The sequence below is a fragment of the Balaenoptera acutorostrata genome, chromosome 1 (genome assembly GCF_949987535.1).
Source record: "Balaenoptera acutorostrata chromosome 1, mBalAcu1.1, whole genome shotgun sequence".
Lineage (NCBI taxonomy): Eukaryota > Metazoa > Chordata > Mammalia > Artiodactyla > Balaenopteridae > Balaenoptera > Balaenoptera acutorostrata.
In genome coordinates this window covers 117,389,641-117,461,729 of record NC_080064.1, presented here as the reverse complement: position 1 = coordinate 117,461,729, position 72,089 = coordinate 117,389,641, and the positions used below count along the sequence as shown (strand labels likewise).

Here is a 72,089-nt window from a genome sequence, read left to right as displayed (position 1 = left end):
CCTGAGGGAGCTGAGGTTGCTCAAAGCTGGTCCAGGGAACTCTTAGCATGGAGGAGGGTTAAGGGAGAGAGTGAGGTATGTGGTCTCCTAATTTTATGGAGAAGTGAGAGAAGAGATCTTTGTGTTCCAGGTTGTCTAACTTCTTTCCTCTATCTCCTTTTCTCTCCAACAGACAGGGGAAGGGTAGCCTTTGTGTTCCCCACCGAGTCACATGATTCCTTTGCTGCACTGGAGGTGGAGCCCATCAAGGCCTGGCACACAGTGTATGACAGATTCTATTCTAACCTCACCCATGATATAGTCTCTAGGCATATAACAACCTAGAGCAAGAAAATGAGGTCCTCCTCTTTAAAGAAAAGATTGAAGTGTGTAGTGGGTTTGTGGGTGGTTCTGACACATTTTTCAAGATCCCGTAGAGCTCTCCTGGTCCAAAGCACCTCTATGTGGGCTGGGAGTCTGCCCCAGGGATTGCAGAGCTCTGGGAGGATGGGAATCCCACAGTGAGGAGGAGTCTGGAGAAGGAAGGGATTCTCTATGGGGACAAAGGCAAGCATTTCCAGGGGCAGGAGCAGGATTCCTTTGGCGGTAACTTTGATAAGAGTCAGTCTCTGGTGGGAGACGTTGGAGATGTGAACTTGTGGGACTGTGCTGTCACCAGTTGAGATTAACAGTGTCTATCATGGTGAGACTTTCGGTCCTAATGTCCTGACCTTGGAGGGCACCAATGGCTGAGGTGCATGGCGAAGTGTTCACCAAGCCCCGGGTGTGGCCCCAAGGTTCTTTCTGATCCTCTCAGTGTTCAGGTCCTGAAGGGCAAACCTCGGAGATTAAACCTCTCTCTCCCCATGTGTCAGGCTCTTCAGTATTTGTTTGCTGCACGTTTTGGAACCTTGCCTAAGCTCTGTTGGGACTGCTTTCCCTCCCCCCACGCCCCCACGGCTTGTGGGATCTTAATTCCCCAACCAGGGGTTGAACCCATGCCCTTAGCAGTGAAAGCGCAGAGTCCTAACTGCGGGACCGCGGGGGAATTCCCCCCTCCCTCTTCAATGCACCATCACCTGACGGGAGTGTTTGTTAGTAAGCAGCCTATTGAAGCAGTAATCACTGGGGATCAGAACTGAGGAAGTTTTTAAGCTTAGAGGTACCTTAGAGACCACATGGAATCATGGTTTTCATACATTTTTTTTGAAAACTTGAGACCAAATAAGACTTTATGGCAACACGCCCAGCTCAAAACAACAACAACAACAACAACAACAACAACAACAAACAAAACCTGGTAGAAGCAATGTATATCTTTCTAAGCTGTTTAAATCTTCATCATTTTTTGGAAGGTGTTAACTGTGGGTGAAATCCCTAATTCTTTCCCAGAGACCTTCTTTCCAAGTAACACAATTTGAAAAGTGATGCTTTAGACCAAAGCCCTTATAGCACAGAGTTTGAGGACCTAGAGAGGAAAGGCATGGCTGCAAAAGTAATAGTCTAGCTCAGAGTAGAAATGAAGTGCAGGTCTTCTGATTCCCTACATAGTGGATGTATTCTGGCTTTGGTCCCAGCCCCTTTCTTCCCATAACGAAGCCTCCACTCCACATCCAAGGGTGGGTTTTGGCAACTGTGTTTCCATTATGTGCTGTTAAATTACTGACTACACTTGATTTGGACCAATGGTGATCTCCTGACCCAAACTGGACTACATGGATTATTCCTCTATTCAGACTTTTGAATTAAGAGTGAGAGGTTCTCCTTCAGTTTGAGCAGAGTTGAAAGGAGAATTTCCTGGAGTCCTGGTTCTTGTTCCTGATAAAAGTGCTTTCAATAAATCCTTTCAGATTCATGCTACCTGCTACTGGAAGAGTCTTTACTGAAGACCCCTACACAGTTTCTTCATAATTTTCTATCATCAAGAGACTTAAATTAGCAGGTTTCAGGTGAACAGCTGTTTGTTGTTGATTTCCAGGAGCCCAATCTTTTTTTTCCCTGTATAGAGTTTCTACATTGTCAGAATTTGGTTTAAGTATTTGGCCCAATCTTAAAAATAGAAAATCCCATATAAATGATCTCATATGATATTCAATCTTTCTGTGAATATTTCTCAATGTTGACATTTATGCTGTAATACAATATATCATGGAGAAAATTTGTTCTTTAGAATTATATCCTAAAAAGTAATAGGGATTATGGGGGGAAATACGGTTTAGGGCACAACATCAAAAACTTATGCAATGATGTAATTGGCTCAATGTCAAAAACAGTGACTATTCCAATGAAACTATTATCATTCATATATCAAGTTACAATAACCAAATAGTGGACTTTACCTTAAAAAAACCCAGATAAATCTAACTTGATGGAAAGGTGTATAAGTAAAGGTTGAGTAGTGGAGATAAAGGCAAAATGCACCGAGAGACAGCACAGAAGGTACTTCTAAGACAGAGCACATGCCCAGGTGGACCAAGGAAGAATATTTGGTTCTGCATTCCTCCAGTTTGCTGTATTCCCTTGTTTTGGTGTACTTTGTGATAACTGCTGTTACTTGGTGGTGGAAAATAGTAACTGGCTGAGAAAAAACAATGATGCAACATCTATATTACACTGATATCATTCCCTCACTTATCAGTCACACCTGAATTAGTCCTTGTCCCAAAGCAAGATCTGTAGCTGAACAGAGTTTACTGAAGACCAGTGGTGGTGGTGCTGGAATTTCTGTATTCAAGGGGCTTAGGTGTGGCAGTCTGGTTGAAAAGGGGTAATAGGGGGTAATTTATTGAAGCTACATTTGAATAGTAAGCATATTTTATTATTTATTTTTTACTTAAGTCACATCATCCCCTCCAAAGTTGGCCCTGGCTTTGTTAATTACATAAGAAAATGATGTGGCAGAAAGAATGCTGTTCAGAATAGACCTGGAGCATCGAAAGCTGATGAAGTGATTTTTTTTTTCTTTAATTTATTTAGTTTTGGCTGTGTTGAGTCTTTGCTGCTGCGCGCGGGCTTTCTCTAGTTGCGGCGAGTGGGGGATACTCTTCGTTGTGGTGCACGGGCTTCTCATTTTGGTGGCTTCTCTTGCTGCAGAACACAGGCTCTAGGCACGTGGGCTTCAGTAGCTGTGGCATGCGGGTCCAGTAGTTGTGGCTCGCTGGCTCAGTAGTCGTGGCTCACTGGCTGTAGAGCACAGGCTCAGTAATTGTGGCACATGGGCTTAGTTGCTCCGTGGCATGTGGGATCTTCCTGGACCAAGGATCGAACCCGTGTCCCCTGCATTGGCAGGCAGATTCTTAACCACTGCGCCACCAGGGAAGTCCCGAAGTGATTTCTTAAGTAGTGTATTTGACCCCACGGGCTGAGATTCAGAAGTATCAACAACCATTTCAGTTCAGAGATCTGCTTAGAGTGATGACCAAGATGAAACAAAAGGGAGGACAGGAGAGAGACCTTTCCCAAGTGTACTTTACCAGCTTGAACAGTTCTTCAGGAAGAGGCCATGGCAGCAGCTTCTAGGGCCCAGAACCAAACATTCCTGTCCTGAATGTACTTCTGAGGCTGTGCCATTAGGTGGGAGCCCCCAGGGGGTGTCAGAAACAGGAGATGTCAAAAACATAAGGCTCAAAGGGATGGATGGGAATCAAGAGTATTAGATTACACAGAAAGAAAAAGGAAGATGTATCAAATGAGACATGGTGATGGGCATTGCTAACATCCTAGATTACTAAACTGTTCAAAAGGTTTCCAATGTCCCCAGTGCTGCTCTCAGAGTGAGCAGAAGTAGAATTCTCTCCCAGCAGGGGTAAATCCATGGACTTCAGATTAATCTCTCAAGGGATTGCTCCCAAATGAGTTTATATATTGACTCAGGACAATCGACATCAGTTCACTGGTGTCTTGTGAAACCAAACTAAAATTTTCTTCAACTATTTTCATTCTCTCAACCATTACAGAGTTTCTATTATTGCCTTTGGCAACATTGAGTCCTGGGTTTGGAGAAAACAATTTTGTCTGGGATATCTGATTTAGTAGCTGTGGTAGTAGCTTGTTTTCTACATTTTGTAGGTGGGAGTCAATGCTGTGGTAATCTTGTGTGCTCTATTGAACTCTTTGAACTCTTTAAAGAAAGAGCTCATTGAACTTTGCAGGGCTTGTAGGAGCCATGCTCCTCTTGGTGGAAGAAACCCAGGCTGCAGATGCTGAGGCAATGTGACTCTGCAGTGTGACGCTGGCTGAGACAAAGCAGAATTAGAAGTTGGGGAGAATGAATTTAAAGTCTAATTTCTTTGGATTTTTAACTCACAGGGTGAGAAAATTTGACTTTGGACTTTACTTACGAGGGAATGTAATTTTTGGACTTTAATCTCTCCCTGGAAATTTAATGATGAAGAGTTTTGTATTTAGATTTGGGGCATTATATGTTGTGGGCAATTATTACTGAAACGCATTAATACTCTCATTGAATTTCATTGCAGAACTTTTGACGGAACCATATTTGGATGATATGACTAGAAATAATTTGAACCGGGAACAGTAGGGAGTTAATTTTAGACTTGGTTGTAACATGGCCTCAGAGTTAATTTAATTATTCTATTATTCTGACTATTATTCTGCCAGCAGTCATAGGAGAATTTATAAAGGAGCACTGGGGATAGTTACATCTCTGGTTGGTCACAGGTATATTAGTTGAGCCATTATAGATTAAAAGAACAAAAGATAGAGGTATTTTTGAATGAAATATTTGCTCCCCATTCCTGATGTTTCCTTCCACAGGATGGAAGCAGCATTAGAGGAATGTCCCTGACCTCACTTCCCTTATCCTCATTCATCTCCAGGGGAGAAGTCAGTCATGTCCTGCAGCTGGCTAACACAGGCTTGGTACACTTCTTCCCAACTCTGCATTCAGTGACATCACATTGGTAGTTTGAAATCAGCCCTAGTGGGAGTATTTAAAGCATAGAACCAGCAAACACTACAAATCAGCTCTTTTTGTTCCAGATAACCAGTTTACCAGCAGTATATCTGTCATTTACTCTGAAAGGAATGACTTGTCCTATTAATGACTTCGGGATAAGGAACTGAGCATATCTATGTCAGTCCTTTTCTCTCCCCTCCGTGTGTGTGTGTGTGTGTGTGTGTGTGTGTGTGTGTGTGTGTGTTGGGACCTACCTGTCTGCAAATAGTACTTGTTTGGGTCTACTCTCAGCTATTTGGTGACTTTGACAGTAAATACTCTTCACCCATGAGGAGTAATCTGTCTGGTCTAGCACCACCTGGGACTGGGTGAGTAAAGCTCTTTATATCTGGGGATGGGTATTAAGTCATCTTCACCAACCAAGTCCCCCAGCCCCTTCAGTTTTAAAGTCAATGTTTTGAACTCTGTCTGCCTTCTTAATTTCTCTCAATTGGTTCAAAACTCAGTTGGAAAGGAGAGTAGAATTTATAAGCATCCTTATACCTCAACACTTGCATTTTCTCTCTTGAGTTTTTTGGAAGTTGTATGTATATATATTCTTCTACTGGTTATTTTTAACTTAAAAATATTCCAGTTTTTTTTTCTAAATTATATTTTTTATTTTGAGAAATGATCCTACCAAGAACTGGAAATTTGCATCAGAATTTTTAAAACTAAAACTCAAATAATTTAAAGAAAACTTTACCCTCTGTCCCAGATGCAAGCACAGTAATGAAATTATGGTGTCTTTCTTACATATTTTTTCAGTAAGTCGAAATTTTTAAAATAAACTTTTAATTTTGAAATAATTTTATATTTATAGATAAGTTGCAAAAATAAGGCAGAGAGTTCCTTTATGCCCTTTACCCAATTTCCTCTAATTTTAACATCTTGCATTACAGTGGTACATTTGTCAAAACTAAAAAAATCAGCATTGGTCCATTACTATAAATTGAACTCCAGTTTTCATTCAGATTTCCCAGGTTTTTATACTAACGTCCTTTTTCTGTTCAAGGATTCCATCCAGGACACGACGTTACCTTTAGTCATCATGTGTCCTGAGCCTCACTGGTCTGTGACAATTTCTGGGTCTTTCCTTGTGTTTCACAACCTTGACAGTTCTGAAGAGTACTGGTCAGTATTTCGTAGGAAGCCCCTCAATTTGAGGTTATCTGATGTTTCCCTCCTTATTAGACTGGAGTTGTGGCTTTTTAGCATAAATGATTTATTAAAAAATACTTTATAAACACAATAGATATGTAGATATTTATATACATTATATAATATTATCTTGAATTCTAAAAGCTGAGCAAGAGATAACATTTAAGTAGCTTTTATAACTTGCCATTTTATTCAACTTTGTCTTAAGAGTCAGCCCTTTTGAAATACAGGTGTTTTTTTTTTTGCTATAATGTGATATGTGCATTTCTGAAAATCCTCATGTTCAGCATAATTGTGCACTAAAAATAGCAGGGCTTGTGGGATAACTAGATCATAGATAATTAGGGACAGACCACTCAAAACCTATACATGGGAGACCTTCAAGATGGCGGAGGAGTAAGACATGGAGATCACCTTCCTCCCCACAAATACATCAGAAATACATCTACATGTGGAACAACTCCTACAGAGCACCTACCGGATGCTGGCAGAAGCCCTCAGACTTCCCAAAAGGCAAGAACCTCCCCAAGTACCTGGGTAGGGCAAAAGAAAAAAGAAAAAACAGAGACAAAAGAATAGGAATGGGACCTGCACCTCTGGGAGGGAGCTGTGAAAGAGGAAAAGTTTCCATACACTAGGAAGCCCCTTCTTTGGCAGAGACGGGGGGTAGGTGCGGAGGGGAAGCTTCGGAGCCACAGAGGAGAGCGCAGCAACAGGGGTGCAGGGGGAAAAGCGGAGAGATTTCTGCACAGAGGATCGGTGCCAACCAACACTCATCAGCCTGAGAGGCTTGTCTCCTCACCTGCCGGGACAGGGTTGGGCTGGGAGCTGAGGCTTGGACTTCGGAGGTCAGACCCCAGGGAGAGGACTGGGGTTGGCTGCGTGAACAAAGCCTGAGGGGGCTAGTGCACCACAGCTAACTGGGAGGGAGTCTGGGAAAAAGTCTAGAACTACCTAAGAGGCAAGAGACAATTGTTTGGGGGTGCACGAGGAGAGGGGATTCAGAGAACCACCTAAATGAGCTCTAGAGATGGGCACAAGCTGCGGCTATCAGTGCAGACACCAGAGACTGGCATGAAACGCTAAGGCTGCTGCTGCAGCCACCAAGAAGCCTGTGTGGTGATCCAGGGACAACTTCCCTGGGAGAACACATGGTGTGCCTCAGGCCATTGCAACATCACACCGGCTTCTGCCACCATAGGCTCGCCCCGCATTCCACACCCCTCCCTCCTCCCGACCTGAGTAGCCAGAGCCCCCAAGTCAGCTGCTACTTTAACTCTATCCTGTCTGAGCGAAGAACAGATGCCCTCAGGCAACCTACAGGCAGAGGCAGGGCCAAATCCAAAGCTGAACCCCAGGAGCTGTGTGAACAAAGAAGAGAAAGGGAAATTTATCCCAGCAGCCTCAGGAACAGCGGATTAAATCTCCACAGTCAACTTGATGTACCCTGTATCTGTGGAATACCTGAACAGACAATGAATCATACCAAAATTGAGGCAGTGGACATTGGGAGCAACTGTAAACTTGGGTTTTTTTTTCTGCATCTAATTTGTTTCTGATCTTATGCTTATCTTAGTTTAGTATTTAGAGTTTATTATCATTGGTAGATTTGTTTATTGATTTGGTTGCTCTCTTCCTTTTTTTAAAATATATATATATATATATATATTTCATTTTTCTCTTTCTGTGAGTGTGTATGTGTATGCTTCTTTGTGTGATTTTGTCTGTATAGCTTTGCTTTTACCATTTGTCCATATAGCTTTGCTTTTACCATTTGTCCTAGGGTTCTGTCTGCCCATTTTTTTTTTTTTTAGTATATTTTTTAGTGCTTGTTATCATTGGTGGATTTGTTTTTTAGCTTGGTTACTCTCTTATTTATTTCTTTTCTTTTATCATTTTTTTCTCTTTCTTATTACTTTAATATTTCTTATTTTTAATAATTTTTTTTATTTTAATAACTTTAGTTTATCTTCTTATTATTTTTTCCTTCCTTCTTTCTTTTTTCTCCCTTTTCTTCTGAGCCGTGTGGCTGACATGGTCTTTGTGCTCTGACCGGGTGTCAGGCCTGTGCCTCTGAGATGAGAGAGCCGAGTTCAGGACAATGGTCCATGAGAGACCTCCTGGCTCCATGCAATATATAAAAGCGAAAGCTCTCCCAGAGATCTCCATCTCAATGCTAAGACACAGCTCCACTCAATGACAAACAAGCTACAGTGCTGGACACACTATGCCAAACAACTAACAAGACAGGAACACAACACCACTCATCAGCAGAGAGGCTCCTTAAAATCATAATAAGGTCACAGACACCTCAAAACACACCACCGGATGTGGTCCTGCCCACCAGAAAGACAAGATCCAGCCCCACCCACCAGAACACAGGCACCAGCCCACTCCACCAGGAAGCCTACACAACCCACTGAATCAACCTTAGCTACTGGGGGAAGACACCAAAAACAATGGGAATGACGAACCTGCAGCCTGTGAAAGGAAACCCTAAACACAGTAAGTTAAGCAAAATGAGAAGACAGAGGGACACATAGCTGATGAAGGAGCAAGGTAAAAACCACCAGACCAATAAATGAAGAGGAAATAGGCAGTCTACCTGAAAAAGGATTCAGAGTAATGATAGTAAAGATGATCCAAAATTTTGGAAATAAAATGGAAAATATACAAGAAATGTTTAACAAGGACCTAGAAGAACTAAAGAACAACAAACAATGATGAACAACACAATAAATGAAATTAAAAACCCTCTAGAAGGAATCAATAGCAGAAAAACTGAGGCAGAATAGTGGATAAGTGACCTGGAAGATAAAATAGTGGAAATAACTACTGCAGAGCAGAATAAAGAAAAAAGAATGAAAATATTTGAAGACAGTCTCAGAGATCTCTGGGCCAACATTAAATGCACCAACATTCGAATTATAGGGGTCCCAGAAGAAGAAGAGAAAAAGAAAGGGACTGAGAAAATATTTGAAGAGATTATAGTTGAAAACTTCCCTAATATGGGAAAGGAAATAGCCAATCAAGTCCAGGAAGTGCAGAGAGTCCCATACCGGATAAATCCAAGGAGAAACATGCCAGGACACATATTAATCAAACTGTCGAAAATTAAATACAAAGAAAAAATATTAGAAGCAGCAAGGGAAAAACAACAAATAACATACAAGGGAATCCCCATAAGGTTAACAGCTGATCTTTCAGCAGCAACTCTGCAAGCCAGAGGGGAGTGGCAGGACATATTTAAAGTGATGAAAGGGAAAAACCTACAACCAAGATTACTCTACCCAACAAGGATCTCATTCAGATTTGATGGAGAAATTATAACCTTTACAGACAAGCAACAGCTAAGAGAATTCAGGACCACAAAGCCAGCTTTACAACAAATGCTAAAGAAACTTGTCTAGGCAGGAAACACAAGAGAAGGAAAAGACTTACAATAACAAACCCAAAATAATTAAGAAAATGGTAATAAGAACATACATATCGATAACTACCTGAATGTAAATGGCTTAAATGCTCCAACCGAAAGACATAGCCTGACTGAAGGGATACAAAAAAAAGACCCATATATATGCTGTCTACAAGAGACCCACTTCAGACCTAGGGACACAAACAGACTGAAAGTGAGGGGATGGAAAAAGATATTCCATGCATATGGAAATCAAAAGAAAGCTGGACTAGCAATTCTCATATCAGACAAAATAGACTTTAAAATAAAGACTATTACAAGAGACAAAGAAGGACACTACATAATGATCAAGGGATCAATCCAAGAAGAAGATATAAAAATTGTAAATATTTATGCACCCAACAGAGGAGCACCTCAATACATGAGGCAAATGTTAACAGCCATAAAAGGGGAAATTGACAGTAACACCATCATAGTAGGGGACAGTAACACCCCACTTTCACCAATGAACACATCATCCAAAATGAAAATGAATAAGGAAACACAAGCTTTAAATGATACATTAAACAAGATGGACTTAATTGATATTTATAGGACATTCCACCCAAAAACAACAGAATACACTATCTTCTCAAGTGCTCATGGAATATTCCTCAGGATAGATCATATCGTGGGTCACAAATCAAGCCTTGGTAAATTTAAGAAAATTGAAATAGTATCAAGTATCTTTTCTGACCACAACCCTAAGAGACTAGGTATCAATTACAGGAAAAAAATCTGTAAAAAGTACAAAAACATGGAGGTTAAACTACACACTACTAAATAACCAAGAGATCATGGGAGAAATCAAAGAGAAGTCAAAAAATATCTATAAACAAATGACAATGAAAACACGATGACCCAAAACCTATGGGATACAGCAAAAGCAGTTCTAAGAGGGAAGTTTATATCAGTAAAATCCTACCTCAGGAAACAAGAAACGTCTCAAATAAACAACCTAACCTTATACCTAAAGCAATTAGAGAACGAAGAACAACAACAACAAAAAACCCCCAAATTTAGCAGAAGGAAAGAAATCATAAAGTCAGATCGGAAATAAATGAAAAAGAAATGAAGGAAACAATAGCAAAGGTCAATAAAACTAAAATCTGGGTCTTTGAGAAGATAAACAAAATTCATAAACCATTAGCCAGACTCATCAAGAAAAAAAGGGGGAAGACTCAAATCAACAAAATTAGAAATGAAAAAGGAGAAGTAACAACTCACACCACAGAAATACAAAGGATCATGAGAGATTACTACAAGCAACTACATGCCAACAAAATGGACAACCTGGAAGAAATGGACCAATTCTTAGAAAAGCACAATGTTCTGAGACTGAACCAGGAAGAAATAGAATATAAACAGACCAATCACAAACACTGAAATTGAGACTGTGATTAAAAATCTTCCAACAAACAAAAGCCCAGGACCAGATGTCTTCACAGGCGAATTCTATCAAACATTTAGAGAAGAGCTAACACCTATCCTTCTGAAACTCTTCCAAAAATAGCAGGGGGAGGAACACTCCCAAACTCATTCTACGAGGCCACCATCACCCTGATACCAAAACCAGACAAAGATATCACAAAGAAAGAAAACTACAGGTCAATATCACTGATGAACATAGATACAAAAATCCTCAACAAAATACTAGCAAGCAGAATCCAACAGCACATTAAAAGGATCATACACCATGATCAAGTGGGGTTTATCCCAGGAATGCAAGGATTCTTCAATATATGAAAATCAATCAATGTGATAAACCATATTAACAAATTGAAGGAGAAAAACCATATGATCATCTCAATAGATGCAGAAAAAGCTTTTGACAAAATTCAACACCCATTTATGATAAAAACTCTCCAGAAGTAGGCATAGAGGGAACTTACCTCAACATAATAAAGGCCATATATGACAAACCCACAGCAAACATCATCCTCAATGGTGAAAAACTGAAACCATTTCCTCTAAGATCAGGAAAAAGGAAAGATTGCCCACTCTCACCACTATTATTCAACATAGTGTTGGAAGTTTTAGCCACAGCAATCAGAGAAGAAAAAGAAATAAAAGGAATCCAAATTAGAAAAGAAGAAGTAAAGCTGTCACTGTTTGCAGATGATATGATACTATACATAGAGAATACTAAATATGCTACCAGAAAACTACTAGAGTGAATCAATGAATTTGGTAACATAGCAGGATACAAAAATAATGCACAGAAATCTCTTGAATGCCTATACACTAATGACGAAAAGTCTGAAAGAGAAATTAAGGAAACACTCCCATTTACCATTGCAACAAAAAGAATAAAATACCTAGGAATAAACCTACCTAAGGAGACAAAAGACCTGTATGCAGAAAACTATAAGACACTGATGAAAGAAATCAAAGATGATACAAACAGATGGAGAGATATACCATGTTCTTGGATTGGAAGAATCAACATTGTGAAAATGACTATGCTACCCAAAGCAATCTACAAAGATTCAGTGCAATCCCTATCAAACTACCAATGGCATTTTCCACAGAACTAGAAGAAAAAAATTCACAATTTGTATGGAAACACAAAAGACCCTGAATAGCCAAAGCAATCTTGAGAAAGAATAAATGGATCTGGAGGAATCAGGCTCCCTGACTTCAGATTATACTACAAAGCTACAGTAATCAAGACAGTATGGTACTGGCACAAAAACAGAAATATAGATCAATGAAAGAGGATAGAAAGCCCAGAGATAAATTCACGCGCCTATGGTCACCTAAGCTATGACAAAGGAAGCAAGAATATGCAATGGAGAAAAGACAGCCTTTTCAATAAGTGGTGCTGGGAAAACTGGACAGCTACATGTAAAAGAATGAAATTAGAACACTGCCTAACACCATACACAAAAATAAACTCAAAATGGATTAAAGACCTAAATGTAAGGCCAGACCCTATAAAACTCTTAGAGGAAAACATAGGCAGAACACTCTATGACATAAATCACAGCAAGATCCTTTTTGACCCACCTCCTAGAGAAATGGAAATAAAAACAAAAATAAACAAATGGGACCTAAGGAAACTTAAAAGCTTTTGCACAGCAAAGGAAACCATAAACAAGAAAAAAAGAGAACCCTCAGAATGGAGAAAATATTTGCAAATGAAGCAACTGACAAAGGATTAATCTTCAAAATTTACAAGCCATTTATGCAGCTCAATATCAATAAAACAAACAACCCAATCCAAAAATGGGCAGAAGACCTAAATAGACATTTCTTCAGAGATGACATAGAGATTGCCAACAAACACATGAAAGGATGCTCAACATCACTTATCGTTAGAGAAATGCAAATCAAAACTACAATGGGGTATCACCTCACACTGGTCAGAATGGGCATCATCAAAAAATCTACAAACAATAAATGCTGTAGAGGGTGTGGACAAAAGCGAACCCTCTTGCACTGTTGGTGGGAATGTAAGTTGATACAGCCACTATAGAGAACAGTACGGAGGTTCCTTAAAAAACTAAAAATAGAACTACCATACAACCCAGCAATCCCACTACTGGGCATATACCCTGAGAAAACCATAATTCAAAAAGATCCATGTACCACAGTGTTCATTGCAGCTCTATTTACAATAGCCAGGACATGGAAGCAACCTAAGTGTCCATTGACAGATGAATGGTTAAAGAAGATGTGGCACATATATACAATGGAATATTACTCAGCCATATAAAGAAACAAAATCGAGTTATTTGTAGTGAGGTGGATGGACCTAGAATATGTCATACAGAATGTGGTAAGTCAGAAAGAGAAAAACAAATACCATATGCTAACACATATATATGGAATCTAAAAAAAAAAACATGGTCATGAAGAACCTAGGGGCAAGATAGGAATAAAGACAGAGACCTACTAGAGAATGGACTTGAGGACACGGGGAGAGGGAAGGGTAAGCTGGGACAAAGTGAGAGAGTGGCATGGACATATATACTCTACCAAATGTAAAAGAGATAGCTAATGGGAAGCAGCCGCATGGCACGGGGATATCAGCTCGGTGCTTTGTGACCACCTAGAGGGGTGGGATAGGGAGGGTGTGAGGGCGGGAGACGCAAGAGGGAAGAGTTATGGGGATATATGTATATGTGTAACTGATTCACTTTGTTATACAGCAGCAACTAACACAACGTTGTAAAGCAATTATACTCCAATAAAGATGTTAAAAAAAAAAAAAAGAAAGAAAAACCTATGCACTAACACACCAGAGCACTAACATGAGCAATAACAATCCCAATCAAATTATTAGCATGGTGAAGGCTTTTCATACACTTTCACCAGTCTCACAATTAGTCACGCTTTTGCAGCCTTCAGCCCAGGACTCACACGACCTCCTTTTAGATGTATGTTTTTGGGGACAATCACCTCCAATAGATGTTGGCTTCATCAAAATTTAAAATCTGATCCCTAGTGTAGTTTTAATCATCAAAAAATGTGTTTTTTTTAAAGGCTGAAGAGAAATATCTTGGCAGCTTCTTCATCAGCATAAGCAGCACCACAATATAGCTTAATGCTATGAAATGCACAGCAATTTTTGAAGCCACTAAACCGTCTACTGCACGCACTAATGGCACTTAGAAAGAACTTGCAGCATTTTCATTAAGATCTCCATATCTTACTAAGTATTTTCTTTAATTGTGAGAAAGTGTGGTCTTTATTGCTTCACAACATTAACCTCTTAAGGAAGATGGCATACGAATGGATGTAACTTCTATATTATTCTGACACTGTTCTTTCAGTTACCAATAAAATATGGCCTAATTTGCAGCCAGACACTTCTATTTTTTGCAGAGCAGAATGTATACTTATCTATTTCATTCTTTTTAACTGAGATATACCGCTTCTTCATATGAATATGCATTTCCCAACTGGTGGACATTTGGATTCCTTCTATTTTTTTCCCCAATTACAAGCAATGCTGCAAAAAATTTCCTTGCACATGTCTCTGAGGAAGTTTTTATAGGTTATGTTCCTAGAAGTATTATTGGGTCATAGTACATGAACATATTTAATGGAACATATACAGTAATTTGGGGAGCATTAGCACCATCATGATATTGGGTCAATTGATGGGTATAATTTAACTATTGATTTATTCATTTTTATGTCCTTTAATAATATTTTATCATTTTTTAAATAAAAGAGTTGCACATTTCCATTGCACTTACTTCCAGGTATTGTATGGGTTTTATTGCTGTTGTGACTGGGTTCTTTTATAAGTCATATTTTCTAATTGATTTCTGCTGTGGGAACCATTTTTAATGAGTTTAATGGTTATCCTATATCAACACAAATGTTGAACTCCTATTGGTTCTAATAGTTTATGTGCAAGTTTTCCGGGATTTTAAACATAAACAATCATATGTGTAAATCACTGTACATCTTTCTTTTCTGATCATCAGATAACTTTTTTTTCTTGTCTTGCTGCTTTGGATTGGACAGTGCAGTAATTTGATAGTAGGCAACTTGCCATGTCACTGACCCTAAAGGGAAGCTTCTAAAATTTCATTTTTAAGAGTGATATTTGCTCTAGGTTTTTAGTATCTACTCTTTTTACTCTTACTTATGGTGGATAAATGATAATTTTTCTGGTATCTATTGAAATAATCTTATGATGTCATCATTTAAGTCTGTCAAGGTGGTATAAATTATATTGATTGGTTGTGCTAATTTCAAACTATCCCTGAATTTCTGAAGAAAACCTCTGAGAGGTAAGTGTTAATTATTTTACTGTGTTCAAGATGACCCTCTGCAGTTGGCTACCCAGAAAAGGTGCTGGTCAATGTAAATCCCCATGGAATCAACTCAGGCACCAATCGTTGTCAGCTGCAAGGCTTGAACACCTACCTTTCAGTCATACCAGCCTGGTCTCACCGTGAATGTATATGTGGCTCATCCTTTCTAAGCTTGAGTTAGTGTTATTTAGCTGCACCTACAAGGCTTGGACCTCAGCCCCCAGCCACACCAGGGGAAAAGCGAGGCCCACCCCAGCCATGAATGCTCAGTTGTCATGCCATATTGCCATTGTGTCACTGACTCTTATTGCACAGGGGAGAAGCCAGTACTTCTCTAATCATGCAGCCTCACAACCCAAGGGTAGGGGGTCCCTCTTTAGAGTCTGATGTTTTGCCCTATTAGGTCTCTGAGCGTTGCTCTAGAATGTGATTGTTTATGAGTGCACAGCTGTGATGGTGAGTGTCCCCAGTAAATGGTGCTTCAGCAGGCGAGAATATTTGCCATTTGCTCTTGTTTGTTTACCAACTCTACTTAGTCATGATGTTTAAAACTTTCTTTTAAATTTAAAAAAATTATTTATTTATTTATTTATTTTTGGCTGCGTTGGGTCTTCGTTGCTGCGTGGGCTTTTTTAGTTGTGGCGAGTGGGTCTACCCTTTATTGCGGTGCGTGGCCTTCTCATTGCGATGGCTTCTCTTGTTGCAGAGCACAGGCCCTAGGTGCACAGGTTTCAGTAGTTGTGGCATGCAGGTTTCAGTAGTTGTGGCTCGCAGGCTCTAGAGCACAGGCTCAGTAGCTGTGGCCCATGGGCTTAGTTGCTCCGCGGCATGTGGTATCTTCCTGGACCAGGGCTCGAACCCATGTCCCCTGCATTGGCAGGTGGATTCTTAACCACTGTGCCACCAGGGAAACCCTAAAACATTTTTTATGTAGTTTAATTTGACTTGCATAAATTTTATGTAAGAATTTTGCATCTATGTTCATAGATGAGATTAACTTCTCATTTTCTTTTCTTGAACTATTTTTATTTGTGTTGTCATGTTAACTTGTTAAAATAAGTCAGTTAGCTCTCTCTTTTTCAAAATTCTCTATCTGTTTCTTCACAGTTTTCTCCCTTCCTCCCTCTCTCCCTTCCTCCCTCCTGTCCATTTTCTTTCTTTCTTTCTTTTTCTTTCTTTCTTTCTTTCTTTCTTTCTTTCTTTCTTTCTTTCTTTCTTTCTTTCTTTCTTTCTTTCTTTCTTTCTCTCTCTTTCTCTCTCCCTTTCTCTCTTTCTTTCTCTCTTTCTCTCTCTCTTTCTCTCTTTCTTTCTTTCTTTCTTTCTTTTTCTTTCTCTCTTTCTCTCTCTCTCTTTCTCTCTCCCTTTCTCTCTTTCTTTCTCTCTTTCTCTCTTTCTTTCTTTCTTTCTTCCTTCCTTCCTGCCTTCCTTCCTTCCTTCCTTTCTTTCTTTCTTTCTTTCTGTCTGTCTGTCTGTCTTTCTTTCTTTCTTCCTTTCCTTCCTTCTTCCTTTCTTTCTTTCTTTCTTTCTTTCTTTCTTTCTTTCTTTCTTTCTTTCTTTCTTTCCATCTATGCTTTATATGTTCTGAGTATCTTTTTTTTTTTAATTGTACTTTTTAAAAAAATTTATCTTATTTATTTATTTTTGGCTGTGTTGGGTCTTCATTGCTGTGTGTGGGCTTTCTCTAGTTGTGGCGACTGGGTGACACTCTTTGTTGCGGTATGCAGGCTTCTCATTGTGGTGGCTTCTCTCGTTGTGGAGCATGGGCTCTAGGTGTGTGGACTTCAGTAGTTGTGGCTCACGGGCTCTAGAGTGCAGGCTCAGTAGTTGTAGCATATGGGCTTAGTTGCTCCATGGCATGTGGGATCTTCCCGGACCAGGGCTCAAATCTGTGTCCCTTGCATTGGCAGGTGGATTCTTAACCACTGCGCCACCAGGGAAGCCCTGCTCTGAGTGTCTTAATTATATTTCTCAACAAATAACTTCTCAACTGCTCTTAAATTCTGTTTCCTAAGGTGAGTGTTCCTATGATTGTGGAATGGGGTGCCCCCTTTTCATGGCCTTAATTCTTCCAGGTTGTCTGTAGATGCTATTACTGTTTTCTGTAGCTTGTCTCCAGGACAAGCTATATTTGGAGGAATGAGCAAGAAGTGCTGGCAAGGTGTACCAGTAATTTCTCTTCTGGACATGGGAGTTTAGAGTTTCCTTGTAGGTGTCTCCAGCCTCGTGGATGCCTTACTTCCCAGGCAAAAGTATTCTCACTGCTCAGGTTGAGGTCAATGACCTCTGATACTTAATGCTTGATTAAGAAGGCAAGAGATGGTGACAGTGACTCAATCAATCTCTCCACTACTTTGTTCTACCACTTGTTTCCATTGTCCTTTACTTTGGAGTACTCTCAGAAACACCTCAAAATTTCAGAACAGCCCTCCCCAGTGTATATTTTGGGTTATACTTTTCTTCTATCTATGTGATTTACCTGTTTTTTGTCTTTCAGACATCTCCCACATTTCTTTCTGCCCGTGGAACTCTTTCTTTTGTTCTTTTAAAAATGTTCTCTATCATTTGTAGGAATTGAGATGGGAAGAAGATATTTGTGACTGAGTTCAGTCCACCATTGATTATATTTAGCATCTAGGCTTTTTTCCCTGCAGTTCCTTCCTACATTCCCTCATTATTTTTTCATCTATTACCCCACAACACTACTGAGCTCCAACTCTGTGTCAGGCTCTGCAATAGGCTGCCTTTCAAGAAGGTGATGCCATTGCCCATAAATAATAGAGTATGAACTTTCTCTCATTTTCCTAACAGAGATGGTGCTGCTGTACCAATCTATGTGCACAATTTTTCTTGACCTTGGGATCATCTTTCTTACATGCCTAACCAAGGTTAAAATTGTAGTGTTTGACCACTGAGTAAGTGAAACCAACTGGTCCATGTACTAACAATCAAGCCACCTTGACCTCATTCACAGAGTGTTTGCCATAAGAGAATTAGCTAAATATCTTTGAACACTGCTCTCTATAGCTTCATATTTGATCAATTTTTCATTCCTATCAATTTTCTTGCTGACCTGCTTCTCAAATCTCTCCCCTTCTCTGCAGTCTTAATGCTTCTGCTCTAGTTTTGACCCCTATTATCTTTAGCATAACTGTGATACTATGATTTGTAGTAAGAAGTATGTATTTGGTCTTTGTCCCTATTTCTGCCATAAAGCTCCTAAAACCCTTGGAGAGTGACAAAAGTCTTCTGTTATGTGAATGAAGTGACTTTTGGACTACACCTAAGGATGGAGGCTGGTTACCAGGAGAAACAACCATATGATTAGAGGGTTGGAACTGTCAGTCCCACCCTCCACCTCCAGGAAGGAGAGAGGGGCTGGAGATTGAGTTCAATCACTAATGGCCAATGATTTAATCAGTCATGTCTATGTAATGAAGCCTCCATAAATACCCAAAAGGACAGTGTTCAGAGCTTCCAGGTTGGTGAACATGTGGAGATGTGGAGAGAGTGGTGTTCTCAGAGAGAGCATAGAAGCTCTGCACCTTTTCCCCATACGTTGGCCTATGTATCTCCTCCATCTGGCTGTTCCTGAGTTATATCCTTTCATAACTAAGGGGTAATCTAGTAAGTAAAATGTTTCCCTGAGTTCTGTGAGCCACTCTAGCAAATTAATCGAACCCAAGGAGGAGGAGGTCGTTGGAACCTCCAATCTATAGCCAATAGGTCAGTAGCACAGGTGACAACCTGGGTTTGCAATTGGCATCTGAAGGGGAGGTTGGGGAGGCAGTCTTGTAAGATTGAACCCTTAACCTGTGGAATCTAACACTGTCTCCAGTGAGATGGTGTCAGAATTGAATTGTAAGACACCCAGCTGATGCTGGAGCATTGTTTGGTGGTGTGAACACACACACACACACACACACACACACACACACACACACACCCTGCCCTGTCACATTGGAATTGGGTCCAGAATCATTTTAACAACTTTCTAGTTAACTGGCTTAGTGCCTGATCCCTGGTAAATGCTCCTAGCATGTGTCTTGGTGAACTAATGAACTAAGGCCCACTAAGTGGTCTCCCTATTTATAGTCTTTCTAACTCCAATACATCCTTCATCTTGCTGCCAAGGAAAATTTCAAAACACAGGTCTGACTATTATTTCCTTGTTCAAGAAGGCTCCAAAGCCTCTCACTTACTTTGAAAGAGCTTAGGCCAAAATTTTCTATAGATTTTTTAATTAAGAAGTTTTTATAAATAGTGGCAACAAGAGGGACAATAATACTTTACAAATACAACTGGAATTATTTTGCTGGTAAAGCAGAACAGCAATACTAACAGTGATTAGGAAGTAGGAAACACCAGGTAGAGAAGCTACACTTATGAAGCACTTTAAAGAGTAAACAAAAGAGTGAATTGGTACAATCTGTGGAATAAGGATATAAGAATTTTGTCTTGCAAACCAATAAAATTTGGGGGCTGAAAAGACATTGACTCACTAAAATGGACTATCATGAATAGAGAGGTTCAAGCAAGCTTTTTGGAGTTTGTGAATGAAACAGTAGAAAATGAAGTTTGTGGTGACCATTGCTTGCATTATTCTCTTAGTCTAAAACTCTCACTTCCCTTTTTGTGGCTTACCTTAAATGCTGCCCCTTCCATACAAAACTTGTGCTTCCCTGGGGTGGGGGTGGGGGGCGGGATTCCTGTGGCAAGTATGCCAGTGGATGTTTCATTTCAGGTCAAGTAATAACCAGTTTGGACACACAATACCTTGGATTCAGGGTATTGTCAGGGAGGTATTTCTATTTGTCAAAATTCATTCAAATGCAAGTATCATAAAACAAACTAAAATAAGTAAAAAGAGTGTTTATTGGCTAATAGACTTCAGAAAACCTGAGGTGGTACTAGTGTCAGGTGAGACTTGATTCAATAACTCAAATAATGTCCTTGGAGGCTCTGCCATCTCTCAGCTCCACTTGGGAATCAAGGATGGAGAGAGGTGGATGGGAGAACCACTTCTTTTAGGTATAGGGCTTTAAAACTATTTCACTTTTTAAAAAACGATGTGCAAGTATTCAAGAGGAAGTTACAAACTGTATTGAATGCTGTTGCCCAGAAGTTGAACCAAAAATCAATTATTAAATTTGACCAGAGAGAGGTTTTTGTTTATGTTCATTTCACTGGAGTGGTGGAGGTCAAAGTCTTGTTTGCACAGACTGAGGAGAGAAAAGGAGATGGGAAAATAGGGATTGTCAATACACATAACCCTTTCCAGGAGTTTTGCAGTAAGTGAGAGCAGAAAAAATGGACAGTAGCTGAAGAGGATGTGGAATCTTGGGATGTGGAAATCTCTTCTTTCCTTCCTTCCTTCCTTCCTTCCTTCCTTTTTTCTTTCTGTAAAAGATTAAATATATTACAACGTATTTGTTTGGTTTGGGGAATGATTGAGTAAAGATGAAGAAATTAATGATGTAGCAGATAGAGAGAATATCTATAGAAGCAAAATTCCTTGAGTGATCGAGAGGATATGGGATCCTTTGCAGAAGTGCAAGAGTTGGCCTTGGATGTATACAGGGACAGTTCATCCTTTGTCATAGGAGGGAGGCAGAATATGTAAGTAAAGATGCAGAAAGACTGCATGGTGGTGGTGGGAGGATGTATAAGGATATCAGTTAGTCTTTTATAACAGGAAGTTTTATAACAGGAATCACTACATTAATAGCGATTTAACAAAAGATAGTATATCTCCTTTAAGAAAATGTTTGGGTAGGTGGTCCAGAGCTGATAAAGTGGTTTCATAGTCAATTATCCAGGCTCCATCTATCTGCCAATCTCAAACGTGCATCTTACCCATGGTGGTCTAAAAGTGATACTCTAGTTCCTGCTATCATGTCTGAATACTAGGCAAATGGAAGGGGGGAAGTGGAAGTGGAGAGTGCATGTCTTCTCTTTAAAGGGGGCAACCTGGAAATTGTCCCTATTACTTCTGTTCATATCTCATTGGCCAGAATGTAATCACATTCTCACCCCTAACTGCAGGGGAGGCTGGGAAGTTTAGTGTTTGGCTGGGTGACCATGTGCCCAATCAACAATGCTTTTCTTACTGTATAAGAAGTGGAGAATGAACATTGTGGAGCTGCCAAAAGCCTCTGCTACAAGAGATATGGTAGTTTTTTTTAGTAACTTCCCTGGCGGTCCAGTGGTTAAGAATCTACCTTCCAATGCAGGGTACGCGGGTTTGATCCCTCATTGGGGAACTAAGATCCCACATGCCATGGGGCAACTAAGCCCGTATGCTGCAACTACAGATCCCAAGTGCTCTGGAGCCTGCAGGCCACAACTAGAGAGAAGCCCACATGCCACAACTAGAGAGAAGTCTGCATGCTGCAACAAGGAGCCCACACGCCGCAGCAGAGGATCCCACATGCCGCAATGAAGATCCCGTGTACCACAACTAAGACCCAATGCAGCCAAAAAAAAGAGAGATATGGTAGTTTTATATGCTTGCTTCTGATTTCTCAATAAAGAGCTGTGAATGCTGAGTATTACAATGGATAGGATTTTGTAGATTTGAAAAGAGAGGAGGAGCCAGCTTGAAGAGTGAGTTAAGTAGAGAACTATAGTAAGATTGCCAGGCATCATGGAGAGACTACCTGAATTTTGAGAATAAAGGAAATAGTAGGGTCAGATCATCCTGACTCTTCCCTAAACCTTGACATTTTCAGAAAATGTGAAGAAACTCTGGCATACGGTACGTTTGTGATCAGGCACATGTTTCACTGGACCAGAGATTTCTTCATAATTAAACTCAATTGTCTAAGAAATATTTATCTTTGGCTCAGCGAATGGCATCTTTGTTTTCCTGATTTCCCAATTTGTAAACTAGAGGCGTCTGACAAGGGTTAGCAATGGTGTTCATCTCTAGAAGCTATCAGCTTTTCTCCATGAAACCCCATGACTTGGGCTGAAGTAGGTGCTGGAGATGCAGCTATCATGTGTACTCAGATGGCTACTCCTCTATTAAGATTTTCCCATTATTTTCTCAAGATAGATAGCCAAAGTGGAGCTCTTGGGGAGCTTCTTCATTTTTCCTGTCACAAAGAGTTGGTGATTCAGTAGTCACAGGAGCTTGTAATATTGGTAAATAACCCACATTGATTTCTCTGTTCTGGAGTTATTTGCTTCCCTTCTTCCCAGAACCCTGACATTTGCTGCAAGAGTCAGTGTTGGAAAATCATTCACAGAGTGACACAGACTTCCCCACTGCCTTGGATATAAATCCAGACAGAATGAGGCAGGTCTTGAGGCAAAGGATCTAGGACTTCTTGTCCCTGAGCTTTCAACCAAAGACATCTTCTCCAAGAGGGTGAATCAAGATTCTAGTAACACTGGCAGCAGAGAATGACCATGGAGAAACTGTTGTGGTGTTTCCTGATCTTGATGAAGTAGGGGGTACTCCAGGCTATGCCAGGGATTTGATCTGAACAATGCAGGTGGGGCCTAAGATTATACAAACTGAAGTCAGAGGAACATCCAGCATGGATGAGTGTGTGTGTGTGTGTGTGTGTGTGTGTGTGTGTGTGTATGTGTGTGTGTAACTGAGGAACAATCAGTTTCTTCATCCCAAACTCTATATGTGAGGGAATAGATCTTTGTGATCTGAGAAACTTCTCATCTCTATAAGAAGGCCTTTGTGTTTCCCGAAGAATCAGATAATTCCTACGTATCCCTGAAAGCACAATTAAAGAAACCACTCAAAGCCTTCACCGTGTGTCTCTATATCTACTCAGAGCTGGCCGTGTCCCGTGGTTATAGTGTTTTCTCTTATGCCATAAAGAAAGAACCTAACGAGATCCTCATATTTTGGTCTAAGTGTAGAGGCTATACTCTTGCAGTGCATGAGACTGAAGTATTATTCAAGAGTCCTGAAAACACCCAAGCTCCAACACACATGCCAGCTGGGAGTCCGTCTCCAGGATTGCAGAGTTCTGGGTGGATGGGAAGCCCCTGGTGAGGAAGAGTCTGGAGAAGGGTGCCTCTCTGGGGACAGAGGCAAGCATCATCCTGGGTCAGGAGCAGGATGCATTTGCTGGGGACTATGATAAAAACCAGTGTTCAGTGTGAGACATTGGAGATGTGAACATGTGAGACTTTGTGCTGTCTCCAGATGAGATTAACACTGTCTATGCTGTTGGGACCTTCAGTCCTAACGTCCTGGACTGTCAGGCGCTGAAGTATGAAGCACATGGTGAGGTGTTCCTCAAGCCTCAGCTGTGGCCCTGAGGCCATGCCGTGGTCCTGGAGGTGCTTCCTGTCAATTACACCTTGTAGTTCTGGACCTTCCCCACCCCCTATACACATACTGCAGGCTTGCCCTGTGAACACAGGCTTTTGCTTCCCTGCTCTACCTTCCTCAACACCAGAGATGGAATTTAAGTGTCTGGCTAGGGAGATTGTGAGTTACATTGGGAAACTTTGTCTAGCAGGATCAGGATTGCAGGTGCTTTGTGTTTTGCTATTTTTTTTTTTTTTTAAGTTGGAAAGATTTTAGAGATAATCCCTTACCCTCACTCAGATGAGAACATCAGGACCCAGAAAGGAGAAGTGATTTTTTAAAAAAGTCACAAGGTGAGTCCTTCTCTGAGCTGAGAAGGGAGTGCTGGTCTCCTATCTAATTTCCTACTCAGGACCCCCCCAGAAAGTAGGAAGGACTTGCCCATAATCACAGGGCTCTTCAGTCTCAGAGTTATGACATTGGCCCAGGTTTTCTGAAATGGGAAACCTAGTGGTGCAGTTCCTCCACTTTCTCAAAGTACCCTGGAAGGGCAATCAGAATGGCCCTAGTAGAGAAGACCTATCTTTTTTCATAGATTAAGTGGGGCATCTAGATAGAGTTACTTTAATTATTATTGCCAAGGGCTTACATGACCATGTTTTTGTTTGCTCACAGTGATTTCTTAATTTTGTAGTTCTTTTGGGAAAATCTCAAACTCCACATGAACCACATGGGACTGTGAATGCCCACCTGTTTCCACAACATACCCAGGCCACAGAGTGGGTGTGACCCAGGCTATCCTATCAGAGTAGCTCAACCCTGTTTGGAGACTGGGGGGGATGGTTACATGTTTCTAGCAGGACCAATTATAATCTTTCCAAAGACTGATTTATGAACTTTGGGAGTGAGACTTCTTCTTTCTGCTGGAATTCCAAGCTGAGAATATATTAACCTGAGACTGCCAGCAGCCATCTTGTTTACCGCATGGAGAAATACTATGAGGAAAGAAGCCAAGCTGGGACCAGCGGAGCCGAGGGATTGACAGAGCAATGGACCCTTGACTGCACTGTTTGAATTTCTGAATCAGCCTTGACTGGAATCAGATCTATACCTGGACTTCCCAAGTTCACGAACCAATAAAGCCTCTATTTATATTAGCGAGTCTGAGCTGTTGTCTGATGCTTGCATTTGAAGTGGTGACTAACTTTTCTAAAGATCTTCTGAAACCAAGTTCCTCTGAGTTCAGACTGATCATTACCTCTTCTGCAATAACATACCTATGGCCCTCTAACCTCCTATAGGGATTCTCTCTGACGAGCACAGCCCCTCTTTTGTGATAGCTGGTAATTCATGTGAGGCCACTTATGGGGATTTAAAACTCTCACTCGATAGAGTAAGAGGTACAAACTATTATTTACAAAATAAGCTACAAAGATATACTGTACAACACGGGGAATATAGCCAATATTTTAAAATAACTATAAATGGAGTATAACCTTTAAACATTGTGAGTCACTATATCATACACCTGTAACATATAATATTATACTGCAACTACAGTTCAACTAAAAAAAAATTCTCACTCTATCATTACTCCAATTGGAGGAACAGAAACTAAAGATCATTGAGATCCAAGAATCTGCTTTTAGGTTCAATGGCTGGAATGCACTTTTCCTGGCTGCTTGGGTCCCTGGTAGAAAAGGACCCCTCAAGGATGATGGCTGCTGGCTCCTTCCAGAGGTGTCCTTCATCTTGGCCTTTCAGTACCAAGTGAGCTGTTGAAGTTATTCCACAGAGGTCCCATCCAAGTATGAAGGATGTGGCTCCCTGTGATGATATATAAAACAGTTACTTTAGGGAAGGCATATAGTAGACTAGTTAAGCATAGAGGTTCTGGAATCAGCCTGCCTAGGTTTAAATCCTGGCTTTACAACCTACTGGCTATGGGACTTTAGGTAACATGACCCTCTTTATGTCTTAGTTATCTCATCTATAAAGTGGGGGAGAAGTAATAGTAATTAGTTCAAAGAGTTGTTGAAAGGATCAAGTAAGATCATGCATATAGAGCACTTAAGGTAATGTCGGCACATAGTAAGCTCTCAAAACAGTTATCTGCTATTATTATTATTAGGCTGTTTTGTATGATATCCCTAGACATAGGTTCATTATATACCACCGAAATACAATTTGGTGGAAGTGGTCTGGGTTGACAGCAAGTGAAGAGTCTGATTTGCCAAAAATTAAGTTCAGAATATTAGGATGATAAATTTACGAATATTGTATTATGAATATTGATTCCCCAATCGGCTTTGCGTAACCATTTGGAAGCATAGAAGTTAAGGATACATTCTTGGGCAAATATGTGAGTACAGATGTTCTCTGTTGTCTAATTAGGGCAGACCCATACACCCTGACATTCAGCTAAGCAGAAGGAAGGGTTGACACTTTTTTTCTAGTTAAAGAATCCAGTCAGGAGATATGTCTTAATTATAGAAGACCATCCCTACTCCCCAGGGATGTGGGCTGAGCTAATATTTTGCTCAGAATTCAATTACTGGTACCTTACTACTCATAATTTAGTGGACAACCTCCGGCCCTGATAATTTTAGCCAGAAAAAATTTTAAAGCTGGTATTTGCATTTGGTGAACATTAAAAAATCTCAAGAAAGCATTCCTAGAATGTTTAAGAAATTTAGCTCACTGGTAAATACTTCATTGTAACCTTGTTAGAGAATAAATCTTAAGGTAAATGGTGTACTGTTGTACTATACAGAGTGGTTTGACATAATCCAATTAAATATTAGATGACATCTACTGAAGAGGATGATTTTGGTTTAGGTGAGTTAGTTCTAAGCAATTCTTTGTCACGGTAAATGGAGAGTAAGATCAATTATCCAGGAAGGCCACTTCTAGCTGATGTTAATGAAGCCATGTCATTAGCACTGGTTTCCCTTTATAGCAGGGATCATGCATCCAGTTTGTCCAGAAGTAAAATCATGTATTAAGGCTCAAGTTAAAAAGACAGAGAGACTTCCTTGGTGGTGCAATGGTTAAGAATCCACTTGCCAGTGCAGGGGACATGGGTTCGAGCCCTGGTCCGGGAAGATCCCACATGCTGCAGAGCCCATGCACTACAACTACTGAGCCTGTGGCTCTAGAGCCCGTCAGCCACAACTACTGAAGCCCATGCACCACAACTACTGAAGCCTGTACACCTAGAGCCCGTGCTCCACAACAAGAGAAGACACTGCAATGAGAAGCCCACGTGCCATAACGAAGAGTAGGCCCCATTCGCCGCAACTAGAGAAAGCCTGCACACAGCAACAAAGACCCAACACAGCCAAAAAATGAATAAAATAAATAAATAAATAAAGCTATAAAGCCTAAATTCAACTTGACATAAAAAAAAAAGAGGACCAAAATGATATATAAAACCTACAATAAAAACTGCTGTATAGGGCTTCCTTGAGAAAAATAGTAAACTATATGGAGGCCACATGCGCAGTAGACAATAAACATTTCTTTCCTTCAAAGGGGGTAGGAGAATGGATTTATACCCTTCTATCAGTGAAATGAAGCTTAGGTGTGACAAGGGCAGTAGCATGAAGAGATACTTTAGTACATTTACAGTCAAACATTGGGGGTAGACCAATTGCATATGTCAGAGATTATAAATGTAAAACCATAGGCAGATGCTAGAGGCTGCTACCTGATAGGACACTTTCCTTTGAAGACTGAAAATAGCCATGCTGGTATAAGAATATGAGCCAGGACTTCAGGTCCAGACCTGAAGTGACCCAAGTGTGAGCACCTTATCAGAGGATGCAACATGGTGACGTGCAGATCAGGCACCTAAAATCTCCCTGTGTTGGGGAGAAATATTGGATCATTGGGCATAATGATAAGCCTTGCATGGTATCCAGCCAGATGAGTGGTTGAGGACCCTCCCCTGTGGTCCATCCAGGGCCTGGAGGAAAGACTACAGGCCTCCTCAGAAATGGGACTGAGCCTGATGGAAATGGATTTGGAGTACCAGTTGACAAATTAGGTAGGATGGTAAGTCTGTGATTTTTTTCCCTATGTTTTTCACTATCACTAAGTTTGATCTCCACGGAAGCAAGGACTGACCAAAAAAAAAAAAAAAAAAAAAAGCAAACAACTCCAGATCATTAAAACAACAACATCAACAATAAAAATACTCAGGGAATTTCCTGGTTGACCTGGGTTCAATTCCTGGTTGGGGAAATAAGATCCTGCGAGCCATGTGGCCAAAAAGAAAAAAAAAGAAAACGCAAATCAGGTTTCAAAAGCATAGATTTCTGATCCTTAGACTCCCAAGGAAAGAAGAGAAGTGCTGTGTTGATTTCTAAATAACTTTATCCTAAGATAACCAAACTCTAGTCTCGGGTGGATTGGCAAAACTTGCCTGTATGCCTTCCTTGCTGTTCTCCGCCTCCATCTTATCTATGCATCTTTTCATTTCTCCTGTAACAGAAAGTGGGTTAAGTGGCCTTACTAGCCTTCTTCTTCAGAAAATGCAGATTCCTAGCTCAAATTTCCTAGATTGCCTGGTCCAGTGATTCTTAAATTGTGGGCTGCTGATTACAAGCATCATCATCACCTAAGATGTTTATTGTAGATTCATTGACCTCAGACCTACCAGATTAGAGTCTCTGGAGATAGAGCCCAGGAATCTGCAATTCACAAGCTCTTTTGCCATATATATATATATATATATATATATATATATATATATATATATATATATATATATATATATATATATATATATTTAACATCTTTATTGGAGTATAATTGCTTTACAATGGTGTGTTAGTTTCTGCTTTATAACAAAGTGAATCAGTTATACATATACATATGTTCCCATATCTCTTCCCTCCTGCATCTCCCTCCCTCCTGCTCTCCCTATCCCACACCTTTAGGTGGTCACAAAGCACAGAGCTGATCTCCCTGTGCTATGCGGTTGCTTCCCACTAGCTATCTATTTTACGTTTGGTAGTGTATATATGTCCATGCCACTCTCTCTCTTTGTCACATCTTACCCTTCCCCCTCCCCATATCCTCAAGTCCATTCTCTAGTAGGTCTGTGTCTTTATTCCCGTCTTGCCACTAGGTTCTTCATGACCTTTTTTTTTTCCCCTTAGATTCCATATATATGTGTTAGCATACTGTATTTGTTTTTCTCTTTCTGACTTACTTCACTCTGTATGACAGACTCTAACTCCATCCACCTCATTACAAATAACTCCATTTCGTTTCTTTTTATGGCTGAGTAATACTCCATTGTATATATGTGCCACATCTTCTTTATCCATTCATCTGTCGATGGACACTTAGGTTGCGTCCATGTCCTGACTATTGTAAATAGAGCTGCAATGAACATTTTGGTACATGACTCTTTTTGAATTATGGTTTTCTCAAGGTATATGCCCAGTAGTGGGATTGCTGGGTCATATGGTAGTTCTATTTTTAGTTTTTTAAGGAACCTCCATACTGTTCTCCATAGTGGCTGTATCATTTACATTCCCACCAACAGTGCAAGTGTTCCCTTTTCTCCACACCCTCTCCAGAATTTATTGTTTCTAGATTTTTTGATGATGGCCATTCTGACCGGTGTGAGATGATATCTCATTGTAGTTTTGATTTGCATTTCTCTAATGATTAATGATGTTGAGCATTCTTTCATGTGTTTTTTGGCAATCTGTATATCTTCTTTGGAGAAATGTCTATTTCACTTTAATGTCTTCCTGGCAGCTCAGATGTCTTATCTGGAAGACATGCCTGGCTCCCAATAAGCTTGAAGGCAGGTGGTGATCTTTAAAGAAGGATCTAGCACATCTTGAGTCAGGTTATCTATCCCCTTGCCCTGCCTCTAGTGCATTATCTGAAGACTCATTCAGTTTCATCCCTCTAACCCATGTCCTTTAATACACACAGATAAGTAATCTTGTAAGTTTCAATCACCACTCCCAGGATGGTAATTGCTTAAGCACACAGGGCAGATCACAGACAGTCTTAAAAACACCTTACACATACTGAGCTCTTACCATACTCCATGCACTGCTCTAAAGTCCTTTAGGTATATTTATTTGTTTAATGACAACCTATGAGGCAAGTACTATTTTATAGTCCTCATTTTACAGATGATGAAACTGAGGTCCAGAGAGGTTAATTAACTTGCCTAGAGTTGGGATTGAACCTAGGCAGTCTGACTACAGAGCCTCATGCTTCTAACCAGTTTTCTACTGCCGCATGCAGTAAAAGTTCATACGCTGTACTTACACCCCTAGTGGAGTAGGGAGGGTATGGGGACACATGCATGTTTTCTCATGGAGAAGCCATTCCAGGATGCCATATATCCAGCATGTAAACTACCTTTTTTGGGGCACTGGCAATCTCCCAACTTTTCATTTTGTTATTTTATGTTTGGGAGAATGGATTGCACATAAAAATCCTATTCAGCTTTGGCATCAACATAACATTAGACAAACTATGCCCTTGACACAATATCGAAGTTCTTTGACTTGGAAGCCCCTACCTTTTCCACTGTTAGGTGTGCCCTTAGACATCATTTCATATTCTAGGAAGCATTCATCAAGGGCACGGAATCATATAAGAAATTCTTTAGGACAATGATTCTCAAAATTTGATGCTAATATTATAATCACTTGGGGAGTTTTTAAAAATCCAGTTTTCCAGGTCACACCCCAGATTATTACAGCAGATTCTCTGCTGGTGAGATCCAGGCATCAGTATTTTTTTTTTAATTTTATTTTTTTTAATTGCAGTGTAGTTGATTTACAATGTTGTGCCAATCTCTCCTGTACAGTAAAGTGACTCAGTTACACACATAGAGACATTCTTTTTTTTAAATATTATTTTCCATTATGGTTTATCACAGAATATTGAATATAGTTCCCTGTGCTATACAGAAGGACCTTGTTCTTTATTCATCCTATATATAATAGTTTACATCTGCTAATCCCAAACCCTCAGTCCTTCCCTCTCCTTTGGCAACCACAAGTGTGTTCTCTGTGTCTGAGTCTGTTTTTGTTTTGTAGATAGGTTCATTTGTGGCATATTTTAGATTCCACATATAAGTGATATCATATGGTATTTGTCTTTCTCTTTCTGACTTACTTCACTTAGTATGATAATCTCTAGTTGCATCCATGTTGCTGCAAATGGCATTATTTAGTTCTTTTTTATGGCTGAGTAATATTCCATTGTATATACATACCACTTCTTCTTCATCCATTCATCTGTTGATGGACATTTAGGTTGTTTCCATGTTTTGGCTTCTGTGAATAGTGCTGCTATGAATATAAGGGTGCACGTATCTTTTTGAATTATTGTTTTGTCTGGGTATACGGGCGTCAGTATTTTTAAAGCTCCTTAGTTGATTACAATATGCAGCCGAGTCTCCAACACTGGGGGCTGGAGAACCACTGTTCTAGGCTGAGTGATAGCTTTGAAAATACTACCGTTGTGTCTGACTCGATGTGTTGTTTCTGACCGACATGTCCGTTGCTTCCTCTTTTCCCCATGTTATAGTGGTTCCAGATTGAACTGTGTGAGCATACCGAACTTGCTCTTTAGGCACTGGAGTCTAGAGTTGTAGGTACTCAAGGATTAAATAAAATGATAGCTGTATATGTACCATGCTCTTATTTATTCATTAAAGCTGCACTGTGATAACAAGATAACAAACATTGTCTTGCAATGTTTTTCTTTATCCCCAGTCAATACTTGGGGTCTCTACAATTGAAATGTTTTTTCTGATCTACTGGGGCTTTAAATCAGGGAGAAACCAAAGTGCCAAGATGTCTAGAAAAGCTGAAATATTTAAGTATTTTTACAGGGACATCATGAGCTGTAAAAGGAAGAGAGGAGAAGCCTCCCAAACAAACATATGTGAGCAGGGAAAACGTCACATGGCAAACTGATCTATTACACCTCTCTTCTGGTAAAGTTCACCCAAGGCTCTGTCATATGGCATGAGTGGTTACAGTGTTGCCTTCGCAGATTACTGGAACCAGGGGTGGCTTGTGAAACGGTTCACCTGGAAGATCTCTCAAATTCTCTCCCTTTTTCTCTCTCTTCTCTTTCTATTGCTTTAGCTCTCACTCTCCCTATCTCTATGTCTCTCTGCCTCTCTCTCTTTTTCAGTTTAAAGCCGTGTTCAGAATATCCATTATGGACATAGATCTGATAATATGATGGGCTCCTTGAAATCAATAACATTTCCAAAGAGTCCACCCATCATACTCGTAGGTGCCTTGTTTTGACTTACCTGGGGAGCCCAATGCTAATGAGAAGGCAGTTTGGGTACTGGGAAAACACCTTCCTTCTTTGTCTCAATCTTTTACCTATTATATATATTTTGTTCTGTTCAAATTATGCATATATCTTTAATTGGGAAAATGGTTACAGTAAGAAGAGAAAAATTTTTGCAGCAATTACTTTGTCAGTCTTATCTTTAAAAAAATAAGATGCAAAGAGTTTGGGAAAGGGTAATTTAAAAGAAAATTTAACTATACACCACTAGAAAACAAACCTTTCCAGAAATGTATCAATACTGTCATTTGCAATAGTTCTTTTCTCTTGTGTGTTTAGAATATGCTATCCACACGTCAGTTAGTTCTTCCAGTCAAATAATAAATAATGTCTATTATCAATTTCTCATTGAATGTCAATGGGAAAACTCATGATGAATAAGCTCAAGATTCTTTTTACATGAAATTATAATGTTTTGGGATTAAAGCCAAAGAGCCGCAGACTGGGTGTCCTATTCATAAAACGAAACAGTAGCTTTTAGAGCTTCAAGGACTACTTATCTTTATTCTATTCTCTCTTTCCTTGCTTCTTAATTACACACCACACACACACACACACACACACACACACTTTATTTTATAAGCAATATAACTACATTATGGAAATGTTGTTAATGAGAGAAAAATATACTTCATACAATAATTTCATTACTGTGATAAAGACACTTACATTTTTGGGGGTATCCCTAATAGATTTTTTTCTAAACTAGTTACTTCATTTAAAAAATAGTGTATAAACAAATTTATGTTATTTTTTCCCATATTATAATATTATAAACATTTTTACATGTTGTAGCATAAAATTCACAACCAACCAATACTTTAAAGGACTATCTATTCTATTTAGTGGATGTAGATGTATCCAGTTTCCTTAAACATGCCCCAGTTTTCTAATTTTTCACTATCCTAATTAGTGTTATGGTAGCCTTTGTGAGTAAAATGTCTCCCCCACCCCCCAAACTTTTAACAGCATTTCTCCAGAATGGATTCACAGGGTGACTGTTTTAATTCACAAAGCACTGCCACACAGAGCTGTTGGAGCACCAGTAGGCACCATGGAGTCTCTAATAAATAACCCATATTGATCTCTTGTTTTGTGATTTGTCTTGGTTTGTTTGCTCTTAGAGCTTTGATTTATGGCTCCAAGGAGCGATTTTGGGAAATCATTTAACCATCAGCTGAGACAATCTGACTATTGCACTTATAAGGTCAAAGTGGAGCAGACCTGAGTCAGAGGGATTTCAGGCATCCAAGCCCTGGATAGCCCAGCCGCTGCTACTCTTTCCAGGAGAATATCCTAGATTCTGGGCACAGTGACTGCAGGGAGGTAACATGGAGAAGCTGTCACTGTATTTCCTGGTCATCATTAGCCTCCTTAGTGCTTTTTCCCAGACAGGTAGGCACTGCTTCAGGTGGGCGCTGGGCTCTTGTATCAGGGCTACAAAGCCAAGTTAGGGAAAATAGAGTGTGGGAGGGGTTGTGTTCTGGGAGAGAGGGCAGTCTGTGGTTTCTAAATCCAATCTCTATATACATAGTGAGAAATTACATGTTTGTGGCCTAATAAGGTTAGAAAAGAGACAACAGGCCCCAAACGGAGTCACTTGTGTTAAGCCCATGTCAACAAACCAAGACCTAATAACTAACTTAATTGCAGCTTCAGCCTCTCCCCAAAATGTGACCTTTCACTAGTCAATCTGAAATTACTTGGTTAGGACTAGAGATAACCCACCCGATAAGACCCTTTCCTTCCCCCATAGAAAGGTGACCTTGCCTGAAATAATCTACTCTTCGTTAGAAACTTCCTCTTCCTACCCCCTTCATTTGGTACAGCTCTTCGAAATTCCTTTCTGTCTGCTAGATGGCTGGCTGCCTGCTTCATGAATCATTGAATTAAAGCCAATTAGATCTTTAAAGGTACTCAGTTGAATCTGACTTAATTTAGCAGATTTGGTGTCAGCGATGGAATCCGCAGGGTCCTTCCGAGATCTTCTGAAACATGAAACACGGGCGTTGTACCCTCAGACCTTTTGGAGTTCTGTCGTTTTCAGAAGTGCCCTGGGTAAGCTGCTCTATGTTCTGAGCTCTGCTCTCTTTGCATCAAGCTCCTGATCTAATTGGCTTGCCAGTCAGTTCCCTATTTGATTGAAAACCTCAGCCCTTGGTTCTGTCCCCAGATTCCATGTTGGGAATGACCAATGGCTCAGTCTGGAGTTCTCCATTGTGTGGAACCCCAGTCTGCAGTCCCTATTCTTGGGGGTCTGCTGATTCAGTCCTTTCCCCAACCCCCAAATTCCACATTGGGAACTGCTGGTGGTTACCAGCTGAAAAACTGGACTGAGTTTCAGATCATACTGGGTCCGACTTAAGCTAGACTGGGTCTAGTAAATAAAGGCTATTGCTAATGGGATTCATAGAAGTAAAAAAGAAAAAAAAAAAAAAAAAAACAACCCACAAAATTGGTGAGCATGGCTAAGGCACTTAAAAGCTGTTAGAGTGCTCACCACATAACTAAACTCCCGTGTTAGGATAAGTTGGTCATGGGACAGTTTATATTGACACTAGATTACCTGCCAACCTCAAGAAAACTTCCATGCTAGAAGGTACACTGTAAAACACCACACAGTCCCCAACCCAGTGTCACGTCCCTCTTAGATATTAGTTTGCCTCTGAGAGACCCAAAGGCTTAACTAAAAGAAAGAAAGAAAAAAAAAAAAAGAATCCTTGAATTCAAAAGAGTTGAGCATGCTGCCTTCCAGCACACCTGCTTAATTTATGTCTATGAACTATACTGCTAGAAGATATAAATACCTACAAAAATGGCAAAACCTTACTAAAAACAATCTAGAATTACAGTGGCCATTATGGGGAATGTTCCAATTAGATATGATTATTTAAGAAGTGCACCTGAAAGTAAGGGTTCCCAAATCAAACAAATAGAATAAGATACCAATTTTAATCAGCATGCAGAAGTCTCCAAAAGGCTTCAAAATTCCTAACTAGCTTCATTGAAAAATGCATTGCAAAAGGCTAATGAAAAAGATACAAGAAGTACCTAATACAGAAGTCTAAGATTGATGTGATTCCTACTATTCCTCTTTAGCTCCTTTAATTGAGTACTCAGAGTCTACTGATCCTCTGTCTGAATTGTCTTTACATTACTGTAAACCAAAGTGGCCTTACAGACCCCATGTCTACCTTCAGTGGAAGGCCCCATATGAGTCCCTCCCAGAGTTGATGAGACTCTGAGGGATTTTTCTGGTAAACTGCTATGTTATTCCCTTAAACATCCAAAGGGAAACTAAATTAAAATTAATTAAAAACTTTGCCAAATTCTGATAGATACTGGAGCTTGCAGAGGGGATCTTGGGAAAACTGGCAGAAGCCAGCAAAAGGTAAAAATTTTTATGGGAGCCACCTCTCCTGGATCTCTGTGGAGAGGGGAATAAAATATTTTTTGCAACCTCTTTAGGGGACATCTCTTGGACACATCCAAGAGGTGTTCTATACTGCCAGAAATAAAACTATGTTCCTGGGAGGGGAGGGGAGCAAACTGAAGATAATATGGCTAGATGGGAGGATTAGCCCCTTGATATTTTTTCGGCTGCAACCCAATTCTTCGAGGAATTAAGAGCAACTGCCCTTATCTTCTCTAGAAACAGTTCAAAGCCCACCTGTTCTTTTTACCAATCCTGAAACTTCCCATATTTATCTCAAATAAATATTGTAAAAATTCTGGCTTTAAGAAGCAAAGTTCTTCTCAGAGGAACTTGCATTCCTTCCTTGTACCTTTGAGGTGTAAATGTCCTACCTGGTCTTCTCCAGGAATTATTTTCTAGGCCAATCTCTTTAAACTACAAACTCCAGGGAGGTAATACTTATTAGGGGGAAAACAAAAGAGGAAGAGGTCATTTAAAACTTAGGTGAATGAAAAATCTTTTAAGTGTCTTCTCCACAAATATTATTAAAAAGTTTTAGCCATCTGAGCAGGTAACCTTAACTTATTCTATCTACCGTAACAACTTAAATCAAGCTTTTTTATAACTAGTGAACTGTGCATTATTGTACCTGAATAGTGGCAGTAATATTAAAATGAAAGCTATAAAGTCTCTGTTTGCCTCTGTCACTTATGTGTGTCTCTCTATATATTTGTGTTGTAGATGTATGGTATTTTTCTACCCATGGATAATATTGCCAAAAATTAATCTGTAAAAGAGCACTATTTAATTGGCTTAAAGAAAATTAGGCACTTAAATGAAGTGTTTCTAAAATTTTCAGTAATATAATAGAAACTGACCCAAATGCTTTTCAAGTTCACACAATCTGGGAAAATATTGAATAATAATGATAATTCGAGCTTGTTGGTTTAATTAAAATGTCTACAGAGTTATATCTTCAGAGTTACCAACATTAAAAATAATGCAAACATACAACTTTTATTCTACCTGGGTTTACTAGTCAAATAAGATCATGTCATCTCTGTTTCAAAATTTGTCAGCAAGAGAAATAACTTGGTATGATGAAATTTTCGTGAGTAAACATAACTGTTGAGAACAAGTGAATTAAATAGATGTAAGTGGGAAAAAAGTGTTTAGGTGAACTTTTAAAATAGTTTCCCCCAAAAAATTTTTTTAAAAATAAAAAAACAAAAAAATTTAAAAATACAAAAAAAAATTTTTTTTTTAAGAAAAGTAAAATCATTTCCCCAAATCTTTTGGGTAAACTAACACCCTAAAGTTTTGCTAGGTTAAACTAAATTATGGGCAGTCATTAAATATTTAGATCATTTCCAAATACGATAAAATACTGAAACATTAATTACTGAACATAGGTTTATCCACTTTTGGCTTCCTTTCACAGAGGAGCTAAAGATGTTTGGTTCTATTAATAACCATGTTTTGTGCCACACTGAGAAATTTACTATGAAAAAGCAGATATTTCTAAAAACAATAAAAGGTATTTATACATTTGCCAAGCCACAAAATGCTAAAGTAAAAGACAGTTCACAACTATTTACTTCTTTATTTCACTAAATCTTAAATTTTCTAAGGGTTAAAAACAAATAATGAGATGAATATCTCCATATGTAAAGAAAATAAGATGTGTGTTTTCAGTAAAAGAAGGTATGAGGAATGAAAAGACATTTTGTTGAGTGAAAATAAAGTCATTTTGTCCTAAAGAGAGGCTGCTTATTTCAGAATCGGAGAGAGAAAAAACACAGGACAAAATATGAATGTAAAGAAGAAAGTTGTAGAAGGTCTGTGGAAAAGGAATCTTTGGTAAGGGATTTTATGCATGGTCAAGACTGGCTAAGATGGAAATGAATTTAACTGAGTGAATAAATTTTAATATCAAAAGGAAGCAGGTACAAAATTAGAATCTGCTTTTCCCTCTGTGAAAACAATAAAGTTTTATTGAACTATTGGTGTGCTCTTGATAAGAGATTGTAAAAGTTTTTTTTTCTTACCTCTTAAGTAATTTGCCTAGAAAACAAAGACTTTGTGTCTTGTCAAAATAATTTCCTGTGCTATCTTTATCGTGTCTTTTGATTAGTTAAGAAAGCTGAGTCTTCTCTATTAAAAGAGCTGCATTTTCCTTTACAACTATTTAACTTTCTGTATTTGCCTTTGAAGTCTTCAATTGTCATTATGGTTAAATGGATAACTAAGTATTGTTTTGCAGTGACCTATGATCCTATTTGACCAAGGGCTTTACAATCTTTTAATATTTTTGACAAACTTCCCACAAATCAAATTCTAAATGAAGTCATTTTGACCTCAAAGTAACTTTGAGATATTCCAGAAGACCCCTGGAAAATCTCAAAACACTTGTCCTCTCTTCTTATAAAAAGAAGATGTTAAACAAATTAGGCTTATTTGATATATTAAATTATATTGGAAGCATTGTCAAAGAAGAAGTAATACTAAGCCTTCTTTATGTTGTATTTGCATATATTATAAATTTTATAAAATTTTGTGAATTCCTAGAAATCTGACATACCCTGGTGTAATGATTATCAGTCATAATTCCAGTCTTATCTTAAAACATTGTATGTCACAGAAATAACCAAATTTCCTTGTCAATTCCATTATAATGAGCTCTCAACAGATCTTTAACGATGGGCATTTTAAAGTTTTTTGTCATTTACAGACAGTTATTTTTTTACTCAGATGTTTTTGCGAAAGTATTTCTGCAAATGTGCTTCATCTTCAAAAAGATTATTGGAAAGGACTTTGACAAGTGCAGGTTTCTTATAGCTTTAACATCATAAAACTGAATTGAGTAAAAATTTACAGAACTAATGGAAAAACTGGATTCAAGCAAACAAATATTAATTACATGGGACTGAATGAATTAAGGAAGATGATTTTAATTGTTTTGTTTGAAATATTGCTGTTTTCTTAATATTTTTGTCTCCAGATTTCAGGAAACCTTTCTTTCTTAAGCTATCTATGACTTAAAGCAATTGGCAAAGTATACCTTTGTAAACAAAGATGAAACATTTACTTTTTCTCTCTACTTGATTTCTCCCAAATTTGAAAATTCTTAAATATTCTTTTCATGGCATTATAGTTAGTCATTTACCTAAATTCAATAAGAATCTGTTCTCCTTGTAACAGTATACAATTGGAAACACTGGTTATATTACTGAGGCTTTGACAGAAATGTCATATTTGAGGGAGATGTGCATAGACTTGGATATGACCAGACACTTTTAAGGAACTAAGGTTGACTTTCTGGAGTCAGTAAAGCCCCTTGGAAAAATTGGCTTGGTACTTTACTTACAAGGTTCCAACGGAGCAGTCTTCCAAAGAGCTTATATGGTCAATCACTATTCTTGCTGCATTTATGTAAATAATCAGGCCAAGTTTAATGCGAATAAATTAGTTTCACTGTGGTTATCTTTGATTTTTAAAAATGGGGTGATTTTAGAGAGAAAAGTTATGTGTGCACCTTTGTAGATATTAAATTCTAATCCTGTTGATTGTCTTTGAGGTTTTGTTATATATTGGCAAATTGGACTGGGTGCTGAATTCTTCTATTTTCCTTAAGAATTTGGCTATGAATCTCCAAATGAATGTTCCAATTTTCTCCCATTCTGATTCGGAATCACTAAGAACAAAGACTGCCCTTGAATCCCTTTGGAAGGGACTCATGGTCCTCCTTACTACCCAAATGGCAGCCAAAATCCAGGGACTTGAACCTTAGGTACACATCTCACAGTCAAAGAAGACTCCATTTGACTTCTGGTCCTGCACACCAGCTGGAGATATCTCAGGTTGATCAAAAAGGGGGAATTATTTAAAAAAAGAGACAACTGACTTAAAATGGAGTCACTTGTATTAAGTCCCATGTTAGCAAGCCAAGATGCAATACCTAACCTAATTGCAGTTTCACCTCTCCCAGGAATGTGACTTTTAACCTGTCAGTGTGGAATTACCTGGCCTCTCTAATGAGGTAATCCACCCAATAAGACCCCTTTCTTTCCCTATAGGAAGGTGACCTTGCTTGAAATAATCCACTCTTTGCTAGGAACTTCCTCTTCCCACCCTCTTCTGTCTATAAAAGGCTTTCATTTTGTACAGCTCTTCAAAGTTCCTTTCTATCTGCTAGACAGGATGCTGCCCATTTCATGAATCATTGAATAACCACAATTAGATCTTTAAATTTACTCAGTTGAATTTTGATTTTTAAAAAAGCTCTGCTGCTGACATTTCCCCTCTCTGTTTTTTTACCCTACAGATATGCACACAAAGGCCTTTGTGTTCCCCAAAGAGTCGGATAATTCCTTTGTGACGCTGACTGCACAGCTAACAAAGCCACTTAAGGCCTTCACCGTATGCCTGCATATCTATACCGATCTGACCCGCGACTATAGCCTCTTCTCTTATGCCACAAGGCAACAAGATAATGAGATCCTCCTCTTCAAGGGAAAGACTGGCGTATACAGTGTATCCGTGGGTGGAGCTGATGTCTTTTTCAAGCCTCCTGAGAGTTCTCCTACACCAATGCACTTCTGTGTGACCTGGGAGTCTACCTCAGGGATTACAGAGCTCTGGGTGGATGGGAAACCCATGGTTAGGAGGAGTATGAAGAGGGGATACTCTTTGGGGACAGAGGCAAGCATCGTCCTGGGGCAGGAGCAGGATGCATTTGCTGGGGGCTTTGATAAAAACCAGTCTTTGGTGGGAGACATTGGAGATGTGAACATGTGGGACTATGTGTTATCACCAGAAGAGATTAACACTGTCTATGCTGGTGGGACCTTCAGTCCTAATGTCCTGGACTGGCGGGCACTGAAGTATAAAACATATGGTGAGGTGTTCGTCAAACGACAGCTATGGCCCTGAGGCCCTTTTGTGAATCCTGAAGTTGCCTTTTGTGGATTACACCTTACATTTCCCTTGTCTCTGGCTCTGATGTTTTACTACCCTACACACTGGGCTCTTGTACCCTGGGGGGGAGTGTATTTCCCTCTCCTTTCGCCACTCCTTTTCCATCAGCACATGGGACAGTGCCAAGCAGAGGGTCTTATACATTTCTCCACATTAGAATTACCAGGCCACACCCCAAGCCAATTAAATCTGATTTTGGGGGCGTGGGACCCAAGCATCAATGTTTTCTAAAGCTCTCCAAGTAATTCCAGTGTTCAGCTGAGGTTGAGAGCCATTGCATTTTAATTAGTGTTTAAGAAAAAGTGAGCCGACTTTTTTTCACCTAAAATACTGCATGTGTTTAACTGTAGTCCTGCCAACATTTTTATTTCCCTTTATAGGAACACCCACCCCATTTATTGTGTTTTATCGAATTATCTAAAGAATACAGGAATAGGGCTTCCCTGATGGTGCAGTGGTTAAGAACCTGCCTGCCAAGGCAGGAGACATGGGTTCGAGCCCTGGTCTGGGAAGATCTCACATGCCGCGGAGCAACTAAGCCCATGCGCCACAACTACTGAGCCTGCGCTCTAGAGCCTGTGAGCCACAACTACTGAGCCCATGTGCCACAACTACTGAAGCCTGCGTGCCTAGAGCCCGTGCTCCACAACAAGAGTAGCCACCGCAATGAGAAGCCCGCTCACCACAAAGAAGAGTAGACCCCACTCATCGCAACTAGAGAAAGCCTGCGCACAGCAACCTACCCAATGCAACCAAAAATAAATAATAAATAAATTAATTAATTTAAAAAAATACAGGAATAGAATTTTTCCAGCATTCTGCTCCCACCATCAGGATGAGGTCATTACATATTAGAATTATCTTTAATTCTTTAATCCTTTCAATTTGAATATTCAAAAATTGAAAAAAGAAATGTTTTGTTGTTGTTTCTGTTTAATTTGTTCTATTTTTTTCTTCAGGATCACCAATTTTCATTGTGTGAAATTTCCATTATTTTTTCTTTTCATTTATCATCATCCAGATCACTTTTATCTGTGTCCTTTATCCTTATATTTTGAGCTTTTATTTTTTCAAACCTATCCTTTATATTAATGTTAGGGAGGAAGAATTTTTCCTCTACCCTTCTAAGTTCTTCTGGCTGATCTAAGAATTAAATTGACATGAGACAGATTAACAGGAGAAAATCAAACAAAATTTAATAACATGTATACATGGGAGGAACTCAGAAAAATTGAGTAACTTGCCAAAATGGCCAAAATCCTCACTTTATCATCTTCAGCTAAAGACAAAAGAGGATGTTGGGGGGTAGTGGTTTGGGACTTCAGAAGGGAGGAAGGCAATTCACACGGAGATGGAAAAGCATATGTTTGGTAAATAAATGTTTGTTGGGCCACCAGAGACAATGGGACACAGAGTGGACTCTGACCTCTAGGAACTGCAGAGTTTCCCACACCTCCCCTAGCCCATATTCTTTGCAAGTATCTCCGGTGATAGCTATATTCTGGAAACAGTCCTTGTATCTAAATTCTTTTAGCCAGTTAGGGGGAAGGTCAAAGTTTCTTCCTGAATCTTTTGGGCCTTGATTGTTTTCATCCTGAAATAATCCACATGCCAAAGAAACATTTTGGGGTGGCAGATTTTGCTCCCCTGCAGGTGATTTGTTTTTCTCTTTAGCGTAATGGGATCCTTACTATTTCTAATGTCATTTAAAATTCTATAATGCTTTGAGTTGTCTTAAATTCTTTCTTGGATTTATTGTGTTTTTTTCTTCAACTTTCATCTTTCATCAAGTCTCTGTTTTTCTTCAATTTGCTTGAGAGTTTAATGCAGTCGCTGCCTAAAATTTTCTAAATTTCCTGTGATTAATCTTTTATGAAGTAAATCTTTTACATGCTTTAAATAATTTTATTTTATATTTTAGTACTTTTCAGTCCTCCTATTTGTTCTAATATAGTGTGAGAAGTGAGTTCTCTGAGTCCCCTTCCTGCTTACCTGGACACAATTAGATTCCCTAATAATTTAAACTAGCTAGCTGGTGGACTGATGCTTATATTAGTAGTTTCTAGTCAGGCATCCCCAGCCCTGACATCCTGCAACTCCCATTTTAAATGACCCTCACCTCTACCAATTTCTGCCAACTGTCCCGGACTCACATAGGTGCACTTTTTAAGATATTTGTGTCTTCATTTCTCTCTCAATGGAATGACCTGGAGTGCTGAAGAGGACACCTTTGATAATAGCATCATAATAGGCAAGATGAGGTCTTTGGTTCTTTTGGAGAGGGTCATAGGCTAGGGAAAATTTTACATCCCTCTGACTGGCTCCTCCCCTTGGAATGAAGAAAGACTCATCATGCTGGTACCATTTCCCAAGTCTAACATCCATGGGTCCACAGCTCAGGGATCAAATTTCATATGCACATGATAACCTCTGGGGCTCTGGGATCCTTTGCTCCCCACCATGTGTAGAGATTCTTGTTGCTGCTTGTGAAATAAAATTCATATTTTATGGCAAGGCAAGAAAAATTTAAATATAAAATGTTCTTCTCTGTCTGTTGGCCTTCTCCCTTCCCCTACTCTGCATGGTGTATCTGCATCATGCATTGACCAAACCTCCCCCATCAGCAGGAATACCTGCTCAAACATAAAGAGCACCATTCTCCTAGCATCAACAAGACAACTCCTTAAAAGATAATATTCCTTCTTGATCTTGTAAGGGATCATGTGACCTACCACAGTGACACTTAGATCTGGATTATGTAAACTGTTGATAATAATACATCATTTGATGTTCAGCCCTCTATCTCAAAAAACTTATATAACTGTGCCTTGACTTCTAATGAGTGGAACAGTCTTCAGAGCTTTCTGAGATGCTCTTCCTTGATTATAATCCTCAAATTTGGCTTGAATAAAATTTTCCATTTCTTTCTTAGATTGACTGATTAATTTTCATTGACATGTTCTGTCCTAAAACTTAGATCTGGAGAGGGAAAGTTTCCGGAAGACCTTTCTTACTTTAGGTCTAAGCTGAATTCTCTAGTGGATCAAAATTTGCCTCCCCAAAGTTTATCACTTTGGCAGGAGGATTATTTTAGGCTGATTATTTTTAAGAAACTGAAGACTCAGAAAGTGTTTCTTTTTACCTCCCCCTTAACTGCCTAAAAGAATTTAGATAAAGGACCTGGTCCAGGAAGAGAACTCTCACCAGAGATACCTGCAAAGAATATGAGCTAGGTGTGGTAGGGGGAACTTGGCAGGGCCTGGAGACCAAAGCCCTCTCTGTGTCCCCTTGTCTCTGAATGGCATAGCAAACATTTGTTTACCAAACATTTGTTTTTCCATCTCTATGTGAATTGCCTTTCTCCCCTTTGAAGGCTCAAACCCCTACCCCATTCTTCTTCTTTCAGTGGCATATAAGTCTCAATTCCCTAACTTATCCTTGTGTCTCACATTGATCTTCGAGAGGCAACAGTGAGTGGTGGCATGAAGCAAGATATTAATTCCCTGCCCAGGAATTGAACCTGGGTAGCCTGGGTGAAAACCAGGAATCCTAGCCACCAGACCCTTGCTTAAGGGCTAGAGGCCAGAAGCTATTTTTCCCTGGCTCTTGCCCCCAGTGAAAAATGCATTTCTCATGGAGGTAAAAAATATAAAAACAGGTACAAAGTTTATTATTAGAGACATAGCACAACAACAAGTGGGAGAGCACACAGAGAAACAGTTTGTTTAGTTATGATAGAAGCAAGGCAGAGATGCACACCCGGAGAGAAAGGGTGTGGGCATCCTCCCTAATGAGGAGGAGAGCAGAAAAGAGGTGGTTAAATAATTTATAAAGGGCAGTTCTTCCAGGTCTTTGTTTACCTTTGGCCAATTATCTGGTTTCTTTTTCCACACCTGACCTGCCCTAGGACCCTCCCCAACATGCGTGCGCTACTTTTTTTGAAGATGGATTCCAGCCCAGAGCCCTTTGGGGTGGCCTTAGCATCACATATTATGGAGTGGTTCCCCCTCTTTTTTGACCCCCCCAGGAGCCTTTCTGCACATGTGCAATGTCTCCCTTGCACCAAGGAGGGGAAATATGTGACCTCTAGAGCCTTTACTCAAACAAGGTTTAGCCCCTCTCTGTTCTTGCCATGACTGTTATCTTAACGTGTCCACAGGAGACAAAGCTTGGCTATTTACCCTGTCTCTGTCATTGCTTCCATTTCAGAGAGCAAACAGGAGGCTGGTTGTGAATATCTAACCTGGAGCCCACATATCTCCTGTCCCAGGAAATGCAAACAGGCAGCTAGTTGTAAGTGTCCGGCCTGAACCCATATTTTTTTCACCCCAAGAAGTGCAAACAGGAGGCCAGTTTTAAATGCCTAGCTTGGAGCCCATCTATCTCCTGCCTCAATTTTTCTTATGGGACCTCCATTCATACGTAATTAAATTTGGTTTTCTCCTGTTAATCTGTCTCATGCCAATTTAATTCTTAGACCAGCCAGAAGAACCTAAAAAGGGTAGAGGGAATTTTTTTTCCTTCACCAGCACCAGGCACAAGGCTGATGTTGTGATCTTTCCTGAGTCCTATGTCTATTGCTCAGTTCCTTTAGAACCCACAGGGTGAGATTGTCCCTTCAGAGGTGAAGAGGTGAGATTGTCCCTTCAGAGCTCTAACCAGAGCATGAAGACAGACAGAAGCTTCTGTATTGAGAGATCTATATTCTGTGGTTCCCCACCTACAAGCAGCAGGAAGGAGGGCTGAGCAGACTTCAGGCATGTTAGTGCAACAACAGAGTAGTGGACAACCTCTCACAGACAGCACAGAGGGTCTGCTAGTGTTAGGGACAGGGCTGAAGCTGAATCTGGCCTCCGTACCCCGACACTGAATTAAATCTCAGAGACAGAGTTTTGGGTGAAGTAGAAAAGAATAGCTTTATTGCTTTGCCAGGCAAAGAGGGACACGGTGGGCTTGTGTCCCTCAAGACTGTGTGTCCAACCCAGGGGGATTTGGTGAGGAGTTTTATAGCAATGGTTCAAGGGCAGAGCTGCTGATAAGAATTAGGGTGTGTACAGGGCCTGCACTCTTTTAATCTGGCCTCAGGTGGTCTTTTGATGAGCTTCTCAAAGTTATCAAATTGTGATATCTTCTGGAATGAAGAATGGTAACATCTTCCATTTGTTGGTGGTTTTAGTTCTGTAAAGAGCTCAAAGATATTGTTATATGTCTCCCTTGAGGCAGAAGCAGGACCCTGTCCCAAGGCTGCACGATTGTTTCTTGGCTGCCCCTCCCTTGTCTCTGCATCCCCTCCCCTCCCTGATTAGCAACTGTCTGAAACACTTCTGTGCCCAGGAACCACACAGGGTCCTGCTCACTTTCAAGCTGGATCACAACTGTGGATTTCAAAGACCCAGGCTCTGGATCAGAGACCCAATAGGTTGAAGCGATTCATCATCGAATGAAGACTCTGACTCTGTGAACAATGTGTTAGCTTGTGGCGGAGAAAAAAATATGGAAATTATCACAAACTTAAGGAACAAGGGGAACATTAGAAAGGTCTGTGCCTGGGACGCTTGTGGCTACAGGGAACAGGTTTGCTCTGCCGTGGAATGAGGATGACAGTGAAGGGTGAGGAGGCTTCAGAATTTGGCATGCGGTCAGAAATGTTGGATTTTTAGGAGAATATCAGAAACTCAGAGAGAATGAAATCAACTTAAAGGGCAGGCTTTATTCTACGTTCAAAACAACAGGAAGTGGGAAAGGAACAGGAGATACTGTGATCTGGTCCGTGTTGGTCCTACAGGGAGTAAAAGGAGCGGGTTCAGCGTGGGCAGTTGGCTGCAGCTTTCACAGCTCAGCAGCGGGCTGGCTTCAAAAGAACAGAGAGAAAGGAAGTGGGATGTTAGAGGAAGAAGCATCAGATCAAACTTCTGAGGAAAAGAAGGTAGAAAGAAAGGTTTTTGTATCATTGAATAGCCCAAGTCACTTCGGGCCTGGACACTCTATATCTGAAGGAAGGTGGTGGCTGGGGCGGATCCGGGCTGTAGGACAAGGGGGTCACCGCTGAACTTCTGCGAGAGCAAGGCTTTGCAAGCACTGACTACACAGCACAAATTCAGAGTCCTCCAACCTCTTGCTGGGAGGTCAGGTTCAAAGAGGAAGCATTGCCACACGGGCGGAAGCTGAGAGAACGATCTTTTCAAATGTAAATAAGACCAAGTCCCCTTCTGAGGAAAAACCTGCAAAGGTTTCCCATTGCACTTAGAATAATTTACAACCCTTTGCCTGGTGCTCAGGGCTCTGTGATTTCTGACTTCTGTTCCCCTCAGTCACAGCCTCGCACATCTCTCCCTCACTCTGGGATCCCAGCCCTTCTGCCATGTTGTCTGTTCATTTCTTCCACAAATATACATTGAATGCCTGTGATGTGACAGACACGGGCTTGGGATAAGCAGTAAAACCACTGAAATGACCACAACCACGCATGCAATAGACAAAATCACGGTCACCTGGGACTTACATGATAGTGAGTTTAAATATGCTTGATTTGTTTCCACAAAGCTTCTGCATTTGCCCTTTTTCCAGATCCTCACGTGGCTGATTCCACATCATTTTGCCTCTGATCAGATGTCCTCTCCTTAGAAAGGACCTTCTCCAGTCATTTTTAGCATCTGTTATTGTTTTCTAAGCAGATATCGTTATCTGAAAAAAAAAAGGGGGGGGGGAGTTCTTTTTTATTGTTTCCTCCCCTAGTAGATTGTAAATTCCATGAGATCTGAGACATTATTCCCTGTTGTATTCCCAGGTTCTAGAATGGTATGGCTCATAGTATTTTCTCAATAAATATTTGATGAATTAATTAATTCTGGAGGAGGCAGCAGCAGTGAAGAAATGCTTTGGATGTTGCTGAGGATGAAGAAATACTTAAAGAGTGAGAAATTATAAACCTGTAATTTTGCTCACAGAATGGACTGTTATAAATGTATGATAGCTTGCTTCTTAGAGGAGGGAGGGAATGGCCAGAGAGTATGCATTTGATTCAGCAATACGCTTCTGGGAATAAAACAGGAAAGGAGGGTTTCCCTGGTGGCGCAGTGGTTGAGAATCTGCCTGCCAATGCAGGGGACACGGGTTCGAGCCCTGGTCTGGGAAGATCTCACATGCCGCGGAGCAACTAGGCCCATGAGCCACAACTACTGAGCCTGCGCGTCTGGAGCCTGTGCTTCGCAACAAGAGAGGCCACGATAGTGAGAGGCCTGCGCACTGCGATGAAGAGTGGCCCCCGCTCTCCGCAACTAGAGAAAGCCCTCGCACAGAAATGAAGACCCAACACAGCCAAAAATAAATAAATAAATAAACAGGAAAGGAAATGGAAATTTAAAAATTACTAACAATAAATGGAGTAGACAGAGGGATCAAGTAACTTCAGGAGAAATCTGCCAATTGCAAACCACCTCAAATCTCTAAATTTTTCAGAGACAGAAGTATTCCAAATGCTAGTCTCCATAACAAGAGGCAGGATACATACTAGTGAAGTTTTCTCAAGGATATGGAAACTATTGTAGTACAATGAACTTCTTGATAGGAGGGAGATTTCTCCCAAGTGTGTGTGTGTGTGTGTGTGTGTGTGTGTGTGTGTATTTAAGGCTTGTGCTGACATATTGATGTTTAACTGCCTTTTGAGGCTGGAGGTAGTTGGCCCCCCCCCCAGGGTAAACAATTGGAGATTCATTCCCTGTGGACTGATACTCCAAGATTAGAACAGCAGGACAACTGAGAGAGGAGGCTGGGCCCTGCCCAGATAGAAGATAAGAGACCACATATTTCTCATTCTCGAAGTCAAGGAAACCTTCCCAACTAGAAAGCTCTTTGGAGGTCATAAACGGGAGGGGGCGCCACCCCCATAGCAGGTGATGTCAACTACCCATAGGCCTCTTCGGTGGAATCCATCTTGGCTGAGAGATGCGGTCACACATGGGAGGATACTGAGGTATACCAAATACGGACTCTGAACCAGGCAAATCAAAATGATTGGCCAAAGGAAACCCAGAAGAAATGCCCCATATAAGTGATTTAAACTACCATAGGGGTGTGACTGTCTCTCTCTGAGTCCACCCATGTGTCTATCCAGAAGTATTGTACTCTTTTTTTTCTCCTAATAAACACTTTACTTGTTTCACTACTTTTTGTCTTTGTGGGAATTCTCTTCTGCAAAGCCGAAGAGCCAGGGCCTTGTCTCTGACCACTGGTCTAGCAGCTAGGATTTGGTGCTTTCATTGCCGTGACCTGACGTCAATCTCTGGCCGGGAACCAAAACCCTGCTTTAAGCCACTGCAGGCCGAGGGCACCTGAGATCACTTTGGGGAGGGGAACAGAATATGCCACCCCAAAATATGGCTCTTTGGCAACTTAATTATTTTCTGCTAGCTACTTTTAAGAAATAGCAGAGGAGCTCTGAAAACTGAGTAGAAGTTACCCTTTTGTAAGACACATTTACCTGTATAAGGGAAATCTCCATGTGTAAGGGTGTTTCCTCTGTACCAGGAAGAGAAGGATGACTCTAAATCTCTAGAAACTTCTTATCAATGGAGAAGGGAATGACTTAAATCTGCATCACAGATTTACTCTTGTTTACTGTGTTTTTCCTGGCAACTTCCCACAACTCTCCCCTGCTCCCAACATCTTTCTTTTGTCCTTGGCTGAAGATGGTATTCAAGGCAGTGGCTTGGACCATTTTGGTGAGTTACTCAATTTTCATGGGTCTCTCCCATGTATCCATATTATTTATACTTTTGTTTGATTTTCTCCTGTTAATCTGTCTCCTGTCAATTTAATTCTTAGACCAACCAGAAGAACCTAGAAAGGTAGAGGAAGGTGTCTTCCTCCCTGACAACGTGATGCCCCGTCACTCTGGAATACTTCAAAGTAAAATTCATGCAAACAAAGGCCTCTTACATAACCACAATGCAACCATCAAAATCAGGAAATACCAATGTATTACTACTATCTAATTTACACATCCCATTCAAGTTTCACCAATTGTCCCAATCATGTCCTGTATAGGATTGACTGAAGGAAAAACACACAACATGAAAGTTGTGAATTAAGTTTTATTCAGGGACCTTACTGGGGACTATAGCCTGGGAGACAGCCTCTCACTAGCTCTGAGAAACTGCTCTGAAGAGGTAGGGGAGGAGCCAGCTTAGGTATGATTTATTTTTTTTGGCTAGGGAATAGTGCAGTCAAGCATACATCTTGGTAAAAGATTACTGCTCATCACAAAGAACAGATATTTCAAGTTCATGGTTTTAGTGCTTTTCTATGTATGGGAAGATGCAAGAATCTGGGGTCATTGAAATTCTTCCTGCAATGTGCGACTAACTATCTAAGGGCCTGTTTATCCAAAGCACAGAGGGCCTCATCCTGCTTTTTTCCATCCTGAATTCCTCTCAGGGCTGACTGTCAGTGGGCATTGGCAGAGGGTTGCAACTTAACCCTTTGAATAACTGGATGATGAGTGACAGTCGTTGTTTGTTTGTTTGTTTTTGTTAACAATAGCAAACCGTTTCAGTCCAGGATCAGTGTTGCATTTGTTGTCTTGTCTCTTTAGTCTCCTTCGATATCTGGAGCATTTCCTATTCTTTTCAATCTTTTTTAAACTTTCATAACCTTAACACTTGAAGGTTACAGGCCAGAATATTTCTCAATTTGGGTTTACCTGGTATTTTCTAATGATTAGATTCAGGTTATAAATTTTTGGCAGAAGTATCTCAGATTTGAGGCTGTATACTTCTCACTGCATTCCAACAAGAGGAACTCATTTTGATTTGTCCCATTACTTGATCATTTGATTAAAGTGGTTTCATTTGGTTTTCTCCATTTAAAGTTACGCTTTTTCTCTTTGCATTTCATAAATACGTTGTGAGGAAATACTTTAAGACTATGTAAATACACCTTTCCCCATCAAACTTTCACTCACTAGTTTTAGCATCCATCAATGTTTCTTAGTTGAATTAATTATTACTGTGATAGTTTATCAAATGGTGATTTTCTAATTCCATCATTCCTTCTAGTTTATTAATGACATTCTACTGTAAAGGAAAAGTCTCTCTTCTCTTCATTAATTCATTCCTTTATTTATATCAGTATAGACTCATACATTATTTTTGGTTTCATTCTACTGTGTAGCACTTTCACTTGAATGAAAATGGTAATTGTCACCATCCATTTTTTTCCCTAATCTCAAGGGGAATGTTTTCAATAATTTGTGATTAAGTATGATGTTTGCTCTGTGTGTGTGTGTGTGTATATGTGTGTGTGTGTGTGTGTGTGTGTTTAAATATCCTTGCATCTTCTCATGGCTAAAGAGAAAATCCAGCCTTGCAAGCAGACCTTTCTAAGTATAACAGTCTCAGACCTATTTTGCTAACATTTTTCTGTGCAAGCTCATATTCTTTTGGAGCTATCAACTATCTTGACAGGTAACATGTACTTTGATGGAAGGATAAGATCCTCTGCCCTGGCTTGTTGTCCTATTGGTGAGTTTGAGAGGGGGGATGGGGTATATCCCAGAGTTCTGTAATATGGTCTCAACCATTTCCTGTTTGCTTCATTCCACTCACCAGACGACCTTGTCTTTCATGAACCCCACCCACTTAATATCTCTGCCCCAAGTACTTCTGTTTTCCAGAGGCTGTCTTCTTCTATCGTGACTGATGCTATCATAGAGTGAGAGGGTGGGTGGGGGAATGCTTAGTGATTGACCAGGCTACATGCACTTCTGGTTATCAACTCTGCACTCAGAGTCACCCTACTGTGAGTCTGCCACTTAGGGCTGGTGCTATTACTGGGCTGGTGATGTGCTTTCTCACCAAGCCATTGTGAAGGGATGAGCAGTAGTCCTCCCAGGGCAATGTGGGCCAGAGAATAAAAGGCCCAATTAGACAACTGCTTCCCATCACTCTCCCAGTCATGGGGCATGGCTTCCTTTTGCCTGAACCTTCTTCCCTTTCACATTGGGGCTCAGTCAACTCATCGTCCCAAGCATTTCTCCCATTATTTTTTGTACTGGGATCCAGCAACCTCCCTCTCACTTCAGTGGCTTCTCCAGAGTTTGGTTCAAGGGAAGGAAGCATGAATCCAGGCTAGTTTGTTATATTCTGTAAGAACTGTCAATCTCTTAAGGAAGAACCTTAATAGAAGCCACATGGTCTATATGAAGGAAAAAGAAGTGTTATTGAAGGACAAGACATGAATAAATTGGAAAGACATGTCATATATATATTCCATATATATTATAAACTCTCAATCATTCCAAGGATGTCAATCATTAATCACTAAATTAATATGTAAATTTAATTTAATTTGAATAAAATTTCCAGCTTATTTTAATAAAAGGAAATAAATCTGAAATTGACCTTGAAGAATAAATATGTTACAAATGGCAAGAAATGTTTCAAAAATAGTAAGGGGAACTGCTTTTTTAGTAGATTCCAGAGCTTACTAACTATAAAGCAGCATAATCAAATCAATATGGCATTTGAATAGGAATTGGACAATAGGCCAGTGAAACACAAATAAAAACTCAGAGACGGATCCAGGTATATGCAGAGTAAAACAATTAATTTCAATGGAGGAAAGGATGGCTTAGACAATGGTTGGTATTGGGAAAATTATCTATCCATTAGAACTAAAATAAAGTTAAATGTTAATTTTATACAATACAATCAATTAAAAATTTGGTGGGCTAACTCTTTAATTATAAGCAACAAAACCAAAAAATTATTTAAAAATTTAGAAAAATATTTGTAAAATATCAAGGTCACAGAGCCTTTTCTGAGCAACACAGTAAACCAATGGCTACATGAAAAGCTTGCTAAAGCAAGTCAATATAAATAACAACAAATAGCAAACAACAAAGTGGGAGAATAGTCTCTTTCCTCTCTTTCTGTGTGTGTGTGTGAGAGAGAAAGAGAGAGAGACAGACAAAGGGAAAATATCTTTAATATACTAAAAATACTTACAAATAGATACAAAAATTAATTCAATGGGCAAAGGGTACATGTGAAAGGACAATCATAGCACATAAATTGCAGACGGCCAGTAAAAATCTGAAATGACACTCAATTTTACTTGTAACCCAAGAAATGCAATTTAAAGATGATAGTATGCTACTTTTTAAATGTTATTAGATTGGCCAAAAATTGTCATTAATATACAGTTATAACCAGGTTATGGAGATATAACCAGTTTCACGCATTTGTGCTGGGAGTGTAAATTTGTAGAAGCTTATTGGAGTTTAATTTGACAGTACCTATTAAAATTTTGACATGCTCATATTCTTTGACCCAGTAATTCTGCTTATAGAAATCTATCCTACATCAGTAAATCAAAACTCCCAAGGAAATATGTAAAAAGATATTCATTACAGTGTTCTCACAGCAAACATTTGGAAAAACACACGTGTTCATCAGTGGGGGAATTTTTGGATTTGTTAAATAATTATGTTACAACCATACTATAGAACATTGCATAGCTATTAAAAAATAATGAGATATATCCACATGTACCATTCAGAAAAATGGTTCAGGGGAAAAAAACGAGTTGCAGACCAGCACATGCAACATATTTCCATTTCGCAACACAAAACATTTTTGTGTGTATGGATATACAGATGATAGGTACATAAGCAGATAGATAGATAGATCAAAGGTAGGCAGATATATTGGTAAAGATTATGTTCATGTTACAATAAATAGGCAGAGGTGGGAATTCTCTACTATTACTTTATTATAAAATTTTTAGTGTGTTGGGATTGTGCCAGCCAGAGTTCCAAGTAGTAAAAAGAAACCATTCTAAATATTTTAAGTGGGGAATGATTTAGTACAGGGAATTAAGTGTTTGTAAAATCATTGGAAGAACTGAAAAAGTAGGTTCTTAGATGGCTTTTGGGAATGGAATGACTCCTAGATCAATCAAAAAGTGACATACCAGGATCTCCTTTGAGGCCATCACTGGAACTCCAAGTTCAAGAACACAATCCCTCCCAACACCTGTTAGAATGGCTATCATCAAAAAGACAAGAGATAACAAATGTTGGCAGAGACATGGAAATGTTGGCAAGAACATGTACAAGAACCCTTGTACACTGTTGGTGAGAATGTAAATTGGTGCAGGGAATTGGAAAACAATATACAGTTTCCTCAAAAAACTAAAAATAGAACCACCATATGATCCAGCAATTCCACTTCTGATTATATATCCAAAGGAGATAAATTATAAATAGAAATAAAAATAAATAAATAAATAGTGAAATATTGTGCAGGCATAAAAAGAAGGGAATCCTGCCATTTGTAACAACATGGATGGACCTCTATACTAAGTGAAATAAATCAGACAGAGAAAGGTATAATTTCACTTATATGTGGAGTCTAAAAAAACCCCAAACTCATAGAAACAGAACATATTGCCAGAAGTGGGGATTTGAGGGAAATAGATGAAGGTAGTTAAAGGGTATAAGCTTCTAGTTATAAGATAATTAAGCTCGGGGGATGTAATGTACAGCATGGTAACTATACTTAAGAATACTGCATTATGTATTTGAAAGTTGCCTGGAGGGTAGACCTTAAAAGTTCTCATCATAAGAAAATAAAATTATAACTATGTGAGGTGATAAATATTAATGAAACATTGTGAAATCATTTCTCAGTATATACATATATCAAATCATTATGTTGAGCACCTTAGACTAATACAACGTTATACATCAAATATAACTCAATAAAATTGGCAAACCAACTATGAAGCAAAAACCAAACAAACCCCCCACAATCCCATAGTTACCATCCCAGGGTCAGAGAGTTAGAATCAAGACATAGTGGCAGCTGTTTCTCAATGCCCAGATTGCTGAATAATGGGCACTGGAACACTGTCCCCAAGGAAATCTCATGTCTCCATGATTTTGTTAGACAGCAAAAACTACCTGAAAGAGGGGAGCAAAAGGGCTTCCTTCTGAGTCCCATCTTCAAATTTCATGTAAGTTCACTGAATTGGCAGAACCTTATTCACATCCAGAATCTGAGCTGCAAGGGCGCCTGGGAAATGTAGTGTGTACCTTATCATCATTCCAAAGAGAGACTGACTGGAGAAATGAACAGGATCCACCAAGGGGATTATGCATAAAGCTTACTTTATTGTGTTTTAAAATATTTTGATATGAACATATGCCCACAATGCATCTTAATTTAAAAGAATGAATATTGATACCCATATTTTCCCATTTTTTAATAAGGAAAGCACACACATCCACACATATGTGTGTGTAGGCTTAGAAAAATACAAAAGAGATTCAAACTAAGGTGTTCAAAGTGGTTTTCTTGGAAGGGAAGAGATTACAGGTAGTTGAAAAAATCATTGGCATTTTCTAGAATAAATATATCCTGCTTTCTAAAAATTAATAATCTTTATTTTTTAGAGCAGCTTTAGATTCGTAGCAAAACTGAGCCAAAAGTACAAACAGTTTCCATTTATTCCATGCCCCACACATGAGCAACCTCTTCTACTATTAATATCCTGAATCAGAGTGGTACATTTGTTATAGGTGATGAACCTACATTGATTGACACATCATTATCACTCAATGTCTGTAGTTTACATTAAAGTTCACTCTTGGTGATGTACATTCTATGGCTTTGGATAAATGTATAATGATATGTATCCATCATTATAGTATCACACAGAATAGTTTCACTGCCTTAAAAATCCTCTGTGCTCTGCCTACTCATTCCTCCCTCCAAACTCCAGTCTCTGGCAACCACTGATCTTTTTACTGTCTTCATAGCTTTCCCTTTTCCAGAATGTCATACAGTTGGAATCATCCAATATGTAGCCTTTTCATACTGGCATCTTTTACTTCATAATATGCATTTAAGTTTTATCTTGCTTTTAAAAAAGTGAAATAAACATTAAACATGAACTAAACAAAGAAGATGACAAAACCACCCCTTGTCATAATGAATGAACTGCCACTAAACAGCAGCATCCAAATTAAAAGCTTTAGGATGTTCTTGGAAACCTATTCAAATACAGGTTTTATTATGTTTAAATGTGAATGAAAGAAATAAAGAAAAAAAAAGAAAAAAAATGTGAATGAGCATAAAACATTTTTTTCTTATATGATAAAATCTGTACCCTCTTAACTTTTGGAGGTTCCATTCAAAATCTTAGGAAGAATATTCACATGTATTCACCTCCCCAAATATAATTTTTTCCTGTAAGAATTTGAAATAATTTGTGTAGTTTTGCTTTCAAAATTATTTAACTAAAAATAACTTATTTAATTTAGGTTTGGCTATATTTTTTGCACAGTCATTTGTGGTACTTGGGAAATTTTTGGAAGGGAAAAATTATCCCTCCAAATAATTAACTTAAATTTTAAAAATATAGTTAAATTTTCAGTTTTTAATAAAAGTTATATTCTAAGGGAAATTTATTATGAAGGGGGAAATAGTTTTGAAAGTATTTTTTTTCTACTAGCCATATTTATTCATACTAAATTCTTTTTTTTCTCCAAGATTTTATTTTATTTATTTTTTATACAGCAGGTTCTTATTAGTTATCCATTTTAAACACTTTAGTGTATATATGTCAATCCCAATCTCCCAATTCAACTTGGAGAAGATGTTGGTGAGAGTTTAACAAATTGAAGATTGATTTATTACTTAACTGTACAGAAAAAAGATGTCATCAGAATGGATAAGTATCTAGACAGGGTGAATTGATTAAATTCTTATCTTAATCATTGATAGAGGGGCCACAAATTTGACTTATTTAGCAATTTGTAAGAGCCTGAATACTCTTAATAAATAACTGTAAGGCAAAACTATTAATGATTTTATGGCATATAACAAACATACTGAAATGAAGATGATCTTTGAGATTGATTGAAGAAAGTTGAATGTGGAGTCTGAATCATTTGAAATTCTTTATTCATGTGTATGTGATGAAAATTACAACTTTGGTGGTAAAATAAGGAGCAACATCATTACCATCTTTCTTTGTTGGAGACAAATTCCTTTGGCAAGTATTTTCCCAAAATGGTAAAATAAACTGTCCAGTGGACCAGCAGGTGTTTTAACTGAACAAATGACAAAAGCTACTTGATTTCTCAGTAAGAAAATATGCTGATTAAAATTTCCACCAATTACAAGTTGTACATGTTGACACATTATTGGCAGTTTTCTGGTATCTCATCTAGGTGATCACTCTGACATAATAATCAAACATTAAAACAAACAAACAAACAGCCTCTCTCCTCACAAAACCACCACCACCAAAAGCTGATTCTATTTGTATCTACATGAGTAAGCCCAGACTCTTGAAATATTATGATACCCAGACAGACAAGAGCAATCGCCTGGTTGCTGAATTTGATTTATCAAGTGCCAGTTCAGTTCAATTCAGTCCAGATATTAAAAGTGACATGCTTAGTACATCAACTTCTTACCTGCAGGGCAGTAAGACAGGTGGGACATGGTTGGGTTGTTTAATGTGATTTTGAGTAATTTTAAACCTAAAATGAATATGAAAAAAAAATAGAAATTAGAGTGCAAAATATGCACTTATTTTATGAGAAAACACAAAACTGGTATGGCATTTCATGTTTGCAGCAGGCTTGCTTCATGATGCAATCCAGGGTCTCCTGAGGGATGTTTACTTTTATCTACTTTAAGGTTTGTGTGCATGTGTGTGCATGTACTAGCAAAGTGCTCTGGGTTAGGTGTTCTGAAGTCAAAGCTGAGAAAACTAGTCTGAGACAAGTCCACAGTCAAGGGGCAAGGGACATATAAGAAGTAAGATTAATGGCTAAAAGAAGGGAAATAGAATAACACGCTGGGATGGAGAAGCGGCCCACAGGAGCTGACAGTGTAAGGAAAATATCCTCCCCTATTGCCCTCACCATATGCTTATTTCTTGTCCTAAGTTTGGGCTATTATTATATTGGGAGTTTGGGCCCATAGATAAGGATCACACAAAAGTAGGAAATGATTCTCTCACAAGATGTCTAGATATTTCCAGTGTTGATTATTATGGGAAGAGGATATCTTAATTCACAGGAAGATGAAGGTGGAACTTAGCAGGAAGGAGAGGGAACTCATTCCTGTGTTAGGCTCTTGCTCATTGGGCCTAGACTTGGGGGAGGATAGAAAAGTGTCAGGGTATTCCTCGGCTCTTGCCTCAGGGCATCCCTTGAGTTGGGAGATCTTTCTGGGTTCCTAGACCCCATCCAGTGTGTGTGTGTGGGGGGGGGGGCAGGCAGTTCCCACACCAACAAGCAATGCTCTGGACTCCAGCTGGGTGTCCCACAGTTCAACCCAATTCTGCTCAAGTCTGAACTTTATCTACCTGGAGATAGCAAAAGATCCTACAGGTTATGGAAACAGTCCTACAAGACTTCCCCCACTCCCTTCAGATGCCAAACACAGGCTATTACCTGTGTTTCTGACCGATTGGCTATAAATCAGAGGTTCCCATGTCCACCTCCTTGAATTTGATTAATTTGTTAGAGTGGCTGACAGAACTCAAAGAAACATTTTAATTACCAGTTCACTGGTAAAAGGATATAACTCAGGAACAGCCAATTGGAAGAGATGCACAGGGCAGGGTATGTGGAAGGGGCGTGGAGCACCAGGCATGACACTGTCCCCAATCTCCACGTGCTCACCAGCCCAGAAGCTCTCTAAACCCAGTCCTTTTGGGTTTTTATGGAAGCTTCATTACATAGGCATGATTGACTAAGTCATTGGCCATTGGTGATTGAACTGAAGCCCAAGCTCCTTTCCCCTCCCCTGCTCAGTGTGTGGCACTGGAAGTTACAACCCTCCAATGACACCCTTGGCTCCACTGGCAACCAGCCCCCATCACTGGGTGGGGTCCAAAAGTCACCTCATTAACATAACAAAAGAACATTTACTGCTCTTGTCAGGAAATTCCAGTGGTCTTAGGAGCTCTGTTCCAGAAACAGGATGAAACCAAATATATACTTATTGTAAATCACAGTATCACAGGAGAGAAGTAGGCTGAGGCCATCCAAGGAGCATAAGCCAGAACCTTAGGCTCTGAGAATTGTCATATCAGGAAACATATCTAAGAAATATAACAGTATGGGCTTAGTTGTGCTATGGAGAATTGGGGGAAGGATTTATGTCCATTTTGAGGGGTTTGCTCAAAAGGGGGAGAGAGGAACCTCTGAGACCATTAGGCAGTGATGACAGAGAGCCTCTCAGGAATGTGAATTTCAGGGAATCAGAGTTGGAGGTACCGAATACAGTGTCCTTTCTTATAAATCTTTTTTTGTTTGTTTGTTTTTGTTTTTGTAGTCTTTTTCTCTAAGGGATTTGAAGAGATGAGAAGCATGATAGACTGGCAGAACAACCTAAAGTGTCACAGCAGAAGTACTAGAAAGAAGCAACCAAAGAATGGAAAGTCGTTTTTTGGAGGCTTTGGGCAATTACTTATTTCTTATTTGAACATTTCTTCCTCTTTTCTCAGGCAAAAACTAGTCATTTAATGTCTCTTGAGCTAGAGGGCTAATACAGTGAATGGTACACAGTGAAACAAGATATATGTTGAATACATGAATGGTTGAATAAATGAATGAATGAAGATGATGTAGACACAGTTTTTGTAGCTCACAGATGACAAAAACATACACAAACAACTATATTCCCATGAGATATGTATTGTAACAGATTAATAAAGAATGAACTACAGGAGTTAAGAACTAATAGAGTGATTTATTTTTCCTTTGAAACGAGGGAGGGGAAGATTGTGGATGGAATAAGGGTCAAGAAAGTATTCAAGGGTGGTGAGATTTTGAATGGAATTTGAGGACAAACACATTTTTTCCTGGAGGGGAATATTTGAGAAAAAGTTATAATGAGCAGGACATAGCTTCTTAAAATAAATGAGTCAATATGTTGTGATCAATTTACAGTGAAAGTTTTGAGGCTCTGAGATGTAATTTTTAGATCATTTCACTTTGTCCAGTTGTGTATAGAGGACAAGAGAAAGGCCCATTTGACAGCTTTAGAATTTTCCACAGGAAGGTTAGACGATAGAAAACCACACATACTCTACAAATCTTAACTAAAGCTTTATGTAAATCTTAGGGGATCCTGGTTGTCAGAGAAGACATGTTGCTTTTGTGTCTATGGTTTAGAAATAGGCAGGGATAGATGGTTGGGGCTAGGGAAATAAAAACAAGTGGTCTACTATAAAATTAGAGTGAGTTAAAGCTTTCTTATATAGCAGAGACTGTAAAATGGGATTAGGACATGTCTAATGAAACAGAGTCAGAACCAGGAGGAATTAATTTGCCTAAAGACTTTTGGTCCTACAGAGAAGAGATGGTATTTGCTTGGGACATTTGGGGAAAAACTGGAGATGGGAGGATAGCTTAAGGTGTGTATCTTAGATTCTTTTCCTTGTTGGGCCCCATTGATCCATTCTTGAGCATTTTGGAGATTTGGGGTGATAGGTAGAAACCAAATAAGCTGTAGTTTTGAAGGACTCAGACACATAGAGAGGACAATGAAAGCAGATTTAATTCTCTATTGAGCTGGGGAGATACCAATTTCCCCTACTTCATGGGGAAAGGTAGCAAAACTTTGCTGCCTTGAGGACTGAAGAGAGAGCACCCAGCCTGGCACCTGGTGAGGGCAGCTTTGGAAGCCCTAGCATCCCTGGAATAAATATAGGGCTTCTCACAGAGGACAGTGTTTGCAGCGAGAGGGAGAGAGGTTTTGTGAGCTTCAGAAAACTGAAAGACAGTAAAAGTCCAAGAGGGGACTAAACTCCTATGAGCACCACTAGGACCCTCAGAAATAACTGAGTGTAACTCTGGGGTTAGGGAAAGGGTCATGAAGGGCTTTCAGTTAATGTGATTCAGTTCTCTTTCCCAGATTGATGAGGTCTGGGAAAGGTCAGATGTTTCAGAAAAATCAATAGAGAACGAGCACTCCCAGGCTTTATTTTGAGCAGGTGCATAAGCACATACTGAGACTTGATAATCAAGTCATCAGAACAAAGAAGTAGATCAAATTGTATGGGGTTTTGGAATATCAGGGGACTCAAGAAAGAGCATCTAGATGTGACCAGAACAGACGCTAGTTCATTATCTTTCAGGGATTAAGGGTTCTCTTATTCTTCAGTGAGGTGAAACAGAAGAGGCAAATCATTACACATGGTCTAACCTGAAAGGCCAAGTAGTTATAACCAATAAACTTATTGTTCTCATTACAGAATGCAAGTTCAGTCACTCTCAATGGATCCATTTGCTATTTTTCTGAAGATTTTTGATGAAGATCTTTCAGGTATTCTTGTATTGAGAGAGCTTGACAGAATGGATTCAGATTTTTAGGTTAAAATAATGGTGTCCAGAGAGAATAAAACCAGGTAATAAACCATGTATAGATCTTTGTCACTGTGAGGCTTATTTCTCTCTGGATATGCCACTGTTAGTTTGAATGACTGCTTATTATTTCATCCATCACATGTATGTAGTATAAATCATCAAGCCATTCATTTAGGTAGGGAATATAAATCTTATTCAATAAACTCAGGTGAGTAAGAAATGCCACATCTCTATTTGCTTTAAATAAAGTTAAATAAGTCTCTGGGGGCTTCCCTGGTGGCACAGTGGTTAAGAATCCACCTGCCAATGCAGGGGACATGGGTTCAAGTCCTGGGCCGGGAAGATCCCACATGCCGCGGAGCAACTAAGCCCGTGCGCCACAACTACTTAGCCTGCGCTCTAAAGCCCGTGAGCCACAACTACTGAGCCTGCATAGCACAACTACTGAAGCCTGCGTGCCTAGAGCCCGTGCTCTGCAACAAGAGAAGCCACCACAATGAGAAGCCTGCGCACCATAACGAAGAGTAGCCCCCGCTCTCCGCAACTAGAGAAAGCCCGCGCGCAGCAACAAAGACCCAGCTCAGCCAAAAGAAAAAAAAAAAAGTCTCTGGGCCTATGTCCCATAGAGTTATTGAACACTTCAACTTAGTCATTATTGGGGCTCCCTTTCCAATGACCCAAGGTCAGCTAAAGGTTCCAAGAGTCTAACATTAACACTCAAATGTCAGGAAGGTCCACTGAGTACTGCAGAGATGCCTATTGTTCAAGCTTGCCTGGATCCTCGAAGTCTGCAACTCTGCTACTTCTGCCAAATAGATCACAGGCACCTTGGTCTAGGTTGGGAGTCTTAAGGATCTAGATGTACACTTTGCATCCATCCTCTCAAAGACTCTGCTCCCTCCCCAGAGGGCTGGCAGATAGTGGAGCCAGGGTCCCTGATACACACAAGACCTGCCAGTTTCTACACTTCTCCTAGCCTGGGGTTCTCTTCATTCACCTTGGATGCCCCCATGTGTCTACCTCTCTCAGCTCCCAGTACGAGCTCTGCAACAGCTCAGGGTTTTGATGAACACATGTTCAATAGGGGACTATCTCCCACAGTGTTGGTTGGTTGCTTGCTGTTACGAACCTTCCCCTGACATGAGGAAGCTTTATGCTACTTGCTTAGAATAGGATTTATTCAGCAACAGCAATAGCAAATTACTACCTCAGAGGATATCCCTGCATTATTTATTCAATAGTGATCTACCCCTAACTATGTGACAGACTCTGGACTAGGCACTGAGAACATAATAGTGCTCATGACAGAGCCTTATCACCATCTTCAAGGATGTTGTCATAGTGGACAACACGAACAAGTCAACAGCCAAAGACAACACAGCTGATAAATTTGGGAGAGTCACCTTATTGAGAGTTGGGAGGTGAAGAAATCATTCTTGGAGGATGTTTCATTTAAGTTGAAAATGGAAAAAGAGCGAGCATTAGCTGGTCAAATGAGGTTGTGAGTCAGAACAAACAACATGTGCAAACATCGGGGTTAAGAGAGACACCAGCAGACTTCCCTGGTGGTGCAGTGGTTAAGAATCCACCTGCCAATGCAGGGGACAAGGGTTCGATCCCTGGCCTGGGAAGATCCCACATGCCACGGAGAAACTAAACCCGTGCGCCACAACTACTGAGCCTGCACTCTAGAGCCCACGAGCCACAACTATTGAGCCCACTTGCCACAACTATTGAGCCCACTTGCCACAACTACTGAAGCCCGCGTGCCTAGAGCCCATGCTCTGCAACAAGAGAAGCCACCACAATGAGAAGCGCGCGCACCGCAAAGAAGAGTAGACCCCGCTCACTACAACTAGAGAAAGCCCGTGCACAGCAACGAAGACCCAACGCAGACTAAATAAATAAATAAATAAATAAATGTTCCTTTAAAAAAAAAAAAAGAGAGAGATACCAGCATGTTTTAAGAACTGAAAGACCAACCAACCTTGGATGCTGGGGTTCAAGGTGGGGTGTGGAGAGAAATGAAGCTAGAGGATTAAAGAGGGTTCTGATTGGTGAGGGGCTTGTAATGCATGTTAAGCTTCTTAGAGTTAAGGGGGTTGGCTCACTTAACACCCATCCCAAGCTCATTTTTTCTTGCCTTATTTTTCTATTATGACTGGAAAATTAAAATACAGGGAGCTAATAATATGTTTTAATTGTGAGAGTTGATGTTTTTGTTTTAGAATGATTGTTCCAGCTCCTTTGTGAAGACTGCTTTGGAGGGGGATGAGAATAGCTGTGAGGACAATAAGAGGGCTGTTGGAAATCCAGGTGGGAGGTGATGGCAGCTGGCGTAGGTCTAAGGCAGTCATGTTGGAGAGACCCAGGTAGATCTGAGTAGTGCTTAAGGGGGAATGTTAACTGGAGGTTAGAAACACAAAGCAGTTGAGAGGTTTCTGGCTTGAATCAGTGAGCAGAATGAATATTCGGTCTATTTCTAAGCGTTTACCTCTCTAAATAATACTGGTGTTAAGAAAAACTTTTTCATATTTTGAATAATTTCCTTAAACTGGTAGAAAGAATGAATGTTTCCCAAATTTTCAAGCATGACTATAGAGATTTGAAGCTGCAGGAATGCCTGAAATCTCTAATAAATTGCTTGTCGTTTTCCCAACTTGGGAATGATTCTGTTCCCTTTGCCCCAAAACAAAGCCTTCAGAGGTAGTTTTGGAAAATGTTTCACACATTAGCTAATATCTGGAGTTGAGGTTGTCTAAGACATCTAGGTCCTAAGAACTCAGCCACTAACATCCTCACTGTCCAGAACAACAACAGGAAGAGTGAAGCTGGCAAAGCTCTCACTGTTTCCTAGTCCTCATCAGCCCCCTGGGCCGCTGCCCAGCAGTCTGTTTGCAGCCCCAGCCTATGCCTGAGCTCTGGTCTACTGGGCTGTGACTTTGAAAGGCTTTGTGTGGGCTCAGGAGATGGTGAATGGAGCTGAGAATACACAGAATTGTGGAGAAGAGGCAGAGTAAATCTCTAGTTTCCAATATTTTCCTTGATAAATATAATAATATATATATAATATAATTCAACTTTTTTTTTTATAATTCATTTTCTTATTTCTTCCTTTTTTTTACTTCCACAGACATAGGCTCAAAAGGCTTTTGTGTTTTCCAGAGAGAGAAGAGAGAGAGAGGGGGAGAGAGAGAGAGAGAGAGAGAGCGAGAGAGAGAGAGAGAGAGAGAGAGAGAGAGAGAGAGAGAGAAATCCTATGTAACCAGATAAGCACAGATAAAGAAACCAATGGTCTTCATCAGTTAATACAGGTCTACACTGCCTGCCTGGGGGTACAGCCTCTTTCTGTGATGCCTGGCCCAAGCTAATAAGACTCCCTCATAAGGGAAAGACTGATGTCTATGGCACTCATTGAGTGGGGTGGCAGCCCTCTTCTGGGTCTCCAGGCCACTCTTGCTTTGCTGCACATCTGGGAGTTGAGAGTAGCTTCGGGAATTGTTGAGCTCTGGGTGGATGGGAAGCCCATGGTGAGGAGGAGTCTGGAGAAAAGGCACTTTATGGGGACAGAGGCAAGCATCATTCTGGGGCAGAAGCAGATCTCTTTTTTGGGGGAAGAGTGGTCTTTGATAAGAACCAGTCCTTGGTGGGAGACACTGGAGATGTGAACATGTGGGAATTTGTGTTGTCACCAGAAGAGATTAACAATGTCTATCATGGTGGACCTTCAGTACTGATGTCCTGGGTTGGGGGGGTGCCAATGTATGGGGTTCATGGTGGAGTGTTCACCAAGCCCCAGCTGCCGTCCTGGGGCTGTGACCCTGTCTGACAGCAGCAGTCCTGAGCATGCCCACTGCAGATGACACCTCACCAGCATCGTGTCTCAGACTCTGAGGAATTTTTGTCTTTATACCCTGGAGTGCTGCAGAGTGAACACTGGACTTCCCCTCTCTGCTCTCCATTAACATCAATGAATGAACATTTCTTCTTGAGTGGAAGGCAATCTATATGTTGTGCTTTTCTCAGAAGGAATCAAAATTATGGAATTTATGTTTTACATTGAAAAGGACTTTAGACATAATCTAGCATCCTTATTGTATTGGTTTTCTATCACTGCTGTAACAAATTATCACAAATCTATTGGCTTAACACAGCACCAACACAAACTTAATATCTTACAGCTCTAGAGGTCAGAAGTCTAAAATGGGTGTGTCCACAGGGCTGTGGTCTTTCTAGAGATTCTAGGCGTGAATCCACTTCCTTGCCTTTTCTAGCAGCTAGAGGCTGCCTACATTCCTTGGCTTGTGGCTCCTTCTTCCATCTCCAAAGGCAATGGCATAGCATTTTCTCTTCTCTCTGATCTCCAGCCTTCCTCTTAGAAGGACCCTTGTCATTATATCGAGCCCACCTGGATACCAGCATAACCTATCCATCTCAACATCCTTATCTGTAAAGGTAACATATTCACAGGTTTCAGGGATTAGGACATACATAGACAGGCTATTCAGCCTATCACATTCATTTACAAAAGGTACAATGGAGACCCTAAAGAAGAGGAATTAAATAAAAACTCACAGGGCTCGTCTGGACTGCTGCTAGCCCATGTGGTATTTTTGTGTGAAGGGGGGATTAACCCTATGCTGGGTGAACGGCTTGGTGAGTGGAGTGTGGGGAGATAAAAGCCCCCACTCACTCCCTCAGCTAGACACCCATGTGCAGTGAACAGCCTGCACACCATACACAGTGGCCCTGAGGCTGGTGAGTTTCTATAGTGGAAACACAATGCTGGTCTTACAATAACCTATTCCAATTCCCCCCTGCTCTTCACCCTTTCATAGCTGTCACTCTCTGAGTCCAGGGCTGATCTCAAAAAAACTGGCTTAGGGAATTTAGTACTGTACGATGTACTGTATTCCTACAGTGGTCAGTCCATACTGCCTTTCAACCCTGCCTCTGAGTGAGACAGGCTGGGACCTGGGACCTGGGACCCTTTGCTGCAGTGCTTGTACCCGGACAAACATCTCCTCGAACAACGAAATACAAAGAAACTATAAGGGATAAAAAATAACTGTGTGCATGTGCAGTTGGGGCAAATTATGAACAACAAGATACAGAAACGCAACTGCCGCTTCTGAGGAGCCAGGAGCAAAAGCAGGGTACTGTGCATGCACATAGCCCCCTGCACACAACACCACCAAGGGGGTGGGCAGGTCACCTAAGCCACACCTCTGGCCCAACCCCTAGACCCACCCCTACCCTCACCCCGTATAAGGAACCAGCTCGCCCCCTACTCAGGGAGCAAGCAAGGGAACCTGTTACTTTTTTTCGCTCCCTCGTGCTACAGCACAAGTCCCAGTAAAGCCTTGCCGGAATTCCCTGTCTGTCCTCTAATCAATTTCTATTGATTAAGCAGGCCAAGAACCCTAGTCGGTAACATGAGTACTGTCCATTCAGCTTATATATGCCAGACTTATTATTTATCAATAATATTTCAATAATCCTCTTCCTATTCCATCTCACAGTGTCCATAAACACGTACATGCAAGACAGTGCTACTATCTTTCATATGTGGACTGCTTGCATCTTGCTTTATAGCGCTGAGAGTTTTAACCTCATCTAAAAGGGCAAGCCATTTTGGCTCCGAGTTTTTTAAATCCTCTGTGGCAATGTTACCTTTCTATACCATTATTACAAAGGGGCTTTAATCAGCCTTGACTGAAATGAGAATTCCCCTAAACCAGTACTGTCCAGTAGAACTTTCTGCGATGATGGGAATATTATAATTTGTGCTGTCCAATATGGTAGCGACTAGACATATGTGGTTACTGAGCCCCTGAAATGTGGCTAGTGTGACTGAGGAATTGCGTTCTACATTTTATTTAATTTTAATTGATTTAAATTTAAATAGCCACATGTAGCTTGTGGCTACTGTATTGGACAGCACTGATCTAGACTCTTTCCTTGAGTTAAAGGGAAAAAAGTGTAGGGTGTAGGAAAGGATATTATTAATCATAAAAGTTTATAATTAGGACAACAAAGGAAATTGAGGTCTCCATTTGAATAAAAAGAGAAGAAAACCTGGGAAGGTTTAAAGATTGTCTTCCATCAAGCCAGGGACCTAATTTTCTCTTGTTTCTACCAGAGGGCAAATAAGCTGTTATCAAATAGTTTAATGTATTCTGAGGGAAATGTTTAGAAGTGTCTGTTTATGTTTTTATTCCTTCTTTTGTGTTCAATATTTTTCTTAGAACTTATTTTCTCCTTTATCCTTTTCTCTTTCTTCTGAATAGAGGTGAGTTTATCCATACTTGCTATTTAGTTAAAAGAAAAAAAGTAAGCCCAGAACATCTTTTATTTTTTTTTTTCAGAACATCTTTTGATTCTGTTCCTGTGCATCAATAGAAAGGCTTCAGTAGTATTCTTTCTCTTGGGATGTTGAGTTCAGTGGACTAAAGGCACTTCAGGAGCACCAGCTTATAGTGGCATTTTATGCATTGTCAGTTCAAAATTGTGCCCAGGATGGTATAGAGGCCTTATGCTTGAAGAAAGAGAAAATACAGCATTGGGAGAATGTTTGGGATTAGGATTCGGGTCTAGGGTGTTCATCAATAATAAGCCTGTAGGGCTTCCCTAGTGGTGCAGTGGTTAAGAATCCACCTGCCATTTCAAGGGACACGGGTTCAAGCCCTAGTCCGGGAAGATCCCACATGCCATGGAGCAACTAAGCTCATGCACCACAACTACTGAGCCTGCGCTCTGGAGCGGGCGAGACACAACTACTGAGCCCACGTGCTTCAACTACTGAAGCCCGTGCCCCTAGAGCCCATGATCTGCAACAAGAGAAGACACTGCAATGAGAAACCTGCGCACCAAAATGAAGAGTAGCCCCTGCTAGCCGCAAGTGGAGAAAGCCCGCACGCAGCAATGAAGACCAAATGCAGCCAAAAATAAATAAATAAAAATAAATAAATTTATTTAAAAAAATAATAAGCCTGTATTTTCTCTGACAGAAAGTTAAATGTGGCTTTTGCTGAGAGGTAAAGAGTGTGTGCTGTGGCCTCACTTGAAAGGATGCGGGAGGTCAATGTCTGGAGGAGGTCCTAGGACTGAGGAAGGGGACCCAGGATGAGTCAAGCGAAGAGAGACTTTGTAGGAGATAGAAAAACACTAGAAGCAGCCACTCTCCTAGTTTTTGCAGGAGGGAGTATAGAATTATACACACTTGGTGTCAAGGGCAGAATGACCTTCAGTCAGTAGCACCCAGTAGGAGCTGAACTAGGGTCAAGCTGTAGGAAGCAACGGAAGAGTGAGAGAAAGAAAAGAGAATGGCAATAAAGAACAAAAAAGGAAGAATAATGATGGTGAATATTAATGTGGAAGATGCCTAGTGCCATTTCAGCTCTATTCACTATGAAAAACACAGGGCACTTAAAGGAGGGCGAGAGAAAGGAAGCAGTTCCTAGAGGCATCAGTACAAGACATGAGGGGATACCGACAATGGGTTGCTTTCTCTGACATTTGTAGTACAGAGGAGATAAGCAGCTGCCTACAGGAGATTACTGTGGTGGGAATCCCCGCTGTAAATGTGTCCTGCGCACCCAATACAAAAAAGGCTTTGTAAGTTACAGATGAGTAAAAGGATATGATGTGTCTACGAGGAAATACTAAGAATGAGAGCAATGCAAACTGGAATGCGTTTTGAATTTTTCAGGAAACCCTTCACTCTTTTATGCACTTACCCACAGTATAGCACCTCCTTTGAGATCCAATAATCTAGAGTGACCTTCTCACTTTTTTTTTTTATTTTTTTTATTTTTTTTATTTTTACAAGAGATAGATAGACTGACACCAAGCATTGTACATGGATGACCACAACAAAAGCAACAATGATTGCAATTACCAAACATGAAACACACTTATACTATGTCATAAAATTGACATTCAGTCCAGTAATCCTCCACTGTAACAGCTCCTTTACTTTGCAGTGAAAATTGATTTGTATATTCTTTTCCTCTGAGTCCTTGTGGGATTTTTTTTTTTTTAAATTCAGACAGAAAGTCACAAAAATTATACTCATCCTCATCAGTTCACTCAGTCCCATGTAATTAATTTCTTTTTTTTCATCTTGATCTTTTGTTAGCACTTTTATGAGTTCATCAGTTTTTCATTAGAGTTCTGAAAATGCTTATTCATTCAGTTCAGCAGTACAGTCAGTTACCAGAAACCTGTACTTGTCAGAGTCTTTTCCATGAATTTCTTGAAGATGAAACTCTTTTATAGGAACATATTTGCAAAATCATCAGAGTACACCCAGAACTGTCTGTAAATGACAAAAGACTTAAAAATGACCATGGTTAAAGATTTGATGAAAGTTCATAATAATGCAGTTGACAAGAAAATTAGTTATTTCTGAGATATACATTTTAAAGTAATAACTAGGATTATTACTTATAACATTATACCAGAACATATAAGATTTTTAGACGTTTCCTGTAATGTCTGAAACATTTATATTAACATGTTTCCATACATATTTCCATACAAATACAAATATAAGATTTTTAGAAATTTCCTGTAATGTCTGAAACATTTATATTAACATATTTCCATACATATTTCCATACAAATACAAATATAAGATTTTTAGAAATTTCATGTAATGTCTGAAACATTTATATTAACATATTTCCATACATATTTCCATACAAATACAAATATAAGATTTTTAGAAATTTCATGTAATGTCTGAAACATTTATATTAACATATTTCCATACATATTTCCATACAAATACAAATATAAGATTTTTAGAAATTTCATGTACTGTCTGAAACATTTATATTAACATATTTCCATACATATTTCCATACAAATACAAATATAAGATTTTTAGAAATTTCATGTAATGTCTGAAACATTTATATTAACATATTTCCATACAAATAACCCAATGAAAGTTTAGTATTAGTTGTTTTGTTTGTTTTTTTATACTGCAGGTTCTTATTAGGCATCAGTTTTATACACATCAGTGTATACATGTCAATCCCAATCGCCCAATTCAGCACATCACCATCCCCACCTCATCACAGTTTTCCCCCCTTGGTGTCCATATGTCCATTCTCTACATCTGTGTCTCAACTTCTGCCCTGCAAACTGGCTCATCTGTACCATTTTTCTACGTTCCACATACATGCATTAACATACGATATTTGTTTTTCTCTTTCTGACTTACTTCACTCTGTATGACAGTCTCTAGATCCATCCACTTCTCAACAAATGACTCAATTTCGTTCCTTTTTATGGCTGAATAATATTCCATCGTATATATGTACCACAACTTCTTTATCCATTCGTCTGTTGATGGGCATTTAGGTTGCTTCCATGACCTGGCTATTGTAAATAGTGCTGCAATGAACATTCGGGTGCACGTGTCTTTTTGAATTACGGTTTTCTCTGGGTATATGCCCAGTAGTGGGATTGCTGGGTCATATGGTAATTCTATTTTTAGTTTTTTAAGGAACCTCCATATTGTTCTCCATAGTGGCTGTATCAATTTACATTCCCACCAACAGTGCAAGAGGGTTCCCTTTTCTCCACACCCTCTCCAGCATTTGTTGTTTGTAGATTTTCTGATGATGCCCATTCTAACAGGAGTGAGGTGATACCTCATTGTAGTTTTGATTTGCATTTCTCTAATAATTAGTGATGTTGAGCATCTTTTCATGTGCTTCGTGGCCGTCTGTATGTCTTCTTTGGAGAAATGTCTATTTAGGTCTTCTGCCCATTTTTGGATTGGGGTGTTTGTTTCTTTGATATTGAGCTGAATGAGCTGTTTATATATTTTGGAGATTAATCCTTTGTCCGTTGATTCATTTGCAAATATTTTCTCCCATTCTGAGGGTTGTCTTTTCGTCTTGTTTATGGTTTCCTTTGCTGTGCAAAAGCTTTGAAGTTTCATTAGGTCCCACTTGTTTATTTTTGTTTTTATTTCCATTACTCTAGGAGGTGGATCGAAAAAGATCTTGCTGTGATTTATGTCAAAGAGTGTTCTTTCTATGTTTTCCTCTAAGAGTTTTATAGTGTCCAGTCTTATATTTAGGTCTCTAATCCATTTTGAGTTTATTTTTGTGTATGGTGTTAGGGAGTATTCTAATTTCATTCTTTTACATGTGGCTGTCCAGTTTTCCCAGCACCACTTATTGAAGAGACTGTCTTTTCTCCATTGTATATCTTTGCCTCCTTTGTCATAGATTAGTTGACCATAGGTGCGTGGGTTAATCTCTGGGCTTTCTATCTTGTTCCATTGATCTATGTTTCTGTTTTTGTGCCAGTACCATATTGTCTTGATTACTGTAGCTTTGTAGTATAGTCTGAAGTCAGGGAGTCTGATTCCTCCAGCTCCATTTTTTTGCCTCAAGACTGCTTTGGCTATTCGGGGTCTTTTGTGTCTCCATACAAATTTTAAGATGATTTGTTCTAGCTCCGTAAAAAATGCCATTGGTAATTTGATAGGGATTGCATTGAATCTGTAGATTGCTTTGGGTAGTATACTCATTTTCACAATGTTGATTCTTCCAATCCAAGAACATGGTATATCTCTCCATCTGTTGGTATCATCTTTAATTTCTTTCATCAGTGTCTTATAGTTTTCTGCATACAGGTCTTTTGTCTCCCTAGGTAGGTTTATTCCTAGGTATTTTATTCTTTTTGTTGCAATGGTAAATGGGAGTGTTTCCATAATTTCTCTTTCAGATTTTTCATCATTAGTGTATAGGAATGCAAGAGATTTCTGTGCATTAATTTTGTAACCTGCAACTTTACCATATTCATTAATTAGCTCTAGCAGTTTTCTGGTGGCAGTTTTAGGATTCTCTATGTATAGTATCATGTCATCCGCAAACAGTGACAGTTTTACTTCTTCTTTTCCAATTTGTATTCCTTTTATTTCTTTTTCTTCTCTGATTGCCGTGGCTAGGACTTCCAGAACTATGTTGAATAATAGTGGTGAGAGTGGACATCCTTGTCTCGTTCCTGATCTTAGAGGAAATGCTTTCAGTTTTTCACCATTGAGAATGATGTTTGCTGTGGGTTTGTCATATATGGCCTTTATTATGTTGAGGTAGGTTCCCTCTATGCCCACTTTCTGGAGAGTTTTTATCAGAAATGGGTGTTGCATTTTGTCAAAAGCTTTTTCTGCATCTATTGAGATGATCATATGGTTTTTATTCTTCAATTTGTTAATATGGTGTATCACATTGATTGATTTGCGTATATTGAAGAATCCTTGCATCCCTGGGATAAATCCCACTTGATCGTGGTGTATGATCCTTTTAATGTGTTG

General features: G+C 39.7%; 2 protein-coding genes across 4 annotated transcripts; both read left to right on the top strand.

Moving 5' to 3' along the window:
• The first annotated feature begins 22,815 nt into the window (after positions 1-22,815).
• LOC130709178 (C-reactive protein-like) lies at positions 22,816-23,611 on the top strand. Its single transcript, XM_057555984.1, has 3 exons — positions 22,816-22,821; positions 23,013-23,133; positions 23,496-23,611. The coding sequence occupies exons 1-3, from the start codon at positions 22,816-22,818 to the stop codon at positions 23,609-23,611; spliced, it is 243 nt and encodes an 80-aa protein (XP_057411967.1).
• A 9,640-nt stretch (positions 23,612-33,251) lies between these two features.
• On the top strand, positions 33,252-40,308 carry CRP (C-reactive protein). Of its 3 annotated transcripts, none has more exons than XM_028163916.1 (3): positions 33,252-33,356; positions 33,906-34,019; positions 39,701-40,308. In XM_028163916.1, the coding sequence occupies exons 1-3, from the start codon at positions 33,293-33,295 to the stop codon at positions 40,306-40,308; spliced, it is 786 nt and encodes a 261-aa protein (XP_028019717.1). In that variant the 5' UTR covers positions 33,252-33,292. The 3 variants fall into 3 exon arrangements, with proteins under 3 accessions (XP_028019717.1, XP_007171861.1, XP_007171862.1); XM_007171799.1 differs by having other exon boundaries at positions 33,903-34,019; XM_007171800.1 differs by lacking the exons at positions 33,252-33,356; positions 33,906-34,019 and adding an exon at positions 37,201-37,236.
• The last annotated feature ends 31,781 nt before the right edge of the window (positions 40,309-72,089 follow it).

Coding starts and splice junctions, on each gene's coding strand:
- LOC130709178 (XM_057555984.1), top strand. Junction 23,134..23,495: donor CTCAGAGCTGGCCGTGTCCC/GTGGTTATAGTG, acceptor TGCTGTCTCCAG/ATGAGATTAACACTGTCTAT.
- CRP (XM_007171799.1), top strand. CDS start 33,293: ATGGAGAAGCTGTCACTGTATTTCCTGGTCATCATTAGCCTCCTTAGT. Junction 33,357..33,902: donor TAGTGCTTTTTCCCAGACAG/GTAGGCACTGCT, acceptor GACTTAATTTAG/CAGATTTGGTGTCAGCGATG. Junction 34,020..39,700: donor CGTTTTCAGAAGTGCCCTGG/GTAAGCTGCTCT, acceptor TTTACCCTACAG/ATATGCACACAAAGGCCTTT.